Source organism: Pediculus humanus, genomic scaffold (genome assembly GCF_000006295.1).
Source record: "Pediculus humanus corporis 1103172107475 genomic scaffold, whole genome shotgun sequence".
NCBI lineage: Eukaryota > Metazoa > Arthropoda > Insecta > Psocodea > Pediculidae > Pediculus > Pediculus humanus.
In genome coordinates this window covers 1125029-1197117 of record NW_002987093.1, presented here as the reverse complement: position 1 = coordinate 1197117, position 72089 = coordinate 1125029, and the positions used below count along the sequence as shown (strand labels likewise).

General features: G+C 29.7%; 11 protein-coding genes across 11 annotated transcripts; 2 read left to right on the top strand and 9 right to left on the bottom strand.

The window, feature by feature from the left end:
* Window positions 1-1475: 1475 nt before the first annotated feature.
* Window positions 1476-2837, bottom strand: Phum_PHUM129210 (bhlh factor math6, putative; the record flags this gene model as incomplete). Its single annotated transcript, XM_002424391.1, has 2 exons — window positions 1476-2264; window positions 2325-2837. The coding sequence occupies 2 exons, from the start codon at window positions 2835-2837 to the stop codon at window positions 1476-1478; spliced, it is 1302 nt and encodes a 433-aa protein (XP_002424436.1).
* A 31626-nt stretch (window positions 2838-34463) lies between these two features.
* On the bottom strand, window positions 34464-36655 carry Phum_PHUM129200 (SPFH domain-containing protein 1 precursor, putative; the record flags this gene model as incomplete). Its single annotated transcript, XM_002424390.1, has 7 exons — window positions 34464-34735; window positions 34815-34908; window positions 35407-35418; window positions 35488-35723; window positions 35813-35994; window positions 36081-36529; window positions 36602-36655. The coding sequence occupies 7 exons, from the start codon at window positions 36653-36655 to the stop codon at window positions 34464-34466; spliced, it is 1299 nt and encodes a 432-aa protein (XP_002424435.1).
* An 809-nt stretch (window positions 36656-37464) lies between these two features.
* On the bottom strand, window positions 37465-41117 carry Phum_PHUM129190 (structural maintenance of chromosome, putative; the record flags this gene model as incomplete). The annotated part of the gene is made up of 2 exons (XM_002424389.1): window positions 37465-39111; window positions 39204-41117. The coding sequence occupies 2 exons, from the start codon at window positions 41115-41117 to the stop codon at window positions 37465-37467; spliced, it is 3561 nt and encodes a 1186-aa protein (XP_002424434.1).
* Window positions 41118-42388: 1271 nt separating this feature from the next.
* On the bottom strand, window positions 42389-43940 carry Phum_PHUM129180 (uncharacterized protein; the record flags this gene model as incomplete). The annotated part of the gene is made up of 7 exons (XM_002424388.1): window positions 42389-42423; window positions 42631-42762; window positions 42849-43018; window positions 43129-43282; window positions 43359-43491; window positions 43568-43701; window positions 43778-43940. The coding sequence occupies 7 exons, from the start codon at window positions 43938-43940 to the stop codon at window positions 42389-42391; spliced, it is 921 nt and encodes a 306-aa protein (XP_002424433.1).
* A 185-nt stretch (window positions 43941-44125) lies between these two features.
* On the top strand, window positions 44126-45196 carry Phum_PHUM129170 (Exosome complex exonuclease RRP43, putative; the record flags this gene model as incomplete). The annotated part of the gene is made up of 4 exons (XM_002424387.1): window positions 44126-44142; window positions 44228-44402; window positions 44480-44895; window positions 44974-45196. The coding sequence occupies 4 exons, from the start codon at window positions 44126-44128 to the stop codon at window positions 45194-45196; spliced, it is 831 nt and encodes a 276-aa protein (XP_002424432.1).
* Window positions 45197-46636: 1440 nt separating this feature from the next.
* On the bottom strand, window positions 46637-47764 carry Phum_PHUM129160 (gamma-aminobutyric acid receptor-associated protein, putative; the record flags this gene model as incomplete). Its single annotated transcript, XM_002424386.1, has 3 exons — window positions 46637-46702; window positions 47252-47449; window positions 47675-47764. 3 exons carry the CDS (start codon window positions 47762-47764, stop codon window positions 46637-46639), a joined length of 354 nt encoding a protein of 117 aa, XP_002424431.1.
* A 382-nt stretch (window positions 47765-48146) lies between these two features.
* Window positions 48147-50822, bottom strand: Phum_PHUM129150 (adenomatous polyposis coli protein, putative; the record flags this gene model as incomplete). The annotated part of the gene is made up of 7 exons (XM_002424385.1): window positions 48147-48682; window positions 48763-48888; window positions 48961-49302; window positions 49379-49473; window positions 49547-49764; window positions 49846-50705; window positions 50774-50822. 7 exons carry the CDS (start codon window positions 50820-50822, stop codon window positions 48147-48149), a joined length of 2226 nt encoding a protein of 741 aa, XP_002424430.1.
* Window positions 50823-51820: 998 nt separating this feature from the next.
* Window positions 51821-54255, bottom strand: Phum_PHUM129140 (uncharacterized protein; the record flags this gene model as incomplete). The annotated part of the gene is made up of 8 exons (XM_002424384.1): window positions 51821-52120; window positions 52196-52336; window positions 52411-52578; window positions 52662-52905; window positions 52990-53144; window positions 53227-53353; window positions 53472-53602; window positions 54103-54255. The coding sequence occupies 8 exons, from the start codon at window positions 54253-54255 to the stop codon at window positions 51821-51823; spliced, it is 1419 nt and encodes a 472-aa protein (XP_002424429.1).
* Window positions 54256-55054: 799 nt separating this feature from the next.
* Phum_PHUM129130 (uncharacterized protein) lies at window positions 55055-56860 on the top strand (the record flags this gene model as incomplete). Its single annotated transcript, XM_002424383.1, has 2 exons — window positions 55055-55787; window positions 55857-56860. 2 exons carry the CDS (start codon window positions 55055-55057, stop codon window positions 56858-56860), a joined length of 1737 nt encoding a protein of 578 aa, XP_002424428.1.
* Window positions 56861-59331: 2471 nt separating this feature from the next.
* On the bottom strand, window positions 59332-63285 carry Phum_PHUM129120 (restnoic acid-induced protein, putative; the record flags this gene model as incomplete). The annotated part of the gene is made up of 11 exons (XM_002424382.1): window positions 59332-59478; window positions 59586-59807; window positions 59906-60108; window positions 60193-60479; window positions 60577-60908; window positions 61033-61243; window positions 61538-61673; window positions 61908-62084; window positions 62201-62318; window positions 62416-62679; window positions 63043-63285. The coding sequence occupies 11 exons, from the start codon at window positions 63283-63285 to the stop codon at window positions 59332-59334; spliced, it is 2340 nt and encodes a 779-aa protein (XP_002424427.1).
* Window positions 63286-65671: 2386 nt separating this feature from the next.
* On the bottom strand, window positions 65672-67532 carry Phum_PHUM129110 (uncharacterized protein; the record flags this gene model as incomplete). The annotated part of the gene is made up of 4 exons (XM_002424381.1): window positions 65672-65753; window positions 66469-66657; window positions 67130-67318; window positions 67495-67532. 4 exons carry the CDS (start codon window positions 67530-67532, stop codon window positions 65672-65674), a joined length of 498 nt encoding a protein of 165 aa, XP_002424426.1.
* Between the last annotated feature and the right edge of the window lie 4557 nt (window positions 67533-72089).

The window sequence follows — 72089 nt, the reverse complement described above, 5'->3', positions numbered from 1 at the left end:
TCCTTTCTTTCCTTTTTTCCTTTTATCATTATTATCATTATTTTAAAACATTTTTCATTTTTAACAACTTGAAAGAATTAAAGCAAAAGGAAAAAAACCACTTAAGTATTATTATTATTAAGTTATTTTTCCCCCCCCTCGCCGTTATGACGTCACGTAATTGATTTTTCATTCAGAAATTTTTTTTTTTTCTTCGAATGAATGAATGACTATTCCATTATTATCATTATTAATAACAATTCGTTCGTTTGCAATTATTTAAACGTTTAATAAGAAAATAAAAAATTAAATAATTCCATTAATAAATAAGTATGGAGAAAAATATATAACCGTTTGTAAACGCGTATTTAAGTCATAGAGAATTTAAACGCGTTTGTAATGTTAAGCATATGTTAATGTTTTTTTTTTTTTTTTACCATCATTTGCGACATCTGCTTTCAATTTGTCAATAACAACAACCATTGTCTTTTTTATATATATATTGGCTTTAACTAAGCGTCGTTTCGTTTCATAAATCATTTTTTATTTTATTTTAAATAAAATAAAAGAAGGAAGAAAAAAAAAAAAGGAAGAGAAAGAAAAGAAAAGAGAAAAAAAAAAGAAATATGGTGTCGGAACGCACTAAATGCCACCATCGGAATTTTTTTTTTTTTATTTTCTTTCCTTTCCTTTTGTTTGTTTAATTAATCCGACGGCTTTTTAATTATTATTATTATTATTATTTAATAAATCACTCGTCTGGTTTTTTTTTATATATTTAGATTCTATTGGGTAATCGAATCACGTGACGTGTGAAAATTTTAATAAATAATAATAATAAATGTAACACGTTAAACATTTTAAAAAAAATTAATGTAAAATTACGTATGTGACGTCATTCAGTTAGTTAACACGTGATTCGCGGTATTGTTTATTCGCGATCGATTCGATTTGACAAGGCGGTGCAATTTTCTATTTACACTTTTATTTATTCGATTATAAATGTTATTGTTGTTGTTATTGATTGTTGTCGTTAATGGCGACGGCTGATGATGATGAAGAAACAAAACAAAAAAAAAAAAAATGGCGTAAAATTTAAAAAAAAAATTATATTTTCGATAATAAATAATATTTATTTAACGTAATAAAATTATTTTATCGCAGATAAAAAGCTATTATTTTTAATAATAATAATAATAAAACTATTACATTTTAATGCGGTAATTATTGTCATCGTTTTTAACGAACGGTTAACGATTTTTTTTTTTTTTCGGTGGGATTTCCGTCGTAAAAAAAAATGGCGGGGGGAGGGGGAGGGGGGAACTTCCGGAACTTCGAAACCGTTGAAACCGAAATTAAATATATTTTAAAAAAAAAAAAAAAATTTGAGACTCATGTTTAACATACCGAAATGATTTTTTGAGATCAGTTATTGCCGTTGCCGTTGTTAAAATTTTCTATTGACACGACGAATTGTATACGACTCTCCCTTTTTTTTAATCTTCTCTTTTTTTTCTTATTTTACCCTCCGTTTGTATCGTTTTCGACACGTTGTCCACGCAATCGGATAAATCGGGTTCGGATTGATTTTTACTGTAATCGTATCCCGCGAGCCTCGATAGGGTCATTATGTAAGAACACGCGATTCTCAATACGGATAATTTCGATAGTTTTTGATTGTGCGAATATGCGGGTATTGAATGTCGGAGCGTGTCGAACGCGGCGCTTATCGTGTGAACTCTCGTTCTTTCTCTCGCGTTCGCTTCGATTCTTCTTTCTCTCGTCATGTTTTTATAATTTCTTTGATGTCCACCACCTAAGGTTCCTCTTTCTTGACTAGATGATTTCGATGTGGATGCGATCGACGATGACGTTCCCTCTGGTCTCGACGAAGGCGACGACGACGACGACGACGACAACAAACTGTCTATTCTAAATTTGTTATCACTCTGATTGCAATTCCCGCTCACGTTCGCGACATCTTCCATTTTCGTTTTCACATCCGTTTTTGTCTTTTTATCTCCACCCCCCTTTTTCCCGTTTGTTAATTTGTTCACTCTGTTTATTAGGTAACTTTTACGTTCCGTCGATTCCCATTCCGTCGCGTTCGTTTCGTCGGCTTTTTGTGATCCGACGTTCCACGCGAGGTTCGAGGATTTCGACGAAGGCACCGACGACAATCGCACGTCCGGCGAATAATTTTTATTTTTAAAACTAAATTTTATTGGCACTTTAACATTATTGTTTTCTTCTTTTCTTTTCGACACCAACGATAAAGGTTCGTCCTGGTGAATCGTCGTCGTCGTCGTCGTCGACGCCGACAATTCCGATAAATTAATTGGCACTAATCTTTCATTAACAGGTTGGCAACAACCACCGACGGGTACCGAAGAGTCCGATTCGGTTAATCTCGACAATGGAATCACGTTTAGTACATTTTTGTCACCGTTTCCGGTATTTGAATTTTTAGTCCTAACCGACGCGTCACTTTTTAAATTTATGCGATTTACGGAAGTTTCCATTCTTTGCTGCGATTGTGACGGCGATGATTGAGGACTGGTACTCCAAGGACGAAAAGGACTCGAATTTGAGGGTTCGCGAACGTCATCATCATCATCATCATCTCTCGTCAATGTTAAATCTTTCATTTTTCTCTTTTTCGCCGGAAGTTCCGAATCCAATTTCCTCGGTTCGGCGCATTTTCTTTTATTACGATTTCTAAACGAAATGGCTTGAACTTTAACATCGACGCTGTCTTCGCTCGCATCCGTCGGCGAATGTATATCATCTTCTCCATCCACGTCATCCTCATCTCCTCCCGAACAAAATCCTGCATCTCTTTCCAGTACGTCCGCCATTTTTATACGATCGATCTGAAATTAATAATAACAAAATGTTAAAAAAAAAAAAAAAGAGAGAAAGAGAGAGAGAGAGAACCGCAAATCGTGACTCAAAGTTTTTTCGACAATGAGGACAATATAAACCGAATAAAATCAGTTTACGTTAAATTTAATTAGTTCGATCAATTTAATAGAGATTTGAGGCCGACATGACACGTTTACTTGTACAAAACCGTTCGAATTGTTCGAACGGATCCGAATATCACCGCAATCGTCTATGAAGTCACGTTTTGTCGCGTGTTGGTGATTGTTGTGATTCTTTCGAAATTTCATAGCCAACCTTTCGAGAGAGAGAGAGAGAGAGAGAAACAACATTCTTCTTTTTTTCCCTTATAGTATAATGTCACATCTACGAAAAGTTTCTAACGGTCATCGAACAAGAAAAAAAAAAGGGAAAAAAAATTTACAACAATCAAATTCCTTTCTCTTAAAACTCCCCCTTCCACCATTCGACATCAGTCGTTATCTCGTCGCGATCAAAAGTAAAAAATCGGTGTTGCCAAATTTAATATCAACAATTAAACTAAATGATTATGAACAAAAAAAAAAAAAATCGTAGGATGAATAATAATAATAATAATAAAAAGTAAGCAACAATCGTCGTTTAAAATGCAACGAGAGCGATAAAGAAAGACATAGATAGAGAGAGAGGGGAAGAGTGTGTGTGAGAGTGAGAGAGATATAAAGGGAAGGGGTACGTAAAGAAATTTGATTAAATCTAAATTTAGATTTTTCGTTCAAACTCTCCAACATGGCCGTGAACAAAAATTTACACGTAAACAATTGTTTTACGCTTGATAAATACTACATTTGTCTCGGAAGAAGAAAAAAAAAAAAAAAAAAAAAAAACTATTTTTATCGTTAATTACACACAAACAAGTCATAACGTGAATCGGATTATATTTTAATCATTTATTTATAGATTATTAATTTTAAAAATTTCCGACGACCGTCCATTTTTTTTTTTTTTTTTTTAAATCGAACGGATTCATTGTCATCGGGGGGGGGAGAGAGGAGAGGGAAACAAAAAAACGTTCGGGATTGCAAATTAACGACGGCGATTCAAGACGGCGGTGACCCCATTCCATCGCGCATCTGGCATCTTTTATTATTATTATTATTATTATTATTATTATTAAATTTGCTCCACTGCTACGTATACGACAAAAAAAACAACAAAAACGGCGACGATTTTTTTTTTTTTTTTAACAATGAATATTTAATTGGTGTGAAAAACAATAAAAAAAATAACAACAATAGACGAAAACACGTTTTCGCCAGTCGCCCACATTTCAATATCATTATTATTATTATTATTATCATTATTATTTACGACGGATTATGATTCTGATCACATTAAAAAAAAAAAAACAAATGATTTTCCAGTCGAATTTTCATCATCATTATCATCATCATTAGAAATTAATAAATTTTTTTTTCACTCGCGCCAAAACGACAGCAAAACATTTATTATTATTATTATTATTATTATTATTATTATTATTATTATTATTATTATTATTATTATTATTATTATTACTTTATTTGTTCACTTAATTTAACTTTTAATTTTAAAAAAAAAAAAAAATTAACGTCATTAACGAACGATGATAATGATAATTACACGAACAACAACAACAACAATTAAAATACATTTACAACTTACGAGAGATTAAAAAAAAAAAAGTGTTTATTTTCTCTATGACTTTTTTTTTTTTTCTTAAAACATTTTTCTAAGAAACCCCTCCCTCCCCCGGGCTTATTACACGGCAAATGAATTTTAAATACTTTTTGATTAAACGACAAAAAAATTTTAATTGGGTGAAAAAAAAAATTAGCAAGGTTATCGTTTTCGGCTTCAGCAACAGCAACAGCAGCAGCAGGGGCAACAGCAACAACAACAACAACAAACAACAATAAAAATTTTAAATTCACCATTAAAAAATTTCCCAACAGCCAAAAAAAAAAAAAAAAAAAAACCTTCAACACCTGACTTTTCTTGTTTTTCATCTTTCACCTCCGACAACTGGCAAATAATACTAAAAAAATTGATTTGGGGTCCTTCCAAAAATTACATTTGTCTCTTTTCATTACCGCCATTTTTTTTCTCTCCTTCTTCTTCTTCTTCTTCTCAATACGAAACCTTTCCCCCCTCTTCCCCCGAAAGTGAAAAAAGAAAAAAAATCGGGAATCTACCCCTTTCCTTTTTCTTTACTATCATCGCTTCTCGAGCCGTAAAATGTAACACACGATGATGATTAATATTATTATTATTATTATTAGTGACTCAGGTACGTAGTAAAGAACGACGACGATAATAAAAATAAAAAAAATCGGCGACCTTCCTTCCTTTTCTATCCGAGAGAAAAAATCGCGGGTGGGCAGTTGAATAAAGAAAAAGAAAAGAAAAAAAAGGTGTAGGGATAGAGAGAGAGAGAGAGAGAGACAGTAAGTAATAGAGAACAAATAGAAAAAAAAAACTATATAAGAAAGAAAGAGAGAGAGAGAGAGAGAGAGAGAGAGAGAGTAAAGGAGGAGGAGGAAGAAGGATAAGAAGAAAAAAAGGTGAGAAATCAAAGAATACCTGATATATACCTTGTGTCATAAAGCAAACCAGATTTGAATGAATTCTTCTTATTGTGGAATTTATTTGAGTGGCGCCACAACTAAAACCACGTAGAAAAAAAATTTTTTTTTTTTTCTTTTTCTCGATAGATCTTTTTACCAAATAGAAATCTCAGGTTCGTTTTTTTTTTTTTTTTTTTTTTTTTTTGTTTTTTTAAGGCGCGGTTGCAAAAGTTGAACGCGTATGTGACGCGGGCGCGTTTTGCGAGAAAAAGGCATTTTATCGCGAAAGTAAAATTAAAATAAACGAACGAACGCCTCCTTAAAGTGTTTTTTCCACGCACGCACGCACGCACGCAAAAAAATCCGACGGAATTTTTTTTTGCACCCAAAATATTTATTTATTTGCCAAATCGTAAATAAAACGAAACAAACAAACACGCACACGCACACGCACACGCGGAATTTTAAATTATTATTATTATTATTATTATTATTATTAATACTTTTAAGGTACATTGTTTGCACTTTGTTAATAATAATAATAATAAAAGTCATTATTTATTGGGCGTGTGTCTTGTGCGTGCGTGCGAGTGTGATTTTAACGTGCGAGCAGACGACGTCGTTCTTCGTCGTTATTCGCTTTTTATTATTATTATTATTATTATTAATCATTATCGTTAATTTTTTTTTTTTTTTATTTTGGCGCCGTCTGGTACCTTATTAAAATTTTTCGCCCTTTTAATATAAAGTTTAAGCCTTTTATTTGTAGGAGAGAAGGGGAAAAGGGAAAGGCGGGGGAAATTCAAATATGGCCGCCGCCATTTTCGCATGTTTTTCATTTCGCGAGTACTCTCCCCGTATGACGTCACATTTTTCTTTTCTTTTTCAGACATTATTTTCACCGACTGAAAGTTTTTTTTTTTTTTTTTTTTTTTTTTTTGAAAACGAATCTGTATCCATTTTTTTTCAATGTTAATATTAATAATAATAATAATAATAATAATAATAATAATAATAATAATAATAATAATAATAATAATAATAATAATAATAATAATAATAATAATAATAATAATAATAATAATAATAATAATAATAATAATAATAATAATAATAATAATAATAATAATAATAATAATAATAATAATAATAATAATAATAATAATAATAATAATAATAATAATAATAATAATAATAATAATAATAATAATAATAATAATAATAATAATAATAATAATAATAATAATAATAATAATAATAATAATAATAATAATAATAATAATAATAATAATAATAATAATAATAATAATAATAATAATAATAATAATAATAATAATAATAATAATAATAATAATAATAATAATAATAATAATAATAATAATAATAATAATAATAATAATAATAATAATAATAATAATAATAATAATAATAATAATAATAATAATAATAATAATAATAATAATAATAATAATAATAATAATAATAATAATAATAATAATAATAATAATAATAATAATAATAATAATAATAATAATAATAATAATAATAATAATAATAATAATAATAATAATAATAATAATAATAATAATAATAATAATAATAATAATAATAATAATAATAATAATAATAATAATAATAATAATAATAATAATAATAATAATAATAATAATAATAATAATAATAATAATAATAATAATAATAATAATAATAATAATAATAATAATAATAATAATAATAATAATAATAATAATAACAACAACAACAACAACAACAACAACAACAACAACAACAACAACAACAACAACAACAACAACAACAACAACAACAACAACAACAACAACAACAACAACAACAACAACAACAACAACAACAACAACAACAACAACAACAACAACAACAACAACAACAACAACAACAACAACAACAACAACAACAACAACAACAACAACAACAACAACAACAACAACAACAACAATAATAATAATAATAATAAATCCAATATTAATTCGATTCACGGTTCGACTTATAAAAAGAATTTTTCAATCCTGGATCGAATTCCAATCAAAAAAAAATTTTTTTTTTTTTTACTTTATTTTATATATTTATGTGAAAAATTTTTAGCCTCCCGTACACTCTCACGTCACACAAAACAACAACAAACCCCCCCCACCACCACCATTATTTTACGTAATAATAATAATGATAATAATTGAAAAGTTTTCTCTTTTTCACGCTTTCTTTACTTTTAATTTTTTCTTCGCAAAAGGTTTTTCAAAGTTTTCCTTTCTTAACTACGATTAACACAAAAAAAAAAAAAAAAAAATTATGCAATTAATCGAATAGAAAACCAAACAAACAAACAAACAAACAAACGGACAAAACAAACGGTAATGTTTCGAAAGGAAAAAATGATTAACGCCGTTTCAATGTTGTTGTTGTTGTCGTTGTTTGTTTTTATTGTTTTTCCATCGTTTTTTTTTTTTTTTCATTGCCACGAGATTTCAACATTGATCGATTCGGTTCCGTCGGGGTCCGATCATAAAATCATCATCATCATCATCATCATCATCATTATTATTAACAAACAAACAAACATAAATAATCCTTTTCCTTCGATTCGCGTTTGTCGTTCTCGAATTGCGAATTTTTTTTTTTTTTCGACACGTTTCCGAAAAGGATTTTAATAATGTCGTCTGCACGACGAATGATTCCATTGATCCATAAAAAAACGATGATGATAATGATGATGATGATAATGACGATGATAAAAAAGGTAAGAAAAAGAATCAAATTAAATGATGTGTTTTTTTTTTTTTTAATTCCAGAGGTAGATGATAATTATTTTTGAATTGTGAAAGGAGTGTTCGAATAATAATAATAATAATAATAATAATAATAATAATAATAATAATAATGACATACAATTAGCACTTTTGATTTTTCGTCATCATCATCATTATTATTATTATCATCATAGTTGCATGATTCTCGTTACAAATTTTGTAACGTGTGAAAATTTACACGCTCACGCACGCACGCACGTACAAACTATTTCTTACGAATTTTTTTCACGCCCCCCCCCCTCCCAAAGAAGAAGAAGAAGAAAAGAATAAGAGACAAACAACCCTTTGAAATTGGGGGAGAGGGGGAGTGGTGATTGAGAAACCAAACTCGTCTTTTTTTTTTAAATAATTTTTCGACGTCATTTCGAACGTTCGAGACGTTTCGTTCGCGAATATAATCATCGTTGCCAAATACACATCATCATCATCATCATCATCGACGGGATATATGAGAGTGAGAGAGAGAGAGAGAGAGAGAGAAAGTACTTTAATTCGATGTCGTATTTTTCTGCACCTGTTTGTATTTTTTAACCTCATTATTATCATTTTCGGCCCACATGTGACGTTTCCGTCAATTTTCTTTTTCTTTCTTTCTTTCTTTCTTTCTTTTCTTTCTTTTTCTTTTTACGTTTACGTCCTAATTACCACACATCTATTACGACGAAAACATCTTGTCAAAGAAGAAGTGAGAAAAAAAAAAAAAAATTTTTTTTTTTTTTTTTTCAAAAAAACTGGATCACCCACGTTTTCTACGTAAATATCTGTTGTTGTTGTTGTTGCCCATGTTTTCTTTTCTATTTTTCTTTCCTTCCCCCGATCATTCATTGTAGTAATGAGTGGTTGTATGTCGGCCATTTGCTATTTCTTGGCACATTCACATGCCATATGCCATCATCTATTTTTGATTTCTCTCGTTAACGCATTTCAAAAAAAAAAAAATCTATTTCGTATTATTTCAATTTTTTTTTTTTTTTTTTTTTTTTTTTCGTGTAGGCTCCAATCGTTTCTTCTATTTTTTTCTCGACGTTTTTTATTTATTAATAAAAATTACGAGAAAACAAAAAAAACTTCCCATCTTGTGTGTGTGTGCGTGTGCGCCCCGTCAACAGATTGTGGGGGAATCGAGTCAAATCATTACTCATGTTAAAATTAAAACATTTAATCTCTCATTATTATTATTATTATTGTTATTTTTTGTCAGTGGCTGACAAAAGGTTAAACGTCAAAACCTTTTGGGTTAAAAATGGATAACCTATCCGGGGTCAAGTAGATCGCCTTCAATAATGAAAAAATAAAAAGGGCAGATGTCACCGTCGGAAAAAAAAAAAATTAATAATAATAATAATAATAATAATAATGATAACAATGATTTTTTTTTCTTTTTACAAATAAATTAATAGCGGTGACAGAAGCAGCAGCAGCAACAGCAACAGCAACAGCAGATTTTTCCCATTCGTTTTATAAAAAAAAAAAAAAAAAAAAAAAACTTTTGGTAACCTTTTTTGAAGTGTCTTCTGCAGCACTTTCATCTTTCGATAAAAATTTTTCCTTTTATTTCATTTATATTTTTTTATTACAAAGGAAAATTTTCCGATAATAATAATAATAATAATAATAATAATCAAAAGTTTTTTTTTTTTTTTAAATAATTTTTTTGACCTAAAAAAAAAAAAAAAAATTTTCACGATTTTTTTTTTACTCGACAACGTACACAAGCATTGACACATATTTATATACAATCGAACAAACAGATAAACGTTCTTGTTTGTATGTGTGCTTTGTTTTGTAACCGCATACAAATTTAATATGAGAAAGAGAGAGAGAGAGAGAGAGAGAGAAATATCAATACTATCGACAAACGTGTCAAAACAAACAGTTGGTAGTATGACAAAAATTCATTCGTGTGCCAACAGAGAAGATGGGGGGAGTGGGGTTGAAAGTTGAAATGACGACCCTTAAACTAAATTTACCGGTAACCACCTGCGAGCTTTCGATAAAAAAAAAAAAAAAAAAACTCCCTGAAAATTTTCCCTGTTTTTTTTTTTTTTTTTTTTTTTTGGGTCGTACGGGATGTACGTAAGCACATGGCGTAAAAGGTGGCCTCGACAAGATGGTGAAAAAAGGATTGTTGTAAGGGGTTAGGGTGGTCACACGACAAGAAAACAACAGAACGTTAGGGAGACACATCTGCCCAATCAACCTGGATTGTTGTTAGTTAGTTGATTCAACCTGGAATTGGGGTGACACGCACGCGCTTGCCTCCATGTGGTTAAACGAGGTCGACTACGAGAGGGTTACCAATATGTGTAAATATATCTACGCGCACACGCACACACACACACACACACACGCATAAGGGTGCAGCCGTCTCTGCAGGTGTATTAAAATCAGTCAGGGCTCAATTGTCAGGGATCTTCCGACAATTTTACCCACCCTTATTTACTTTTTTCTGTTTCCCCGTCGACAGTTTTTCCAAGCATGGCGATGGCGGCGGCGGTTTGTATATCTTTAGATTTCCGACAAAAAAAGAAAAAGTCAATGACATTATAACATCTCCTCTTCTTTTTGGCATTCCGATAAAAAAAAAAAAAAAAAAAAAAAAAAAAAAATCAGACTTTGTCCCGCACGTAGAATTTTTTATATTTATAAACTCCATTACGACTCCATTATAAATAACGTCAAACCGAAAAAGATTTGTGTTAAAATGATAATGATAATAATAAAAACCGATGCATTTATCACGTGACTTATCGCCGATTTGTAATAATAATAATAATACATGCACATACAAGAAAAAAAAATTGACGAATTTCAAATTTGAAAAACGATCTTATGTTGCTACTTGTTTAACTAACGACTCCTCCCTCTCTCTCTCTCTCTCTCTCTCTCTCTCCCTCGCCGATTCCTGAACAAACAGGTTGTATGAATACCTTCCTTTGTCAAATTTTGCAGGAATATACGCAACCGCACGCACTTACGCACATACGCGTGCACGTGTATCATTTTTATAATTTTGCCCGCTCGCGCGCCCGCGCGTGTTTGTGTTGTTGCGGTTGTTTATATTCAAAACACGCGTTTGTACTTGTTGTCTGAATGTGTTTGTGTTTGTTTTCGTTTGTATTATATTTTACATATGCTTCCGAATCTAGTAAATAATTTACTGGGGTAAAACTAAAGACAGGATTTCCCCCGGATAATGTCAGCTGTTTTCGATGTAAAAAAAATAAAAAAATTTTTTTTTTTTTCTCCTTTTTATTCTTCGCTTAAATTCATCCTCTTTGTTCTTTCTTTCTCTTTTTTAACTGGAAATTTCCGTCTCTTACAAATAAATATAAATAAACTATGATAATGATAATAATAATAATAATAATGTTGTTGTTGTTGATGATGACGAACAACAGCCGGCATACCTTTCTCTCATACATATTAATAATTAAATTTTTTTTTTCCCTGGGGAACCCAACCCCTCATTCGGGTATCGGAAAACGTTTTAAAAAAAATTCACAGATTGAATTATTGAATGGAAAAAAATAATAATAAATTTTCAAATGTGAATGGAAGGGGAGGGGGAGGGGGGAGAAGCGTGTGTGACGAAAACGTAAAAAACACGTGCGTTTCGTGTATGCGATAAAGTGATAAGAAAACTGCAATCGATAATATGTGATATAAATAAACGACATTTTTATGAATGAGTTAACAACGCGGCTCGTGGTATCTTTTCGAGCGTAAAAATTTTTATGTAATGACACGCGCACTCACGCACTCACGCATATCAATGATATGCGTCGTAAAATCCTTTCATTTTTTTTCAATATTGAATGATTCTTCAGTCAATCAGTCAGTCAATCAATCGATGGTTTCTATAATTTTACGGTCCCCCCTCCCATAAAAAATTCAGTTTAAAGGTTTTAATAATGATCGAATTAGTCAAAATAATGTCTAACGGAAAACTAAATAAAAATTATTATTATTATTATTATTATTATTATTATTATTAATGCGAGAGCGATTCCATTGATTTTAATTGTCGTATATGTTTGATATCGATGGAAAAATTTTAGTAAAGAAAAACAATGGCGCCAAATATGCGATAACGACATTATTACTATTATTATTATTATTATTCTTGTCGAGTTAAGAAACAAAAAAATTTGAGGGAAACCGGAAATAGATTTTTTTTTCCTCCTCCCCTCCCCTCCCCCTTGCCAAAATCTAATATTTTTTTTATATAATCGAAGGGTTTTATTTATATTATTATTATTATTACTATTATCATTCAGCGCAGTGAAATGTTTTTAAATTAGAATTTAATGCGAAAAGAAAAGAGAGAGAAAAAAAAGCTTAATTTTAAAGCGGAGGAAAAAGAAAGAGAGAGAGAGAAAGAGATAGAAAGCAAAAGAAATTAATAAATCATAGAAAACTATAAATTATACGCGTATACGCACACGCATTTAGACTTTAAATTCTTTTTTTTTTTTTTTTTTTTTTCCGGAATTCGAATGAAATTGGCGCGATGAAAAATGAAACGAATGACAACCAAATGGTAAAAGCAGACGAAAAAAAAAATATATATATATATATATTTTCTCCCACAGCGTAATTAATATCGAGCGAGAAAAACAAAAAAAAAAAAAATTTTTTTCGACAAATTTCGATCGATTCGAAAAAGAAAAAAAAGCCAAAACCAAAAACAAATAAACCGATTATAACAAAACAATTAATTGCAATAATTGATTAAATCGACGTGTCAATAGAAAACTCTCGTTTTATTTTTTTTTCTTCATTGTCTGCGTTTGTCAGTTTTTTTTTGAATTGCATTCGTATTATTATTATTTTGCATTTTCCGTATAATTAAATTCTATTTTCTTTCTACTTAAATTTTTAAAATGAATATTAAGGAGAAATAAAAAAAAAAAATATGTCATAAAAAGCTTTTGTGTCACGCCTTTTTTTTTGTTCGTTGTTGTGGTTGTTGTTTTTGTCGTTGTTGTTTGTTGTAAATCTTCTTTGTTTGTGAAAATACCTTTATTACCACCTTTTAAAACTTATCGACTCGCGTAGGTTTTTCTTTCGTATAACTAAAAACCCAAAACTAATTTTCTCCCAAAATATATTTTTTTTTTGTTTTCGTCGGATAAGAAACAAAACAAACGAGCGGGAGGTAGGGAGGGTGGGAGGGGGAAATATATATATAAAATGTGAGGAAAATGGATATGAACAAAACAACACAAATCCATAGCCAATGTAAACACAGTTCCCGAGTACAGAAAAAAAAAAAACAAAAAAAGGTAATATGAGGAGTGACGAGAAACTAAGTAAAGAATTCCAAGGTTGAAAGATTAAAAAAAAATTTTTTTTTTTTTTTTTTTTTTATAAAATGGCGGGAAAATTAAGACGGAAACAAACGTAATAATTAACTCGAGGGAGAAAAAAAAAACGAAAAAAAACGCGCCAAAATCAAATTTTTGTACCACCCGATTCGCACAATGACAACTTGAACGAGAGGAAACAAAGAAAAAAAAAAAATTCGGCTGCTGCTTCTACCACTGCTACCACTACCCTGCTACCACTACTACTACTACTACTACCACTAACACTACCACTGCTACCACTACTACTACTACTACCACTACAACTACTTTTTTTTTAACTCCTCATTTATAAAATTTTCTTTAAACGAGTTTAAAAATTTTGTATACAATTACACGCCATGATTTATATTACTTTACGGATTGTACATTAAAAAAAAAAAAGATTAAATAAAAATTATATTAATAAACAGGTACGAAAGTAACTTTAATAGTAATAATACCTGATTTTTTTAACAATTCGGATCCCTATAACTAATTTACCGAAAAAACATGCATTTAAAACAACTCGATCCGCATAACACCACAAATCATCGACCATTTTAATAATAATAATAATAATAATAACAAGGAAAAAAAAAATGAAACGAAAATTTTTTTTTTTTTTTTTTCAATTTTCCCGTGATAATTTTGATAATTAATGGAGTATGGATGAACATACGCATGATACAAAAAAAAAATTTTTCCCTCTCCTCCTCCTTGTTCTACTAATAATCTACCTGTATTAATTTTTTCACCTTTGCTACTACTACTACCACCACCACCACCCCTACCTACTACTCCCTTTCATCTAAGGTATGTAAAAAAAAAAAAAAAGTAACAGGTGTTGTTGTTGTTGTTGAATCCCAATAATTATTTATGGGATTAAAAATTTTTTTAAAAATTCCTTTCTCTTATCCCATTCTCTCCCTCTCCCTCTCTCTCTCTCTCCCTCTCTCTCTCTCTCTCTCTGAATCATCGTGTCTTGTTTATTTCTGCTACCATTTTTAAACTCACTGAAATATATCTTACTCTCATTATTACAATTGACATTACCCTCTTCCCTTCCTCCCCCACGAAAAAAAAAACCAATTATAACACATCACCTTTCATTTCATTTTCTTCTTCATTTTTTTTTCTAATGTTTTCAGGCCTGCTTTATACCACCACCACAATAAAAACCACAACAAATTCATTTTTTTATTATTATTATTATTAATAAAAACTATTTCGATTTAATATAATAGTAATAATAATAATCGTAACCGCATTAACAGAAAAACCTAAACTTTTTTTTTTTTTTTTTTCACTTTCACAGGTACAACGAAACCTTAAAAAAATTTTTTTTTTTTTTTTTTTTTCGGGGAACTTTTGACATGGGGGGCAAAATAAAAAATAAAATCAATCGAATCAATTTTTTTGCCAAAATCGATTAACACGTTTAAAATTTTTATTTTATTTGTTTTAAAATACAGACAGAAAAATATTTGTTTACAAATCTATTTTTATTTTTTTACCCGTCGTTTCGAAAGCATCGTCGGGGGTTCTTTTTAAAATTAATTTCCCTACTTTCTTAATCCACGTCATTTCTTTTGAAAAAAAAAAAAAAAAAAAAAATTTCTTTTTCTTTTTCTGTTCAAGTGATTTTAATAATAATAATAATAATAAATTATTATGCATTTATTTACGAAGATGTATATTTAAATTACGAAAATAAGGGGCGTGCGTGCGTAAGTGCGTGTACGCAGATTCACCAGATATTTTTTTTTTTTTTTTTTTTTTTAATCCCACGTTTCCTGACTCCCATAATCGTTTTAGTTAATTAAAAAATTTCGATCTTTCTCGATACAATCACTCAAACGAGTATTCTCTTATTATTATTATTATTGTTAAGTATTAGCAACATTATTATTATTATTTTCCTAATTGCAATTTTGTATATTTAAAAATCTTGTCGCAATTTCGCAACGACACCGAGAGTGTTAAGTAAATCACGCCGAGATTATTCTTCGAAAAACCTGTTTTTGCATTTTCTTCTTCTTCTTCTTCTTTCTTTTCTTTTCTTTTCTTTATTTGCTTTTCATTTTCAATGTTTTAAATTGTACAGTTTTCCTCCCTCCCCCCCCCCCGCCTGCACGCCTCCCCTGTAGGGAGAGGGAATCCTTCACCGACATTACAATCGTTAATTTTGGACATTGAAAAAATGTCGTGGAATCAGAAACTTCTACGTCACGATATCAACCCTTAGAGACGCAAATCTAAAAATCAAATAGTCCGAACACAAACGTCGTGCGAATCGAAACAAACAACAAACAAACAACCTAAAATATTCCCACATAATCAATTCGTGAAGTGCAAAATTAACACACTTTATATGCGTATACATATTAAAATCAAAACAACAACAATAATAATAATAATAATGACTATGACGATGATGATAATGATAACCCTTAATGTTAAAACATTACTAACGGAAAAAAAAATTCGATTGACTGATTGATTGATTGATTGATTGATTGACCGGACCTTTCGACGACGGATGTCCTAATTTTTTCTTTTATTTTCGAAAAGAATATAAAAATTTCAGGACGTGACATTATCCCGAAAAAAAATTACAAAAACGACGACTCGTTCGTCTGCCATTTTTTCCTTTCGCGTCCACACCGCACACCCGCACGCGCGCACTCACACGTCGCCATCGTTAATTAATGAAACTCGTTATAAAATAATAATAATAATAATAATTAATTGGTTGGTTTTATTTTTAATTAATTAATCTAATCTTAATTATATGAAAAATTAATAGAGGAGAGAGAGATTTTTTGTAAATATTAAAACATTCACTAATTTTTCCCACAGTTTTTAATCAAATAAATAAATATCAATTGAAATATAGGTCAAGTAGAAAATGACAGAGTTTGAGAGAGAGAGAAAAAACTAACGAACCCAATATGTCCTTAACGAAAATACAAAAATTAATAATAATGATAATAATAAACGAGTTCTAATCGTTTTTTTAAGATAAAAAAAAAAAAAAAACGACATCATCTACTGTTTATCAAAATATATAAATTTACTTTCAAAATTATAAAGAAAATAACGGACAACTTTCTAAAATATATATATATGTTATAATCCTGCGGAAAAAAAACTCGTTGACAAAAAAACTTCTTTTTTTCTTTTTCTTTTTAACGATTTGGCGACAAAAAATAGTTGCAAGTTTGAATTTATGCGACAAATATTTAAAATTTGTCGATTTTATTCCAATAGAATAAATATTTAACGGTAAAAAATACATTTTTATAAAAAGAATAAAAGCCGATCGTTATTATTAAACGTGACGCCATTGAATGGAACGTTTGTCGGTTAAATTCAAAAAATTGAAGACGTTTTTTTGCCAACGGAAAAAATTTGAAAAAAAAAATGTAACTTACATTTAATTAAACAATCCTTTCGTTCTTTTTTTTCGTCATAATTAAAAAAAATTCAAATTATTAAATTTTATCCAATTGTGTAACGTATTTTTTTCTTTTGTAACGGAAATAAAATTTTTTTTTTTAAAATTAACGGAATTTCTTTATCGAATTAAAAAAACCGGTAAAAAAATTAAATTAATTAAATTAATTTAACACTTTTTTTTTTAACTTTTGTACTTTTACATTAAATATTAACAACAATTTAAAAAAAAAAAAAAAAAAAAAAAAAAACTTTTTATTTAAAAAGAAAATTTATATAAAAAAAAATTATTCGCGTAAAAAAATAAAATGGAAGAAAAGAAAAAAAATAAAAAAATTTAATCGACCGTTAAACGAGACAACCTTTCGTGAAGCTTGTCAAATCAAAACTACTGAAAAAAACTGACTCTTGAATCCGATGAAACTAACATTTTTTTTTTGTAATAAATTTTAAATTGATTTCATTTTACAATAGATTTACGTATAAAAGGGTTTCATTTTAAAATAAAAATTTTTTTACACACGATTAAATTAAACGTAAGAAAATGTGGAACGCATATGAAATACAATTGTTTAACTCAACCTTTTAAAATTTTCTTTTTATTATAAAAAAAAAAAAAAACGAAATTCGGTAAAAAAAAAAAATTTCACTTCGTGTTTTTGACGTTTTTTGTCAAAAGGTAAATGTTGCTTTCACGAGGGAGGGAGGGGGGGAGGAGGAAACAGATCAAAATTTTGATTTTTTTTTTTTCTTATAAATTTAAATTGTTCGACTTGTACATTTGTTAAACATTTGCAAAAGAATCATTTTCCCGGTATTGTCATTTGTTGAGCCGACATAACTCCGTGGCGGCTGGCGGCGACCAGGCGGCGTGCCAACAAAAACCGCCCTGATATTTAAGCGCCCCTTTAAATGGTTTTACATGAATTTAAACCACCCTCCTCGTTTTTGTTCACCTTCTAAATATTTTCCCTCCCCTTCCCCTTCCCCTTCCCCTCTCCCGTTTCCTCCTCCCTTTCCCCCCCGAAAATTCAAAAAAAAAAAAAAAAAATTCGCCGATAAAATTTTTATACATTTATCTATTATCATCATTATTATTCAACGATTATAAGAGAAGAAAAAGAAAAAACGTGGCAGAAGAACGAATAATAATATTTAAATCGTCGTAACGTAAACAAAGTGAAACGAATTCGTAAAAAAAAAAAAATTTCGATTTAAATTTACGTTAAGTCGGGGAGGGGGGGCGGCGGGGGCGGAAATTAAATTTTAATAAATAAGATTAGTCAATAATTAATTAATTAATATTAATAATAATAATAATGATAAAAGTAAAAGGTACTTTTTTTTAAAAAGATTATTTTTAACTTTCTCCCGAGTCTATCTTAAAACATCCGACAACATTATCAGATTTAATAAAAAAAAATACATACACCATGATAAAATGAACCTGTTAGATACCAAAATATTTGACAAGAGGGTTTTCAGGTTCACACGGATAAAAAAAAATATTTAGGGAGACCTAAAAAAAAAAAAAAAAAAGGAAGAAGACAAAATTTTTTTTTTTTTTTTTTCCAACTGTAATTATTCGACATAATGGCTTCATTTGTCTCTCAAAGGACAAGAATTTTTTTTTTTTTTTTTTTTATCACATATAGCGCGCCTCACCCGAGAATCGAATTTTTTTTAAAAAACTATTACGACTATTTAAAAAACGTATTTTCAATACGTCATTTAATATTGATTACGACACGAATGTAAAACGAAATTTAAGTTGAAAGACTCAGGATACGTGCGATAAATGTAAAATGAATTTTTCTTACGTTTAATGTAAATTTAAGTTGACGAATGAAGAGAGAAACAGATGTGCACTTGAACCTATTAGCAGAAGCTGCAATGACCTATTATTATTATTATTATTATTATTATTTTACCATGTGAAAAATTATACCCTTTTACGCATGTGAAATTGTTTTTTTTTTCTTCTGCTAAATAAATAAAATTACTAATAAATATATATAAATTACGTAATAATAATTTACCTTAATGTGAGAGAGAGAGAGAGAGAGAGAGAGAGAGATGTTACAGCAACGGTTAACAAATCGGATGTGAAAATTGTGTAAAAAAAATTTTAATTTTAATCATTTCCCGTTTTTAAATTTCGCGCCATCGAAACACACGCACTTTAATTATTAAAATAAAAAAAATTATTAAATTTTTTTTTTTTGAAATTCGTTAAACCCGCATAAACGCGATGTGGTAATTCGTTAACGGTCACACAACGATCATTTTTTTCTTTTTTTATAAATAATTAATTAATTTCGAATTACTCTAATAAATGTTTGTTTTAAAAAAAGAAAATGTCTACCGGTTTTTAAATAAATAAATAAATAAAATGACGATTATTATAAAATATAATTTAAAAAACGTTGATGAAATAAATTACGTTACGGAATTTGCAAATGGCCGCGCCGAACTGATTTCAACAAACAAATCGTATCGTATTGTGACGTCACAAATAAAAAGGGTAACGTAAACTTTTGAAAAAAAAAAAAAAAACGAAACGAAAAGTTTTGCCAACTTAATTTGACGTCAAATCGAATAAAATAATAACAAGATAATCTTTAACTGTTTTTTTCTCTCTCTCTCTCTTTCTCTCTCCCTCTATAAGTAACGGAAAGAAAGAAATGGATGATGTGATTTCGGTTACTAACAAGAAAATATTTTTTTTTTTTAAATGGAAAAAAAGCTTTAGGGTAAAGTAAAAGGGATGAAAAATAAAATGGAGGGAGGAGGGGGAGGGGGAGGGTAAATTCATCGTTCATCAGCAAGCACAAGTGTTTCTTCCGACCACTGCTTATTATAAAACAACATAAACAAACAGATTTTCTCTCAGTGTGATTCATTCAGCTTCTTTTTCTTTGGTATATGTGATGACCCCAACGGTGAGGAACAAGAGGGAATTTTTTTTAAAAAAATCAGTAGCGTATCTTAATAAAATCTGATAAATAATATCATACGCAGACGTTTTTTTCTCTCCCCTCCCCCTCCCCTGCCTCCCTATGGAAGAGAAAACCTTTGTTCGAAAATCCCACGAAATGCGACATCTCCCCTCCCCCACCTTATTCATTTCTATCTGTTGTTGACACTTTCACAAATAGTTGAACGAATCCACTTTAAACAAACGGGTGGAAAGAGAAGGGAAGAATGTTTCAGGACCGTAATAATGATTAAAAAAAAAAATCAAGTTCAATTTTTTTTTAAAAAGTATTTAGCTTACTTATGATAAATTCCACGGTCGTGTGTCATTTTCAATTACGCCCAGGTTGAAAATTATGACAAACCTAACAAAAAAAAAAAAAAAAACGAGCACACACACACACGTAAAATCGTGCGTGCGTGCGTGCGTTTGTGCGTGAGTGAATGGGGTCTAATTGGCAAAAATGACAAAAGAAACTGTTGTTTGTCTTTAAAAACAATCCTGTCGTTTTTAATAATTTGTTTAACAAACGACAAAGTTAAGTTTGTGTCAATTCGAATTGGATTAACACGAACAGGTATCGCACACGCACACACACGCACACACACGTACACACGCATTCACAAAATTTTTTCCCTGATAAATTTTGCAAATAATTTTTTTTTTTATCAATTGTCAAACATCATCATTATCTCGTGTCGTCGTTTCTTATCATTTTTTTTTTTGGGGGATTTAATACTTATTAACTTTGATGGGGGGATGGAGGGAGGGGAGAAGGAAAATGTAACTTTTGTCAATTTTTTTCGTACGGATGTGTACGTATGACCCTTTGTTTCTTATGGTAAGATTAAAAAGAAAAAAATATGGATTGGAAAAGAGAGAGAGAGAGTGAGAGAGAGGGAAAATGTTTATTGTAAAAATTCACTTCACTTGCTACTGCTGCTGTTGAAATTATTAAAAAAATATAAACGTACGAATCTGTTATTGCGTGGGGCATATAATTTCCAATATATACAAATTAAACAAAAAAAAAAAACATCCCTTGATAATTTTTTCAACAACCTCCCCCTAAACACATTGTCAATTTTCTAAAAAAAAAAAAAAAAACCAGATGGTTGTCTCATACCCACGTCCTCTACTACGTGACATCATTCAAATGATATATTTTAAGAGAGAGAGAGAAAGAGAGAAAGAGAGAGAAAGAGAGAGAGAAAAGGGCCATCGTTTTTTTAATGGTTCTCTCACACACACACATACATATACGTACTTCCCAGTTTTTTGATTCTTTACAAACTAATTATAAAGTCTTTTGTGAAATTTTCATTCCCTTTTATTATGTAACAACCAACACCACCACCCCCACCATCACCATCACCACACCCACCCCCACCACCATCATCACCACCACCACCAACACCAAGACCATCATCATCACCATTTTCTCATACTTTGTCAAATTGTCATTTTAAATTGTCTCATCCGGCATTAAAATATATAAATGAAAAGAATTTTTTTTTTTTTTTTTTAAAAGAGCGTGGAAATATCGGAAAAAAATTTTAAATTTTTAAAAAATCCCGCGCAAAAAAAAAGGGGAGGGAATATTAATGTTTAAAGTTTGTTTTTCTTTTTTCTATTGACACTTTTTTTTTGCGTTTAAACGGTTTTTCCAAAACTGACGCGTAAAAGAAGAAAATTCCTAATTTTTTTATGGAAAAAAAAATGACGTCATTTTTATTCTAACGTCACGTTACTTTCTGAGTCATGGCGCCCAGCTGTTGTAACTCGCAAACTGCCACTTTCACGTATTTTTTTTTTTTTTTTTAACTATTACAATTTCACCCCCAATGACTTATTTTTTTTTTTTTTTTATATAATTCAACGATTTATTTAATATTTTTTTTATTCATTTGTCGCTAAACGATCGATGACTCTTCCAGATGATGTAGAAAAGAGAGAGAGAGAGAGAGAGTGTGTGTGTGTGCGTAAAAGAAGGAAATTATGACAAAAACAAAATGGCGGGAAAATAATAATAAAAATAGTAACACATGATTCTAATGGATTTGTAATTGATGACGTCACTTTTTAACGGAAAAATATTTTAAATATGGCGGACGCGTTTTTAATAATAAATTATATTTTGTTTGTTTGTTTGTTAGGAAAAACGATTTGATTTGTAATTAAACAAACGACGAATAAATTTTTTTTTTAAAAATTAAATCGTTTGAAAAATTTAAAAATTAAATATGGCGTCGATCGATCGATGGCAAAAAAAAAAAAAATGATTAAGCGCCACACACAAGCAGACGACGTGGGCCGCCGCCCTTGACGATATCAATCAATCGTTTTTTTTTTTAAAACTATCGATATTCGCGTGTTGTTGTTTGTTGTGGTTGTTGTTGCGGTTGTTATTATCATAGTCATGATCGTAGTTAATAATAATTGTTTTATTAATTATGGCTTCTCGTTTTTACAGTCATGTCCCACCTTTTCCGGGGAGGGCATTTTCAAGAAATAAAATCAACCAATGAAATTAAAGGAATAAGATGTGTGTGTGTGTGAGAGAGAGAGAGAGAGAAAATGAAATGATATTCGAAATTCCAACCGAAAAAGGTAAAAATAATTTTAAACGATCATCATCATCATCATCATCATCATCGACATTCACATTGACATAATTTGCTCGAGGGCGACACGCGGAAGTATTATTATTATTATTATTAAATGAAATCGGTAGTAAAAAAAAAAAAAAAAGAAAACCGGTAGCTGAATACTGTGGGAAATAAATAAAAAAAAATACCTTTCAGCCATTTTTATTTTGATTGGTCCATCATCCACCATGTTCGTGTTTTTCACCATGTATGAGAAAAACACACGAAAATGAATTTTCTTACCCGGAAGGAGATCTCACGTCCGAAAATATTTAAAATTATTGTTGTGGTGGATAAGACAAAGGGAATTTTTCATCCCTTAAAAGGGGGATTCACCTGTAAAAAAAAAAAAAAAAAAAAATGTAATAATTTGTCAAAACTCTGCGTTTATCATCATCATCATCATCATCGATATGATTCATTAATTTTTTTCTATTTTGTCACCGTGTGTGGTCGGTGACGGGGGCCGAAATAATTTTTTTCTACGCCATTTTCTTTTATTACGCCATTGGGAAGATAATTTACGATTTGTGATATTTAAAAAAAAAATCTCGCGGTCGTGATTGTTCTCTATATTATTATTATTATTATTATTATTATTATTATCGTGTGATTTCGAACGTTTGTTGTTTGTGGGATTCATGGTTTGCATCGGAATTTTTTAGTTATGAAAAAAAAATTGAATTGTTATTGGTTTTCATACTCTATGGAAAACTTGCGTTGACGGAAGAAAGAAAATGGTAGAGAATTAACATCCGTTTCCGGTTTTTTTTCCTATAAAGTAAATATTATAAGAAATTTTTTTTTAAATGTCTTTGACGACGACGATGATAATAATAATGACGATAATAATGATGATAATGATAATGATGATGAAAAATTTGTAGGGTAAACGTCGTCGTGAGTTTTCAATCATTCGATGGAATTTAACAAACGTAAAAAAAAAAAAGAAAAAAAATGTTTAAATCATTCGTGAGAAAATATTATGCGTATCGTTTCTCTTCATCTGACGTGGAATCAGACTAAAATATTTTTACCTTTTACAAAGGGTAAAAGTTTTTTAATTGACGGTAACGACTTTTTTTGGGAAGAATGCGGCGATAACTGTCTACTACCATTTAACCCATTTGAACTTTAAAAAAAAGACACGAGCCCTTTGGGGTAAAAAAAAAAAAAGAGATGGTGGGTAGTTTTCGTGTAAATTCTTTTTAATGTAAATAAAAAAAAAAAGAAACTTTAACTCCCACCCCTTTTCCCCTTCCCTTATCCTGCATTTATCCTGTCCCCTCCTCTCCATCATTCCTGTAGTATCCAGTCAACCCTTTCTCAAGTTCTCCTCTTTTACCTATTAAATCCTTACGTAATATCCAAATAATAAAGGAAACGACGAAGTGTTACGAGACCTCGCGTCATCGTGGCACAAGAAAATGAATTTTTATTACCAGATTTTACTGTTAACACTTGATCATTAATAAAAAGTATATTTAACGAACGGGGCTTCCGAAACCCGATTTTTACGATCCATTAACACTCGGGTTTTTTTATCCTCCCTCGCGTTGTCTTGATTAACGCCCCCCTTTTTATAACATAAATTAAATTATTTGTTTTTAATCGGAAAACGTCATCTTTAATTTACGTCATAATTATTTTATTTTTTTCAAAAAAAAAAAAAAGCTTTTGATGAATAAGATTCTTCTGCGATATTAATCGCAAAACTGGTTAACCTTCAAATATTAAAAGCCCTCCCTCCCCCTCTTTCCCCCCTCAAAAAATTCTATCCATCTATGCTTTGGATAGTATGTGCATTTTCTGCTCCCACGGCATTTCCCCCCTCCCTTCCTCTTCCCTCTTCGAAAGGGTAATATTTGTAAAACGTTATAATTATTTTTCAATTGATTAATTTCAGGTATAATATTCGAATCGTACCTGAAAATTTCGTTCTGTATATTGTAGGTAAAAAAAAAAAAATTCGCACCTGATTTATTATTATTATTATTACGTAATTAATTAATTTTTATTTATAAAATAAACGATCGTACCTTTTTAAAAATTATTAAAAAAATTTGATATGGGGTAAAGGTAACCTTTCGTGCCTTCCCTCCTCTCCCCACACTTTTTTTTGTTTTTAAAACCTGGTGAGCAATTTTCAAGGCGCAGGTTTGTCTAAAAAACAAAGAAAAACCTGAAAAGGCACCTGTTATCATATAATTTTCCTTTTTTTTTTTTTTGTATCAATTAATTTGATAATGTATTGTTATAATTTAAAAAAACAAAGTTTTTGTTTGTCGTGTTGTCGAATGCAGATGTTTTTTAAAAAAAATTTTTGCTTTGAACGAAAACGAACCTGGAATTGCCAGGTTTCGAAAAAAAAAAAAAAAAAACGTTTTCCCGTACAGGTGGCGGTGCTAAATAAAAAATATCGATAGAATAAATAAAAAATCATTTTGTACGACGCCATCTTTTTTTTTCCCCTCCCCTTTTTCGTTAATTACGAAGCGTTCTATAAAAAAAAAAAAAACCTCATTTAAAAAAAAATTTTTCTACTGCTGCCACGACGACAACGGTCATTCGAAATCAAATTTTTTTTAAAAATTTCCCGCGCTTTTGTTGATATTTTTCTTTGTTTCCCTCACTCCCACCCGCTTTCCCCGTTCCCCACGACGATTCGTGATGACGATTCAAAATAATAATAATAATAATAATAATAATAATAATAATAAAATTTATTTCCCGTAAAAAAAATCGATCGTAAAATTAACGGTTTTTTTTTTTTAAAAACATTTTCAAATTTAATAACCGATAAAGTTTAAAAAAAATTTTTTTTTTTTTTACCGGCGTGCGACCGACCATTTTTAACGCTACAAAATGTCTATGACGATGATATGATGACGTCATATATTCACAAGTCGTAACGTTTTATTTTTTAAACGCGTTTTATCACGGGGAATTTTTTTTTTTTTTTTTTTTTTTTTTTATCACGTTGCATAATGCTGAGATAAGAATTTCTAGAATGTTCTGGTAAAAAAAAAAAAAAAAAAAAAGAAATTTAACATTCGAGTGGAACGTTATAAAAAAAAAAAAAAAAAAAGGTTTTAAATGACGATAAATATTTTAACGAACGGTAAAATCCGTTTCAAAGGTTTGTAAACATACGAATAAATTGTATTAAGGATTTAAATTGTTGGATCGTCCAGACAACCTTGACCAACATAACAAAAAAATAAAAAAAAACTAAAATTTATCCTTCATTTATTTTTACACGGAAACGAATTAAAAAAATATTCCAAAGATTAATAATTAATTAATTTGTCGCACGTGGAAGAAGAATGAAACAGAAAAAAAAAGTGTAAATAAAAGACGGTTTGTTAAAATACGCGATAAAAGCCGCGAAATTATTATTTTGATTTCGTTCGTTAAAAATTAATTCGCGCCAAATTTTTTTTCCCATTGTTTTTCAAATCGGATGCCAAATTTTTTTTTTTTAGGGCTCTCGAAAAGAGAGAGAGAGAGAGAGAGAGAGAGAAAATGTCGTCTTCCCAATTTTTATAAAAATAATTTTTTATACGATTAACAAACAACGATACAGGTGGCGAGTTTCTTTTCCTTTTTTTCTACCCTTCCCCTCCCCCCCCCAAAAAAAAAATGAAAAAAATCGATTATGAAAACCAGGTGAAGTGAGATTCGATACACTTGTAAACAAAACAAAAAAAATTCTTCTGCTTTTTTTTTACCCTTCCCCGCAGCCATTACTACCACCACCACCACCCACCCACCCACCACTGCCTTCTAAAAACTTTAAGCTTTTAATTGGATCTAAATATGATTTAAAAAATAAATTTTTATTAGTATTAGTCCACCTGTCTCTCCCTTTCTCTCCCTCTTCTTCTCTCTCTCTTTCTCTCTTCTCTTTTATTAGCACCTGTACCTTTTTTTCGTTTCCCCCCTTTTTTTTTTTTTCATCCCCCAAAGCACCTGTTTTTCATCTTCTCCTTTTATTTTTTCTTTCCCCAAAAATTCTTTTACATCTCATGTGTAAATAATTATTAACAAGTTTTAAAACGCTTTCCTTGATTATTATCATTATTATTACTATTATCATCATCGTTATTATTATCATTATCATTATTATTATTATTATTTAATCAAATCGGAAATAAAAATCAGATGAATTAATAAAAAATTTAACGATTATGATGCATAAACATTAATCGAATCTTGTAATAATAATAATAATAATAATAATAATGATGATGATGATGATGATGGTGGTGGTGATAAAAGCAAAAACACCTCGTTACGTCACGTTTCTTAATAATAATAATAATAATAATAATAATGCAACGTTTTAAACGTTTTACTTTAAAATGTGTAATTACACCTTCATCTTCTTCTTTTTATTATTATTATTAATTTTTTTTCGGATTTAAGTAGTAATAATAATAATAATAATGATTAAGTATTTAGTCGAATTAAAAAAAAAAAACCGGAAGTGATTTGATGATTTGACTCGCGTAAACTTCCGGTTTTAACCGGATTGATTACGAAAACAAAAGGAAAAAAAAATGTTAACAAATGAATGGGTAGGTTTCGTCGACAGAAAGAGAAAGAGAGAGAGAGAGACGGTAATAAAGATAAAGAGAGAGAAAGAGAGAGAGAGAGAGAGAGAGAGAGGGGGGGGGGAGGAAAAAACATTTCGCCGTATTGTTTATTAAAATAAAGAAATAAAAAAAAAAAAAAAAGTTTGGCGCTTAAGTTTATTCCCGAAAAGAAAAAAAAAAAAATATTCAGGGAGGGTTTGAAAGATTCGTTTTCCGTTTCCGGTTAATATAAAAATAAATATGACGCCCGAAATAAACTTCCAACGTTCGAAAACATCTTCTTTATTTTAATGTGAAAATTTTTTTATTTTTTAGGGGAAGTTGTAAAAAAAAAAAATTTTTTTTTTTTGTTACTTTGTTGCCGTAAAAATAACCGAAAAAAACGATACAAATAAAAAAATTATTATTATTATTATTAATTCATTGACGTGGCATTAATAAATATGGCGGTTTTAAATTGCAAACGAAGAGGGGGAAAAAAATGCACCTGATTCGTAAGATTTTTGCGTTTTGTTAAATCGTTAAGAAGACAAACGGATGATGAGGCGGATTTAACAAGAAAATATTTTTAACGTTTCTGTTCCCTCTGACCGTTTCCGGTTTTAATAATTCACACGCGTTACGCATTTCCCTCGCCCCCCGCCGCCGGAAACAAAAATGGGATACGATTTGGGTGGGATTTTTTTTTTTTTAAATTTCACGATGATAAATACCAAAGAAATCTGCCGATCGTTCTACAACTACTAATGACTAAAACCACGTTTTTTTTTTTTTTTTTTAAATGTTCTGATTATGGAGAAGTGGATGTAAACCGGATGGCGAATCATTGAACGAAAAAAAAAAAAAAAAAAAAAAAATTTTTGTTTAAACATTTGTGTAACATCGACCACACAACCAAAACCACCGCCACCACCACCACCACCACCGCCGACTTTAAAAACATATTTTTTTTTTTCGACACACCTATTTTTTATACCATTCGTAAAAGAAAGAAAGAAAGAAAGAAAATAATCCATTTTAGAAATTTGATTCGGTAAATACAAAAAAAAAAAAAAAAAAAAAAAAAAAAAAATGGATGCTGCGTTCGGGCGCCTCGTGGTTTTATGTTCTTAGATAACGACCCAGCTTCCATATCAATTTCCCTAACTCATTAAATCTACTTCCTCTCTTTTTTTTTTTTTTTCATCTCAAACTAACTTCTAGAAACTCTTACACACACACAACAAAACCGGACATTTTGGAAAAACCATTTTGCGTATTTAATTCCGGTTATTATTAACTTGAATCGATAAAATACCGGTTCGTGATTAATAATAATAATAATAATGGAGGAGTTTTTTAATTTCGAAACGATAATAAAAATTTTTTAAATAATAATAATAATAATAATAATAATGAGAAATAATGTCGTTTTACACAAACCGGAGATGATAATGAATAAGTGATAAAAGAGGTGACAAAATGGCCGCCATTTTGTTTTTGAAAAAAAATAAAAGAATCTTCGTCGATTCTTGTTAATTAAAAAGGAAAATCCCTAAATGAGTATTTTTCTTTTGCAAAAAAATCTTGACTCATATCTGATGGTGGTAATACCACCTGGTACCACCACCACCACCATCGATACCAATAAATTCTCGATCGGGAATAAAAAAAAGTCGTTATGTTTTTACCAAAAAAAAAAAAAAAAAGCAACAGTTAATATGGTGAGAAATCGTGGCGTCAGAATCGTTTAGGGTTCTCTCCAGGGAGTCCAAATTGTACACGTCGTCATCGGTGTCGGTGTCGACCACCACCGAACAAACAATTTAAAATCATTTTTTTTTTTTTTTTTTTTGTAAAACGAATCGTAATGGCGTCATAAGTTTCATTTAGTCACGGATTTAAGTTTAACATAATTAGTTAAATCTCGACATTTTTTTAATTTTTTTCGGGTGATTGCCCTCTCCCTACCCTACCCTACCCTATCACCCCCCGCCCATAATCCCGACAGAATCCGACACCTACCTGTGGTGAGAAAGAAAGAGGGGAGGGGGAAAGTGAAAAACCGAATAAATTCAAACCATTTTTTTTTTTTTTAAATTTTAAAATGCAGAACAAGGTTTTCGAGTTTTTTAGGTATTCTAATAACCTACCCACCGCCACTACCACCGCCACCACCCACCGACTCACTGCCGCCCTCCATTTTCACGCATATTTAAAATTTTTTTTTATTAAATAAAAAAAAAACGGAATCGAATTATTTTCAAGATTTAAAAAATTATTATTATTATTATTATTATTATTATTATCATCGTACTCGTCGTTTCCTTTTAGTTTTATAGACTAGACTAGACTTACTAAGACCAGACGACAAAAAAAAAAAAAAAAACAATTTGTATAATTTTTGTATTTGCACCTGATTACAAAAAAAAAATTGTGTCGCGATGACTGTTAGAATTCAATATGGCCGACAAAAGTCACAAAAAAAAAATAATAATAATAATAATATTAGAAAAAAGAAAAGAAAAGATTAGAAAGTTGAGATGCTGAAATCTTTTGACGATCATTCATGTGTAACTGAAAGATGCGACGACTTGGCGCCAAACAACAACAACAACAACAACAAGAAACAGCCAACAAACGATTTCGTCTGAAAATTTATTTTATACATCTCCCACAAAAAATTTTCCTTCTGCTTAAAATTTAACACAAAATTTTTTTTTTATTTTCCACCTACGCACATTCGTTTCTTTGTTAGTGCCACGTTCATTTACCATCGAATTAACGGTACTCGACAATAATGTTTAACAGTTTTTCTTTTACCGGTTTGTAAAATAAGCAGACGATAATTATTAAAATAACAATTTAACGGTTATTATTATTATTATTATTAATATTAATCGATCGAATTTTTCGTCATCTACGTCATAGAAAAACCTTTTTTTTTTTTAAAAAAAATGTCATCGACCTTAAATTCAACGACAGGGAAAATTTTAAGTTTGAGGGGGAGAGGGAGGGGGGAAGTGGGAAGGGGAGGAGACGTCGAAAAGATTTCCAGCTGGAATGACAATTTGACGCGCGCCTAAAATTTCGTTCGAAAAAAAACGAAAATGTAGGACATTGAAAAAACAAAATTTATTTCCATAAGTGATGATTATTCATTTTGCGCGCCGTGGCGCCAGACGACCGGTTTTTGCCTTTATTTTCCTCTCCTCTGTAATAAATGCAAACTTTAACTTTTTTTTTTTTTTTTTCTACCCTTTCAATTTACCCTCGTTCCCACCCTCTCTCTTAAACATTTTATTTTACCCTTCTCCCCTTTCCCCCTAACCATTCTTGGATTTTTTCCACGATTATAATTTTTTGTTTGGAAAAAGTAAAAAAAAAAAAAAATGTGAAAGGTGTTAAAAGAAAAAAGGGTAGTGGGAGAAAGGACGGCAAGTGTCATTTGAATAAGTCAAGGTAACCTCCCCGAAAAATTTCTTTTTTTTTTTTTTAAGAAAAATTAACTTAACTCATCGTTACATTCGTCGTCGTGATTTTAAAATTTCGAAATAATAATAATAATAATAATAATAATAATAATAATAATAATAATAATAATAATAATAATAATAATAATTCTCGTCGTGATGATGCAATAAAAAGTTCATGAACTAAAAAAAAAAAAAAAAAAACAAATCATGGAAAATTGCGACAGGTGGAGCGAGTATTATATGCGTAGATTCTCATACAAACAACAAACACGCACAACAAACAAACAAACAAACGAACAAACAAGGACAGATGCATAAAAAAAATTCGATCGCGTAAAAATGTTTTTTTGTAAAAAAACGATTTCTTATGTTTAACCACGTGCCACGACGATCGAAAAGAAAAAAAAATTTCATTTAAAAAACAATTTTTTGTAATGAAATTTGCAATCGATACAAACAAACAAAGAAACAAACGGAACAACAAACGTTTGAAATTTTGTAAGTGAGAGAGAGAGAGAGAGAGAATACACATGGAAAATAATAATATTTAATGTTTACGTTTTTTTTAAAACAACACGTGGCATTTAAGTTTATTATTATTATTATTATTATTTTTTATGTTATTACACAAAGCAGGAGTGACAGACATACAAACACACACACACACATCTCTCTCTCTTAACTGTGAACTGTTTCCGGTTTTGATAAAAAAAAAGGAAATGTATTATATCATACGGAAAACAACAGTCGCGTGGCATTTGTAAACCGTTAACCGTAGATTATTATCGAATTTTAAACAAATTAATTTATCCGAACCGGTGCTAACTTGATCCCCCGCCGCCATTTTAAAATTATCTTTTTGCTACCGTTTCCGGTTTATACCATCCCTCCATCCCTCCCTATCTCCCCCCCCCTGATAAAAAACAAATCGATTTCCAAATGTTTTTTTTTTATTACCGCCACGTCAAAAAAAAAAAAATAGAAATGATGATGATGTGATTCGAATCGTCGTGTACGTAGACAATTCCCCCCCTCCCCATCCTCTCCTTCTTTCTCCTTTATCGAAAAGAATCTGAGAAAAGAATTTTTGTTGTTGTTGTTGTGATCGTGAAAACCGCAATGAAGAAAAAAAAAAAAAGATGAATTCGTGAGGAACCGCAACAAAAACCTCCCTAAAGGGATTTCAAACGCGTGGGAATAAAAACCGCCGAAGAAAAAAAGGACAAAAATTGCTGGAAGCAAATCGGAAGGTGGTTGGAAAAAAAAAAAAAAAAAAATTGTAAAATGAAGACAAGTCGAAGATGAAAATTTGGTATTTATACAACAATTAAAAAGAAAGAAAAAGGTTGGGTTAAATCCCTTAAGGCGAGGGGAGGGGGGAGGCGCAGGGGGTTTATTATCAAAGGTTTCGAATTGCATCATCAACATTTTGTTTTCTCCAGTTTCCAAAAAAAAAAAAAAATTTTTTAAACGGTACCTGAGTAACAAAAAAATTCCATTCCTTTTGTGTTATACGTTTCCGGTGAAGTCTTTTGTAATTTTTGAAGAAAAAACTGGAAAAGTTTTTCCATCGAATCATCATCGTTACAAATCCAGTTTTCCATTCCAGAACTTTCCATAATTTTTTTAATTTCTATAAAGAATTCGAATTATTAGAAAAAAGGATTAACGGGTGACAATAATAATAATAATATGTTAAACGTTGGAGCATGGAGGGAAGAGAGGGAGGGTGGTGGAGGGAATGGAGGACGAAAATGTGATGATGCTGGTTGGATGGAGAAAGGATAAAACAAACCATTTTGTAACTTTTTAAAAATATTTTTCTCCCCTTCCCCCTCAAATAAAAAAAAAAAAAAAAAACATTTGTTACTAATTTTTTTTTTTTTTTTCAAATCTACTCTTCCTATATATATATATATATATAATTGAGCATGTGTGCTATTTCCGGTTTGTGTGTTTTTTTGTATATACACTTGTCTCTCCTGCAAATAAAGCAGGTGAATGATTGAAATCATACGTTTTTTTTTTTTTTTGTCTGTTGCCACTTGAATATTTACCATTTTTCCGGTTTTAAATTTTTTACGTTTTTTTTTTTTTGATGACTTTTATAATTAGCCCGGTCGATGCTTCTTTTTTTTTTTAATAAGTAAGCAGACGATGACAAACTATCGTTTACCACCCGTTTAATTTAATTTATTTTGAATTTTTATTAACGTTTTTGAATCTTTTTTTTCCTTTTTCTTTTCTCATATAAGTTAAACAAAGGGTTTTTTTCATTTTCGCCATATTTTCAAATTTAAAAAAAATTATTACGAATGACACAAAATGTCGTCCGTTAGTGTACTTAACCCATGCAAAACGTTATTATAATCATTTAATTATTATTATTGTTATTATTAATTAGGAATAATAATGTATTTTATACTCACGTTTGTACGATGAATACTCTTTACTACGGTCCTGATTAATCCGATAATATGTAATGGAATTCGTTTAATATAAAGAAAAAGGAAAAAAAATTTTTACACTGTGACAACAATAATGGATTCACTTGTTACTTGTGCCCCGACATGTTCTAGAATCGTGTTCTAGAACATTTTTAAAATTTAAAAATTCAGACACAAAAATTCAGGTAAAAACAAAAACTTATCACTCATCATCAAGTATAATTACTAATTGAAACTTTTAAAAGATAATATAATAATAATATTTTTTATTTTATGCCTTTTAAAACAATTTTCTTTCACAATTAAACTAATCACTTTATTCTTATTACTTTTAAAAAATTGACGTGGCAGATGCGAATTCGTAATTTGCGTTCACGACAAATTCGGGTACGTTTTGGAATTGCGCGTCATCGCGCGTTTCATTATTATTATTATTATTATTTTTCTCATTCGAAACGTTATCGCGACGGTTTTATTTATTTATTTATTAAAAGTGTTTCAAATCAATCCCTTTCATTCCTCTTAATTTAATTCAAAACCGAAAAGGTTATTACATAGAGAAGAGGAAAAAAACCGTTAATAAGGACGAAATCGCACTACAAATAGAAATTTATTATTGATCACGTGATATAAAATGGCGGAGATCGAATAAACATTAGTATATTGAAAGAAAGAATAAAACAATAATTAATTCAATTAAATATATATATATATATATATGTATGTATTAAATAATTATAATTGATGATTTATAAAATTATAATATTATTTACATTTAATATAAAATAATTTCTTTTTTTTAAAACTAGTTTTCATCGATAATTAATACAATTTATTTAAAATTGCAAAATATGAATATTAAAAATAACATTTAAAAAAATTTATTTTTCAGTCTAAGCAGTCCATTACAGAGAAAAAAAATTATTATTATATTATTAAAATAAAATTATTAATATTATGTTTCGAATGGTAATAAGAAAGAGATGAATGCATTATAAAAATAATTCATTTCGAATAATTGATTTTTCGAGTATGAGATGCATATTTTGGCATGATAACAATCGATAATGATGATTAAAAACATTAAGATCAAGTTTAATTGTGAAACCCATATTGTTGCTACCCCTGTGTAAGATATATTGTCTTTCGTATAACAAAATGATTTGTGATCGAGAAAAAAATATGGGTGTAGAATATTACATTTAGAAAATTATTAATAATAATAATTAATAAATGATTTGCTATGGTGCTATTATGGCACATTTTAAATCATTTAATAATGGGTCTATGAGTTCCTCGAGTGATAATATGTGTCCTGTATTACTATCTTTAGATGCTATAAATGTAATAACCATTGGTAGTTTGTTTATTTGAACAACTTGATGATTCGAATAAATCGATATAACAAATTTATTTTTTCCTAAACCTAATTTACTTCCCTGATCTGTTGTTTTACCAAATGTCGATATAAAACTTGGTTTCATTGCATAATCAGGAGCTTTATTGGTAGCAACTGAAACAAGTTTAAATTATGAATGGGTTTTAAAGAAGAAAAAATTGAATTTAAAAAAAAAAAAAAAAAACAAACGTACCGTCCAATATAGGAACTCCATCTCTATCTGTAATAAGTATACAAAACAATCCATCGACTTTACCGAGTAAGAAAAACAAATATTTTTTCATTTCCTATAAATTATAAATACGTGTAAAATTATATATTTAAGTGAAATAAATAAGAGAAAAGTGATAAACTTTATGTTTAAAATTGTCATCTGATAATAAATCGATAATTGAAAATGATGAAAATGTTTTAATTTTTAATATTTAAAAAAAATAACTTTACCTCAACCATAGCGAATAATAAAAATTACGTTTTTAAACTAAACATATATAAAACAAAGAATAGAAGAAGACATTTTGTAGTGACTGCTCAAAATTTTCTTAATAATTTTTCTAGTTCCACGACACATAGATCAGATACCGACTAATGAAACGCACGGTTTTTTTCCTCTTTATTTAATCCGATATCAATTTAAATTGCACTAAAAAAAAGTTTTTTTTCAAACCGAATAAAAAAATATTATTTACAAATCTTTAAATAATTAATTATACTCGTTATAAAAATGATTTGACACAGAAATAACTTATGAATGATAAGAAATTAAATACAATACACTTACACACATGATAACTAAACTAAAATAAATATTATAATTTAAAAAAATTGACTTTGGCTTTTAATCAATTCTTCGTTGAAGGTTTTACAATGGCGTCGTCATTCGATGAATCGCAAGGCATTGAATTTTTTAGAATATCGTTGGTGACAAACATTTTCGGAATGCTTTCACCAAAATATATTTTATTATTATTAGCTAAAGTTTCATATTTTTTCAATTCTAAATATTCTTTTGTCAGTAATAAACTGTTTGCAGCTGCCTCTTGTTTAGCTTTGTAATAATCAGCATCTGCTTTACTTTTTTGTTTAGCCGAATGAATTTCATCTGAAATTATAAAAAAAAAAAATAATAATAATAATTATCGATCTTATCGTAAACACAATAATATAACTTCCACAAGGTTGACGACTAACCTTCTATGGATGCAATTTTTTGATAAGATTCTTTTTCCATTATTTTTTGACTGAATTGAATTTTAGATACTTGAGCTTCTTTTTCTGCTTGAATTATAGCTTTTTTCCTATCTGTTTCAGCATCCTTTTCGACAACTTTCTGACGTTGAATGGCAATGAGCAGTTGAGTTTTTTCTGATTCCCTACGGAAAAAAAAACAAAAGAAATTATTTTCAATTTAAACAAGAAAAAAAAAATTCTTATTAAATTTGATATAAATAATAATTACATCAATTCATATCCTTTTCTTATTGTTTCAGGTATTTTAGGTTTGGTTATCCTCACCGCTTGAACAAACAAACCGGGAGCCATTTCGTTTAAATCTGTCTGTAAGGCATTTTTTAACTGTTCATCTATCTGATCGAACAAATCAATGTAAACTTCGTGTAATGTATGCCTGCTGCAAAACTGATTTAATTCATGATGAACTTTATTAAAAATTAATGTTTTGTCATAATCAGCTGTGTAATTCTTGACAATGTCATAAACAGCTGTCGGACTAAGAATATTGACCACTTCTATTCTATCGAAATAAATAATGACACCACCACTTGTACCACATGGTACATTTTTAACTTCGTCAGTCTGTAAAGTCACTTGTACCGATCTAAATGTTGTAATGAATGGTATCATCATGTGATAACCTGGTTGTCCAGTACTGGATAATAATGCACCACCCTGAAGTGTAAATAAACAAAGTTAATTTAAAAAAAATAAATCAAGTAAAAATTTTTTCAAAGAGTTATTTACCCTGTAATAAACGCCAACGTGTCCTTCTTCTAATTTATGAAGTGAAAAATTCATTATGATGGTACAAACACCCAAAAATCCAAAAAAAAAAACTAAAAAATTATTACCCATTTTGTTGTATTTTGTGATTAATCACACGCGTCAAACTCTAATCAAGTTTTGATTTTTTTTTTTTTTTTTTTTTTTTTTTAACGATAATTATACATTAGTTTTACGTTAAAAATACGACGACCATTTTTTTTAAAAAATTGTATTTTCTACATTAACATAAATAATTCAATATAATACGTAATTAATCAATATGAACAACAATTCTTTTTTAAATATGCCGCCGGTATAATTTTAAATGCCAATTACTCATCAGAATAAATTTCTATGAAAACATTAACGATGAATATTTTTTAAACAAAACATTTTGAAAACATTAATATTAATAACATTTTTTATTTATTTAAATTATTTAGCGATTGTTAATTGATTTGTAATGCGGAAAAGAAATACACTTATTAGTAATAACGGCCATTAAATTTAACGTGTCAACATAAAATTGTTATGTAACGTAAAGTTTTCTAATTACACTTTCTTTTTGTTGTTTGTTTTGATTTAATAATTTCATTCTCTATGACATACAATCGAAGGGTAAAATGTATAATTTTTTATTTAATCGACTATATTTCATTGTATCAAACGATTTTTTTTCGAGATAAAACGATAATTATCGATTAATCGATTATTATATATACTTAAAAATAAATATTTATTATACAACGTACAGTTTTTTGTTTGTTTTTCACTTAAAAAAATCGTCCTTTTTACAAAATTACAATATTTAAAACTACTACTACTACTACAACTACTATTAACTAATTTTTTTTATTATTATTATCTTTTTTATTCGTTTGACTTTGTACGATTCTCGATACTGTCGACATTCCGTCTACGAATTTCGTTCTGAATAAAACGTTGGCATTATTAAACATTCCATCTTTTAACGAAACTATTATAAATTGTGACGTTTTAAAATGAGATTTCAACATGATTCCAATGTTTTGAGTGTGCGACAAATCCAACGCGGCATCGACTTCGTCCAATATGTATATGGGAGCGGGTTTGAATAAAAGCATTGATAATATGAGGGATAGAGCAACTAGAGACCTTTGACCTCCGCTCAATTCTCCCAGGCTTTCTTTCCACTTTCCGCCGAATCCGACGCGGAATTCCAAACCGTCAAGCACCGTCATACCCTCCAGGGGTTCCAATTTGGCCACGGCTCCCGGTAGCAGAGTGCTAAAGATAGAAGAGAAATCTTTGTTAACTTGTATCCATGCTTGCTTGAGAGCTTCTTTTTTTTTCTCTCCCAATTCCCTGATGACTTCTAATATTTTCTTCTTGTCGTCTTCGACCTGATGTCTTTTCTTCATCAAATCGTTGTATTGCTCTTCCGTTTTCGTCAGCAGATTCATCGCTTTCGTGTTTATGTTTTTCCCCAATTTATCCTTCATTTCCTGTAGTTTTCCGATTCTTTTTCCCGCTTCTTTCGGATCCGTTTCGTTGAAATCGTAAATTCCATTTTTTTGCCCGAAAAATTGTTCTTCCTGGAGAATCCAATCGTGAGCTTTTTGCAATTCCTGAACTCTCCTATTGCATTCTTTGGCTTCTTCCTTCAACTTATCTTTGTCTTGTTCGCATTGTTTGATTTCCAATTCCATTTCTCTCGACTGTTTTAATATCAAATCCTTTTTTCTATTTCCCTCTATTATTTCCTTATTTTTTTTCGCTATCTTATCCTTTATCGATTTCAATTCTTTTTGTGCTTCTTCGACGCTTTTTTTTATTTCTTCCACTTCGGCTTCTAAATTTTTCTTGTTTTCCTCCAGGGTCCTCATCGATTCCTGATGTTTTTGTATTTGTTCCAAATTGGTTTTGATTGAATTTTTCAATTCGTCCACTTCCAATTTTAAACCGTCGTATTCTTCGGCCCGCTTTTCTCTCTCCTTTCGACTTTCCTCGGATTTTTTCCTTAAATTTTTAAGCTCGTTTTCCGCTTCTTTCAATTCTTTCTCCCTGTTTTGTTTGGCATTTTTTATGTTGTTCTTAATGTCGACGAGATTCTTTTTTTCTCTCACCACCGTTTCTTGACATTCTTGTTGCCTTTCCGTCAATTCGTTTATCTTATTCTTTATCGCATTGACTTCTTCCTGGCATTGGTAGTGCGTCGTTTTTTGAAGTCGTTCCCGAATGACGTTCAATTCGTGACTCCTGAGATCTAATTTTTGTTTTAACGAATTGTACTGCGTAGATTTCGACAAAAGCTTTTCCAGTTGTTTTTCTATGACGTTTATTCGAGATTCTTTCGAATCAAAATCACTCGACCACTTTTTTATATCTAAAAGTTTTAAAAGAACCGGTTGAGTTTGTTGTCTAGCACCTCCAGACAATGTTCCAGAAGGATCACACGTGTCACCGTCGAGAGTCACACATTTTTTCATTATGTCCGGATGATAACAAATCTGAAAGTGAAATAAATTAAAAATTAGTTGAATGTGGATATAAAATGTTTAATGGATTTAAAATTAAACGTGGATTTTTTTTTTTTCATTACTTTTTTCGCAACGTTCAAATCTCTGCAGACAAATGTAGTACCGAAAACAAATTGCATGGCCGGTTCAAAAATCGGATCGTAATTGATAAGAGATAATGCAGGCCAAACATTTCCTTTACCAACAAGTTTTTCAGCAGTTTGAACAGTTCTCGAATCTAATTTTCTACCAGTTATCTTATTCAGTGGTATGATTGTAGTCCTCCTTTCTAATTTTCCTTTATCTAATAGTTTTTTACTCGTGAGATCCGTGTCCACTACAACGTTAAAAAGTCTACCGCCTGCTGTTTTTTCAATGGCTACAGCAAATTGTGAATCGCACAAATCAAACAATTTACAAATTAAACCGTGAACTGATTTCCTGTTGAAATTAGGCTCTGGATCTTTATATCTAAAACTTAATCTTGGATCCTTTGATTCTACAGCTTCTATTTTGTCTCTTAATCCTCTTAATTCATATTTTAATTGCTTATTTTCCGCATGTAAATTTTCTGTTTCCTGAGCATCGTATCCTAATTGAGAAATTTGTTTTTCCAACGAACCAACTTCTGTTTCCAAATTGTTCAAAACATCTCCATCTTTTTTAAAATCATTTTTTGTCGTTTGTAGTTCGGCAGTTTTTTTCTTCAGATCTGCATTGCAATGTTGTAATTGAAGTTTACACTGTTCGATTTCAGTTTGAGCTTGAGCGATTTGTCTCTCTGAATCCATAAGTTTGTCCTGTAGAGTCGCTTCTTTTCCTCCATTATCTGCCACTAAACCTGAACTAAGTGCTTGAAATTTATTTTGAGCTTTTTCTAATTCCATTTTATCCTTTTCTTCTTCCTCTGCAAGCCCTTGAAAAACTCCATCAATTTTAGACAATTTTGTCGATTTATTTTTTAATACATTTTCATCATCTTTGATATTTTTTTCCAATTCTTTTATTTTCTTTTTTTCATCTTCCATGTTGTCAATGCATTGATTTTGAGCACCCACAGATTTTGTCAACTGTCTTTCTTTTTCTCTCAAATGTGTTTCAGTTTCAGCTAACTTTCCACCGCTTTCTGCATCTTTCGATTTGTGTAATTCTTCCATTTGTCTATTGATTTCTTCCATTTCTTTTTGACCATTTTCAATAAATTCTTTTTTAGTTCTTATAGTCTCTTTGATTTTTTCCATGCTGATATCTGCTTTTTCTGCTGTTTGTTTGTTTGACACATATTTCCATGCGATGTAAATCTTTTGTAAATATTCTAATTCCCTTTCGATTTTTTTAAATTCTAAATACTGTCCCCTTTCCTCTTTCAATTTTGTCAATTTAGGACTTATGTTTTCATTGACAATTTCATCAATTTGTAACAATTTGGCATCCTTTTTTTCTAAAGTTTTTTCTGCCTGTTGTTTTTTAGATTCAAACATTCTAGTCCCTGCTGCTTCTTCAATCATCGATAGTATTTCTAAGGGTTTCATATTTAAAACTTTTGTTATTCTACCTTGCATAACTAAAAAATGAGGATTATTTACATTTAATTGTACTGAACAAAAAAGATCCTTGACTCTATTATTAGGAGCGTTTAAACCATTAATAAAATATTTATTTTTTCCACCCATAACCACTTGTCTTGTAACCATAATTTCATCATAGCTTTCATAACCAACCGGGCTTTGTTCTTTGTCAGAGTTATCAAACGTAATTGAAACACTTGCTTTTGTCACTCCTGTCTGTCCTTGTTTGTAAACTAAATCCTGTAAAAGAGTAGCACGAACTTGTCCCAAATTTTGTAACCCTAAAACAAAGCAAATAGCGTCAAGAATATTTGATTTTCCACTTCCATTTAATCCAGTTATTGCATTAAATTCACGATCGAAACCGCTAATCTCCGTTCTTCTCCCGTAGGATTTAAATCCATCGATAACAATTGATTTAACAAACATAATTTAAAATTAATTAATAATACTCGAACATGAAACAAACACAATTTTTGGCGGCATTTATCCAGCATCCCTTACTTCTTAACCGTCGTAGATTATCGTCGTGGTTTTATCTGTAATTTGAAATACATGTACACTAATAATTGCGCGCATACATTTTCTATTCCCACGATCATAAATCCAAATAAATTTCAAAATAAAATAAATCCAATATTAAAATGTTTTAAAAAACCAAATTTCTCTTAAATCTATATTTAATATTTTTAACTAAAATAAATAAAAATAAATAATATTTAAATATTTCATATATATTAAAATCAATATTAAAAAAAATAATAATAATAAAAAAGAAAACTTAAAATTGATTTTTCCAATTATAAAAATAATATAAAAAAATAATAAATAAATATTAAAAAAAAACAATGATTATTCGATTATTATAAAAAAAATTTAAAATAAATACTTTTTTCGATTTCATATTTTAAATAAATAAATAAATAAATAAAAAATTGATTTAAATAATTTTTTTTTTTTTAACATTTAATTTTTGTTTAACTTTTGCATTAACGGTATTAAATATATTTAATATTGAATCTAATTTCGAGTTGATTAAATTAAATTGTTTCGGCGTTAAAAATTCCGATTGTGGTAAATAATTTATTATTTGATTTATTTTACCCTCGATTTTATATTTTAAATTTGTTTTATTCAATTTATTTTTTTCTTCCAATGTTAATTCCGACGACGATGGCGGCGGCGGCGGCAACGACGATGACAAATCATTATTATTATTATTATTATTATTTTGTTTTTCAACCGTTCCTTGTTCGGATTCGTTCAAATTTATTATTTTAGACTGTGATTGAATGATTTTTGATTGTGATAAATTTTCATCGGCTGAAAGTAATATTATTTCCGCAACAGATGAATAATTTAAATCACGAGATAAAATAACGATTTGCGATGATGACGACGAGGACGTCGACGAAATCTCTTCTCCCGCCATTTGCAAAACATTGTTTGATGAATTTTTATAATTTTTCTTAAATGAAAAAATAATAATGTTAGAATTAAAGCGAAAACGAACCGACATATTTCTTTTTTAATTAATAATAAATTAACCTGTAAATTATTATCATTCGTTTCTGTATATTCTGTTGGTAGGATGACGCTTTGACCTGGATAAAGTGTAAAATTCTGTTGGATTCCATCATTTAATTTTTCTATTTGAATTTTTTCCAAACCTTCATTTTCTTTTATCCTTTCTTCATTTTTCAACTTTTCATTTTGTGTTTCGTTCGTGCTAATACTTCACAAAAGAAAAAAGAAAATTTACAATATGATAGCTAGAACAAACTAGTTCGAGAAATTTTATGCGAATTTTCTCTCTATTCGTAACTAAATTACAATTTTTCCTTCGACATCTTTTCCCAAACCCATTGTTTCGAATAAATTTTATTATTATTATTATATTAATACCTTTCTTTCATTTTTTTCCCTTGATTATAGGTGTTACTCCTCATTATGTTGTATAAATCCTTTTTAGAAAGTAAATGTATTCTCTTAGCATTTACATTTTCATCATTATTAATACCTTCTTTAATGTCTTCTAATATCGAATCAAATGTAAAACCCTGTTCGATTTTTTCTATTACAAAAAGAAAACAAACCTTATTTAAAATATTATTATTATTATTATTATTATTGATAAAAAAAAAGATTGCTAATGATCACCTGCCAAACTTGCTCTTTCTTCCTTCGATAATTTCAAATGAACAACATCTTTTAAATGACCCAAATGTGTTTTATAATAGATAACTTTGAGTACTCCATTTAAATACTCTGTGACTTCCATAGCAGCTGGACATGTAACTCCAATTTTACACGATCCTACAGATCTCATTCTTAAATAATAAAATAAAATTCTTGAAATCGAGTCAAAATGGTGATGTAGGCTCATGTAGGTGAAGTTGATGATGAGAACGATTTGATTTGTGATTTGACATGAACATACCTGTACTTACCGAATCCTTTGGGACTGTAATGACCAGTTCTATGACAGTTAAAAATTTGTTTTTTAGTGCCATTTATCAATGTTGTTTTTTTCCTACCCATGACAAACAACGATACCGTATTGCTTTCTTCTTCTTTTTTCCATTTTAAAAATTCTTTGTTTAAAACCACAAAAAATTACTTCATTATAATATTTTAGAATTGTTTGGTAAATTATTATTCAAATATTACCTGCTTCGTTGGAAAATTCTAATGAATCTTTTAATATTTTAATCTTGTGACATGTTTCAATATGATTTCTTAATTTTTTCATCATTCTACACATAAAATTACAATTGTTTTCTGGACATTTTATTTTTTTAACCTGTAAAAACCCATTTTGGAATATAATTTATGATAATTTAATCGTTAAATTTGAATTTTTTATTATTTACGCTTACAGACATCCTTTCAGCCTCTTGAAAATTTTTATGTACATCTCTTAAATGCTTCATCAAATTTTTCTTAGCTGTGAATTTTTTAAAACAAACAGAGCAAACATTTTCCAAATCTTTTTCCTGATTAGGAATAACATCTACAATGATTTTTACGATGAATAACATTTAAAAAAAATATTTAAAACAGTAAAAACATTTACTTAAAGCAAATACCTGACATGTTATTTGATGCATTATTAATATTATGAGAATTTAAATGAACTGTTAAAGCGGTTTTTTTAACAAAATTTTTATCACATACGTTACAAGTAAATTTTTTTTTCTTGATTTCATCATTTTTAACTGCATTAATATTTTTATGTGAATGATTTTCCATGATGACAGTATTTAAATATAATTATAAAAACCATTTTAACGGTTTTATTGTAAAATTAAATTGAAACATTACTACTACCTGTTATCTGATATTTATTTTATTGTCTAATGACACGATCCAAACCCCATGAGAGTGTATTACACAATGAAATTTTTACAATGAGATAAAAATAAATTTTTTAATCAATGGCATTAATTAATAGGTTTGAAATTTATTATTAATAATTACGTTGCTGCATTTAATTAAATTATTAAAAATTTCATAAATTTTTTGTTTTATTCGAACAGTAAAATTGATCCCGCTGGATTTCTTAATAAAGTTTTGGCGCAAGGTGTCAGACCCGATGGTCGAGCTTTAGATGAATGTAGACCAATTAGCATAAATGTAAATTCATTTCATAATGCCGATGGATCTGCTATCGTTAAAATAGGAAATACTGCAGTCGTGTGCGGTGTTAAATTAGTCGGTTGAATTCTACTTTTTGTTTTCCATACAAACCCTTATAGTTTTCACCTTTTCACCTATTTTTTGTATTGTAGGAATTAGCTAAACCCAAAGCCGAGACTCCAGATCAAGGTTATTTAATACCCAATGTCGATTTACCTCCCTTATGCTCTGGACAGTATCAACCAGGACCTCCATGTGATTATGCACAAGAAGCTACAAAATTTGTCAATGAAATTTTACTCGAATCCCAATGCATCGATTTGAAAGCTCTCTGTATTGTTCCTGATCGTTTAGCTTGGGTTATTTATTTAGATATTATTTGTTTAAATCAAGATGGAAATTTATTAGATGCAGCATTAGCTGCTGGTATTGCTGCACTTAAAGTAACTACTTTACCAGAAGTCATTTACAATGTAGAAAGTGGTGAAAAAGTTGTTAATCCATTAAAAAGACAACAATTAAATGTAAAAAAATTACCATTATCAACAACTATAGCAGTTTTTAAAAGGTTATTAAAACTTGATGTAAAATTATTCCTTTTCCTCAAGACAAAAGATATAAACAATTTTTCTTTTTTTTCTTTTAGCGATTGTTTATTAATCGATCCAACAGTCGAAGAAGAATCATTTTCATCGGGAACAATATCGATTGTAATAGAAGCAGATTCCGGTGATATTTGTGGCATTCATCAACCAGGAACAGAACCGTTGAAACCTTCGGAAATAGATTTTTGCATAACTCAAGCTCAAGTTAAAACCAAAGCTGTTGCAGAACTTATAAAAACAGCAATTAAAAACTCTATGAAATAAATAATAATAATAATAATAATAATTTTTTTTTAATAAAACAAAAGTGAAAAAAGTGGTATTATTAATAACGATAAGAAATAAGTTTTTGTACTTAAAACAAAAGAATAAATAAATAAATAAATAAATTGACTTTTTCACTGATTATGTTTTCTAATATCAAAAGACCTTGATTACAATAATCAACACAAAGAATTCTCGAAATTTTGATTATTTTAAATAATGCCTTATTATCAATAAATTATTATTATTATTATTAATTCCTTTGTTTTTCCCTATCCAAAATTATTATTATTAATAAAAAAGTGATAGTGTTAATAATAATAATAATAATAATAATCACTTGGTCATAATTTATTGAATAAATTTAACTTATAATGAATTTTTTTTTATAAATTTTTATAATTTACACGAGAGACTCTAACAAATTAAAAAATACTTATAATAAAAATAAAAATTATTTATCACCAAAACTAAATACTTTTATTAATTTTATTATAATGTCTAGAAAAATAATAATAAAATCACAATTCAGTTAAATTTATATTTTAAAAAAAAAAGATGCAAATATATATATATTTATATATATATATTATCGACAAGAGACATTTTTTAATTTTCGAAAAAGGTGCATCGACAAATAAAAAAAAAATTAAAGTTAGTATTGAATTAAACCTTTTTTTTTAAAACTTTTTTATTCTATTCTATTGCTTGACCAGACCAAACAAAACTTTCATCATTTTAACTTTTATTGCCTTGTAAATATATTAAATAATATTTAATAATAATAATTTTTAATTTCGAGAAGAAGAAAATGAGAAAAATTTCAGGCAGTTAAATGCTGGTCCAGTAAATCACAATCCTTTCAATTTGTTTTTTAAATCGTTATTAATATAAAAATAATAATAATGAGTTTAGTTACACTCGATAAAGATATATAAGGGTAAAATACAGACAAAAACAAAAAAAAAATTAAAATTTTTCTTACATGTTATTCAATACTCGATATTTTTGTAAATTGATTTTTAACGATAGCTTTCGATATTACCTTTCGATTTCTAATTATTGAAAATTATAAATTTTTTTTTTTTCCTTTTTTATTATTTTTATTATTTTTATTATTATTTTTTTTTTAAGAATAATAATTCAATTTGACATATTTATAAACACAAAAAAAAAGAAAGAAAAATTATTAATAATAATAATAATAATAAACTATAAAATTTAAAAACATAATGAAATTATTGAAAAAATTATTTCTCGTTTTTTTTTTTTTAAGCTATTTTCTTTGTTCTTTTTTTTTCTGTTTTTTTTTTTACCAACACACTTGATTACAAACATTTCTTAATTCATTCACTTGAGAAAATATTACATAAAAAAAAGAGGGAGAAAAAAAAAAAAAGATTTTTTTCTTTTATTTGCTGTTGTTGTTATTGTCGATAATTAAGCTCCATAAACATTTTCATCGGAATAAGCAATGTAAAGAAAAAAATCTTCTTCGTGATGTTCCTGAAAATAATTTATAATAAAAATTTTTTATTAATATTATAATAAACAAAAGAAAGAGAGAGAATAATAAACAGGTTGTGAGAGAAAGAAAGAGAAAGAGAAAGACATTAATTGATGTTGTCCTATCAAGGGCATATTGAACAGCGACAACAACAACAACAACATTCTAAATTATTTGTTACACTTTTTTTCCTTTTCCACCATAAAAATCATCATTAAATTTAAATAATGATGATAATAATAATCATTTTGTTTTTGTCAATCATTTACTAAAATAAGTTTAAAATGAATTTATTAAAAAGGAAAAAAAATTAAAATTGTGGAAATATCATCTTTTGTTTACAATTGAATACAACATTTTAATGGCGTAGTAGTCATAAAAAAAAAAAAAAATTTTTTTTTGCAAAATCGATCGAATTCATTGATTATTGTTATTTTTAATTATAGTAGATGATTATTACGTTATTATTATTATTATTTATGATAATGATTAAGGTTTTTTAGTAAAAAAAAAAAAAATAAAAATAAAGAAAAATTTTTTTGTGTTACCTGATAAAGACTTCCCATTGTGGCTGATGTTGGTGGAATAACGTTGTTAACAAAAAAAAATAATGCATCTTCGGGTCTTAAATGAATTCTTTTTCTAATTAAAAAATAAAATTGTCCAACGGTTAAATCCGATGGTACTAAATATTTTTTTTTATCCAAATCTCCAATCCTTGCTTTTGGAGCTTTTTCGACGATGACCTTTTACAAAAAAAGAAAACATTTTTTGATAATGTAAAAAGGGATTCATTTTCATATCGAAAAGTAAAATGAACAAAGAGAAAAAGAGAAAAATAGAAAAAGAAAAATAGAAAAACTGCGTCGTAAATTGGTCAGTAATAAAAAATTATTATTATTATTATTATTACGCATTTCGCAATTATCGTCGTTCTCAGCTGATTTTTTTTTTTTTTTTTTTTTACTTACTGGAACTCTTTCCGGATATTTTCTCCTTATTTTTTCACCTTCTGCTTTTCTTTTTTCAAATGGATATTCTTCCTTATATTGAAATTTCATTTTTATTCAATAAAAAAATTTACAAAATTAAAACGAAAATGACAAAAAAAAAAAAAAAATAATAATAATAATAAAAACACGGACGATTCTGATACTTTTAACGTAATGACAATCACTGATATCGACGCGATTCTTTGTCTTCGTTTAATATGGCAACGAAATAAAGAAAATTCATGTGCGTTCAGAAATCTTTTCTTTTTTTATTTTGCCCGCCATTTTTATTTTTCAATATTAGCTATATTACCAATAATAATAACGAAATCGATAAAAATTAATTGAAAAACAATTTAATTTTATTATATAAAATATATATTTATTTATTTATTTATTTGTCATTTACAATGATTTTTCCGATTGAAATAAATAATTTACACGACAATATTCAAAACATTTGCTTTGATTTTTCTCTACATTTTCTACATCTTTTACAACTTTCTTTATATTTTTTACGCCTGTTTGTAAATCTCCTACCCGGATTACAAATAAAACGTTCGCTTTTTTTAAATGTTTCCCTTTCTTTATCCGACGCGTTTTTCGGCTTGTCCATCATGGCCGTCGTCGTCGTCGCGTTTTTGACATGATCATCACAATTATTAACGATGTAATGATTATTTGTCACGTCGGAATTTTTCACATTGCTTTTTCTAGGCATTCCCAATCGTATACATTGTTGTACGAGTGCTTCTTCTAATGGCGTACAACCTCCGTTGTAAACGGACTCTCTCGGTACGGTATTGGATGATTGTGGTGACCAGGCACAAGGCTCCCCAGAATATGATAAATAAGATGTTTGTGACGACAGATTATAATCGTATTGAGGTGTTCCGACAGCGACGGGAAATTTGCTATCACAATTAACTGGTTTGACTTGATTCAATTTCGACGAATTACAAACTTGTTTGTCTTTATTTAATTTTCCTGAAAGTAATTTTAAGCAAAACTTTACGATACGACAAACAAACAAACAAACACAAACACAGTAAAACAACAAAATTTACTTTCGTTTGTTCCGAGTATATTTTCAGGTTTTTTATTCTTTTGTGGCATTCCCAGTCTTATGCATTGTTCAACGAGTGCCTCTTCGAAAGGTGTACAAGATTTCGAGTACCAAGCTTCGGATGAATCTAAAAGAAAAGAAAAACCAATTTTCCAGTTTCTCATTTTAACCCCGGAAAAACAAAAGTAATTTTCCTTACTTCCATCTAACAATTTAAAATTTTCCGGTTCTTTACATGATTTACTATCGATTTTCTTTGGCATACCCAATCGTATGCATTGTTCGACGAGTACTTCTTCTAATGGTGTAAACGATTCCGAAGACCAATCATCGATCGTTAAATTAGACGAATGAATTTTCAAACTATCATCATCATCATCATCATCATCATCTTTTAATAAATTATCCGAATTTCCTTTTTTCTTGTTATTATCATCATTTTCTATAGGAATCCTTTGTGAAATTCTACATTCTTTCGTTATCCCCTCTTCTTCCCTTTTCATCACTTCCTGTTTCTCCGTGAAACAACTCGAACTCTTTCCTGTCAATAATAATAATAATAATAATAAAAAAAATGTTTTTTATGTTAATTTGAAAACGTGTAAAATATTTCATACTTTCTTCGACTGGAGTTTTATTTACAAATGAATTCAATGGCTCTGATCCATCCTTTGATGGTAAAGATGACTCGACACATTTTATAACAAATTTACTATAAAAAAAGAAAACAAAATGGCGTCATTCATTTTGATTGTAATGTTAAATCATTCGTTTTGATTTCATACCTGTTGGATTCGATTCTTATGTTATTTATTCCACTAATTAAAGCTTCATCGTTAATGTCTGAACCTGATTTAGTTTGTGTTTTACTAATTTTATCATCATCAGTTTTTCCCTCAGTATTTTTAACATCTTTTTGAGAATTTTGTGGCAGAGTTGGTAGACTAGTTTCTCTAATTTTCATTTCATCCCCACCAGCGACAGAAGAAGCAGATGAATTAGTCTTAAAAAATAAGTTTTCACAATTATTTTCTTTTCTCTCTCTGTGAAAGAAAGGAATTGTATGTGTATGAATTGATGTTACCTTTAAATTAAAATCAGTTTTAACTGGATTATCAATGTTTAAAGAACTTAAACTAGTCGCTCTTGAAAATTCAATAGGTGTATCTTCTTGTTTATATGTTGTTACATCATCTTCGAAAACACTTTTTTTCTCACCCAAATCTTCATTTATAGAAAAACAAACAAGTTTGTTCCTTTTCGGACTAGAGGGTGCTGTTTGAGTCGGAGAATCTGGTAATTCGCTTGGAGAAATGACACCGCTTGTAGTGCGACTAAAATCACTCACAACAGAACTTCTATCATCTGGTATTGATTGAGTTATTTGTTCGAAACTACTGAAGGAATTCAACGAACTGCATCTTGAAAACATCAATGGTGTTTCATCCTCACATGCATAATGCTCTGTGATTTGTTCATTTGTAACTTCAACTCTTTCGGATTGTTCGACAAAATTTTCCGATGATTTACTATCGTTATTTTCATAATAATTAAAATTATCATTTTTTTCTTCTTCGTCACTCGGTTCTCCATATTTAAGAGTGAAATCGGTTGGTTGATCTAAATCTGTTTCAGCATAATCACTATATTCTTTATATTTAACTTTATCACTTTGATAATAATTAAAATTTGAATTTTTAATCACTTCTTCATCTACTTCTTCTTCTTCGACTGGTTTCTCGCCATATTTTAAACTGTAATTTGTCGGTTGTTCTTTACATAAATCTTCGTAATTGGAAAAATTTTTAAATTTATTTTTATCATTATCATCATTTGTTTTAATTATTATTTTACATGATTCTGTTTCTGAATATTTTAAACTGTAATTAACTGGACATTCTTCTTCGTTTTCTGAAAAGCACTGATCATACAAAGCATCACGATCTGAAATATTTAAAAAATTGTTGGTAAATTTAACATTTGATGTAAAAATTTCTAAAATCTATCATTACCTATTGATAAACTTGAATTTTCTGTATTTTTCATTTCTCTATGTGTCATTGTTATTAACAATCATAAAAAAAACTTTATGTTAGCCATATACATAATTTTATTAACATTATACATATTATGATTCCTTACTGATTGACTGACAACCCGTAAAAATGATATTTTACATAAAATTGAATCATTTTAAAACGTTTTTCTAATAATTACTAACTCGATTATATAAATAAACCTGAAAAAAAGAATTTTACATTGAAAAAAATAAAATTTAAATTTAAATAAAAAAAAATTAAAAAAAAAAAGGACGCGGAGATTAAATTATTTTGACCGACGCAAACGATAACTTATCAAAATTAAATTATTATTATTATTATTTTTTTAAATAAAAATCGTTTATATCTTATAAAAAATAATATTTATTAATTACTTCACCTAATCTAAAAAATATCTTTCGGTTACTTAAAATAAATAAATAAATAAAATTTGTTTTTTTTTTTTTTTTCTTGTTCAAAATGTAATGATAATTTACATACTACTACTACTACTACCAATTTACACTTTAAATAAATAATGTTTTTTTGTGACGTGGTTTTAGAATTGAATTCGCGGTTTTTTTAAAATTTCGTCTGCATCATAATATTTGTAAATAGGGTAAAATTATTATTTTCTTTAAGTAGAATGTAATGAAATAAAAAACCATAAAACAAAATTTTTTTTAAAAAATCAAATTTATTAAAAACAAAATAAAACTTATTTATTTACAAATAATAATAATAATAATATCAGAATGTATTTTTATATAATTCAAACATAATTATCTTAAACAATACCTTAATTATTTATTTTGTTTAAAAAAATTAATGGAATAAATAATAATAAAATTGAGTATCACAATATAAATCAACCTCTTTTTGGCATATACAATACAAAAAAAAAAAAAAATTAACGACTTTTTTGTGCTAAATTTTTTTTTTATTATAATATTAATAATAATAATAATGATAAATCTCGATCCAGTCGTCGTTTCGCGCGTGTATTCAAAAAATCTTTTTTCATTTTCTATGTGATAAAAGAAAACTTTGAACAATTTTAAAATTTAATTTTAATTTTGTCATGACGTCTCTGTGATGTTTAGACGTGTCTAAACCGAACGGATCGAGGCATTCTCTATTCATGACGGCTATTCTACCACCCGAGAGCGAATGTAAAAATTTATAATAGGACGGCCTTAAATTTTGCGGTTCCAATATGGCCGTGTGAAAAAGAACGGCCGTTGAAAAACAATAGAGTAATATTGTTCCGTAGGGTATTTTTGGTAAATAACCCGATTCGACCATTTTAACGTAAAGAATCTAAAAAAACGATAAGAAAACAAATTTAAAAAATTCCTCCTCCCCCCCCCCCCGTTTCATTTTACACGAACGTACCTGAAAAGCTTTCCACATGACGTATAAAGCAGCCGTGCTATCCGGATAAAATTGAAAAGCTAAACCTGCTAATAAACCTGATGGTATGGCATGAAATTCAGAATCCGAACCGCGTAACCATCTTAAACCGCACGAAGAACTCTAAAAAGAAAACATTTTTCAAAGTCATAGAGTAATAAAAAAATGTCTACCGTTAAACATATAATGAAACTCACTCTAAACAATAAACAAAACAATCCTAAAAATTTTCCTAAATTTAAAACTTTATCCGAAAAAAATATTCTGAATAAAATGGAAGGTTTTCGTAGAATTTTTTTCGCAGAAAGTACCAATCGTAGTGCCAATTGAACACCGTAACCCACGGCCAACATTTTTCCCAAACCCTACAAAAAACAAAATGGCGGCGATCATATTTATTATTACAAAACTTTTTCCCGCATAAGAGGAGATGGATACAAAATAAAACCTGCAAAGAGTAAAAAATGCAACTGTGAGGATGCGGACAATATGGCGACCGAGGTTGAAATCTCACGCCGTCAATTAAAACCATGTAAGCGTGACAAATATTCGATATAATTATATACATTGAATAATTATCATCAGTCGATGAATTCGTTTGAAATTTACACCTTTTAGGCGGCGGTGAATCCACCGATTCCATCATCGGTCTTTCCGGTGATTTTCCTTCTTCGTAACGACCCACAACGTACCTGTAAACAAACGCCATACTCATTTCCGCTTTTTCTTTCATTATTATTATTATTATTATTATTATTATTATTATTATTATTTACCTCAGTGCTGAAAACATGGAATCTTTATTTTCTACGTCACTTCGAAACCAATAGAGTAACAATGTCGTCGACAGAGTAAATATAATCGTTTCGCCAAATTTTATCGGTTTGACCCAACCTCTCCAAACGGCCATTCTGAACAGTGTTTCGGTCGCCTGAAAATTTCGAAAACGTTAGAGGGCACAGGGGGGCAGTGTGGGGGGGGCAGTGAGGGGGAGGGGAATCGTAACAACTCACGACGTTTGTGACGTAAAGGCAAAGTATGGGACGTCTAGATGATCTTTCCAAATGTATCGCAACGACGCTGCTTAAAAACGAAGGCCAAAATGACACGGAATATTTGTCGAAACGACCCGTTAATTTCCTGTTCAACAGAGACAAAAAAAAATGAAAGGAAACGGAAGTAGTAGTAATAATAATAATAATAATAATAATAATAATAATAATAATAATAATACAAATGTTAATAAATTCATCATCACCTTAGTCCGCATATTAGAAATGGAAATCCAAAGGAATGAGTCGTTAAAAAAATTGTCGATTGCAATATTCCCAATAATGTTTCTTTCATGACTTTTTTTGTTAATTTTTTACGTCTCATTATTAACGTAAACTGAAACAGAAACAAATAATAATAATAATGCTAATAATAATAATAAAATGAATGAAATCAATCGTTTAATAAATTTCAGGTTAAATTCGAAGTTAAATTCAATATTTTAATTTTGTTTGTTTTTTGAAAAAAATTGTAAATTGATATTTCCTCCCCCCCCATGCCAAGGCATCCAACATTTGAAATACAAAAAAAAAAAAAAAAAAAAAAAGTAAACAAAAATGTTGACATAATCATATTCCAACATTAAAAAAATTACAAAACTTTCATTTGTTTATCGTTTAATTCGTTTAACTATTCCATGTATTATAAATAAAAAAAAAAGCAAATCGATTAGTTTTTTTCTTTTTTATCTTATCTGTTACGACTATTCTCTCTCTCTCTCACTCTCTCTCACTTGAAACTTTACATTATTATCTAGTTTAAAAGAAAAATCAATCAATAATAATAATAATTTTTATCACACCTGTTTTAAATTGTGAAAAAATTACCATACATACCAAATAAACAGTTGTGTATGTTTTTAACGACTGGAAAAAAGCGAATACCAACAATTCGAATGTCGCAGTCGTACATGAATTGTTCCACGGATGAACATATTCAATGCAACTTGTTTCGATTGTTTTATATTCTGGGAGACTTAAAACTGCCATTTTTATTTTATTTAATTAATAAATATTATACTATAATTTCTCGAGCATTTTACTTCTTTTTATTCCTCCTGTTAGAATTGATTATCTTCTATCTCTTTTTAAAACTGAAACAAAATTAAAAATTATTAAATATAAAAAAAAAAAAAAAAAAAAAAAAAAGTAATAATTTGGACTTTGCCTTATCTACGTTCCAAATGGGAAAAAATAAAAAGTCATGTTCAAAGTATTATTATTTAATTAATAAATTAGGTTAAATAAAAAATTACGTTATTAAATACAAACAATTATTATTATTATTATTTTAATAAATTAACGTGGCAAAAATATTTTTATTAATTATTTAAAAAAAAACAAAAACTTACAACAATCCACTACTGTAAATATCATTTATTTTTCCTTTCAAACTTTTTTTTTTTTTTAATAAAAATTTTTTATATAATCGGTTGATGATGATAATAATAATAATAATAAAATTAACAAGTGACCGAACGACACTTGACTAACTGGCAAATGAAAAAAAAATTAAAATTAAAATTAAAATTAATTTTTTTTTTTTTTTTTTTTTGTTAAGAAATTTCACTTGTTTAAAAAAAGTTTTTTCTAGTGTCACGTCTTTTTCAAAGTTCAATGCCATGTGTTCTTTTATTTGTTGCTGCCACTTTCAATTTACCTCACTACCTGCGATTGAAGTGTTTTTGTTTTAAATATATATGTATATTTTGTCAGGTTGATATTATTAAACGTTTTGTTTGAGTATAAATAAAAGTTTTACGCATGTCCGCCATTTTGTTTTTTTAAAATGGGTAAAAAAACAAAGAACAACAATGGTAATTTGGGTAGAGCTCTTATCAGTGACAGGTTTTCTGGTACGAAAAGGAATAAAAATAGGGATAAGGATTCAATGATGCATGCATGCGAATTAAACGACGGTTACGATTGGGGACGTTTAAATTTAAAATCCGTTACGGAAGAATCATCATTCCAAGAATTTTTATCAACGGCTCAATTGGCTGGAACGGAATTCGAAGCGGAAAAATTAAATATAAAATTTGTTAAACCCACGGTGAGTTGTGACGTCACGGGAAGGAGTTTAAGTCAAGTCGAGAGGAGACATTATGATATGATAAAAATACCGAGGAGACCACCGTGGAACGAACACACGACCCCCTCCGAATTAGAATCCATGGAAAAACAATCTTTTTTAGAATGGAGAAAAAAATTAGCTGAATTACAAGAAATCGAAGGATTCATGTTGACACCATTTGAAAAAAATTTAGAATTTTGGAGACAGTTATGGAGAGTCATAGAAAGGAGCGACATTGTCGTACAAATTTTAGATGCAAGGAATCCATTATTGTTTCGATGTGAAGATTTAGAAAAATATGTGAAAGAGGTTAGCGAAAATAAGGAAAATGTTTTACTCTTGAACAAAGCTGATTTTTTAAACGAAATGCAAAGAACAGCTTGGGCTGATTATTTCACTAGAGAAAAAATTAAAATTATTTTTTATTCTGCAACGGATGCCATGACAGGTAAGTAATTTAATTATTTTTTTCGCTTGTTGTTATCATTATTAATATTTTTGTTTTTCATTTTACAAGCAGACAATTTAAAAGAAGGCAACGATGATGAAACGAATAAACTATTAAAAGAATTATCATTGAAAGAAGATAAAGAAATAGTCAATACGAATAAAATTTATTCGAGCGAAGAATTAATAAATTTTTTTAGAATATTTCATGAAGCTCCGAGAGTGAGTCAGGGCAAGACAACGGTTGGACTAGTGGGTTATCCAAACGTTGGTAAAAGCTCAACGGTCAATTCGCTTTTGTCTTGTAAAAAAGTAGCCGTGTCAGCAACGCCGGGCAAAACGAAACACTTTCAAACGTTTAACTTATCAGACGACATTATATTATGCGATTGTCCGGGTCTCGTCATGCCCAGTTTCGTATCGACCAAATCCGACATGATAATCAACGGTATACTACCCATAGATCAAATGAGAGATCACGTACCGCCCGTCACGGCCGTCGCTTCTCTCATACCCCGTCACGTTTTAGAAGATACCTACGGTTTGATACTACCCAAACCGAAAGAGGGAGAAGATCCGGACAGGGGTCCGACGTCGGAAGAATTATTAAACGCGTACGGTTACAATCGGGGATTCATGACTCAAAACGGTTTACCGGACAATCCGAGATCTTCCAGGTACATATTAAAAGATTTCGTTTCCGGTAAATTGTTGTACTGTCACGCTCCGCCCGATTTCGAACAGAAATTATATCAAACGTATCCGGATGCGAAAAAAATAAGAAATATGGATAATGCGAATACGAGATATGCGAGAGTCGTCAACGGTGCAAACGGTTCTAAATCCACGACGGAAACGATAGACAGACATTTTTTTAAAAAAAACAACAGTCAAGTTCACGTTAAGGGAATACAAAAAATATTACAATATTCGACCGTCATGTCGGATTCTGATGCGAAAGCTTTGGTGGAAAATAATTCAGGTTCGAAACCTTGGAAACAATATAACAAACACGCGAATAAAAAGAAAAAAGAAAAATTGAGAAGAGTTTATTGTAATTACGAGTATCAATAGTACAAGCAGACGACATCCCGTACGAGAAAACCTAACTCCAATACAATTTTTTTCAATATGGCGGAAGAATGTGAATCGAAATCATTGTAGATTTCAATCCAATCAAATATATATATATATATATATTTTTTATACGCATGCGTGTGTAATTTTTTTATCATTTTCCATATTTATTTATTTATTTATATATATATATATTTATAATTATGTATAGTATTTACATATACATCATCAAATTTAAAAAATATTAGAGAAAACCAATAAAAAAAAAATGTGAAGAACGTTAACGGTTATACAAATAAATAAAAATGTAACCTTATACAACGTTTCGTTCAATATCCGGTAGCCATTTTTGTAAATAATAATAATAATAATAAATAAAAATATTAAAAATTTCATTCGATTATGAAAAATGATTATGATATAAAATTAATAATTATATATTATAAATTCATACGTTACACTCACACTCACGCGCACGCGCACTCACACTCGCACAAAAACGGTTGATTAAGTACAAATAATAATAATAATAATAATAACAATTGTAATTGTAATATTTGATTTAACGGTTTTTTCGTTTTTCTTTTCTTTTCTTCTTCTTTTCATTATTATTATTATTATTATTAGTTTGTACTTTTCTATATAAATATAATTTCTATTATTATTATTATTATTATTATTATTGAAATTCGTTAAAACGATTAACCGGAAAAACCGAATAAATAAAATAAATAAATCAAAATAAAATAAATTAATACGAAATAGAATAAAAATGATTTAAGAAGTAAAAAAACAAAATGGCGACCGGATGTGACGAAACGGGAGAAAAAATTTTTTTTTTTTTTTTTTTTTAATACAAATTCATTGATACCATAAAAAAAAAAAAAAGGAACTCGCACGTGCGTATTATTATCATCATTATTATTAATGTAATTACGATTAATTTATCATCATTATCGTCTTGTGTTAGTGATAATAATAATACGCGTAATAAATCGATTATATATATATATGTGTGTTCAATTAAAAAAAAAAAAAATTCCCGATCGATTATCGATTATCGATTAATAATACGAAATAAAATAAAATAAAAAAAAAAAAGTATGAGACGAATAATTTTCTTTTTTTTTATAATTATTTAAGCGTCACTAACAAGCTACCATTTAGCACTTTTTTTTTTTTTTTTTTTTTAAATTTTTTTATTTTCTTTTTATTTCATTTTATTATTATTATTATTATTAATTAATTAATTAATTTATTCATTTATTTACTTACTTACATCGATCTCAGTGTGTGTGTGTGTGTATAAATAAACGTAAGAAAGAAAGAAAGAAAGAAAATAGTTTAATAGTTAAACCATTTTTCTTTTGTGTTCTTTTTGTAACGAACTTTTTTCGAACGCGACGGTTACGCGATGACGTCAAACAACAAATTTTTAAAAAAAAATTTTTTCATTTAACAAAACACAAAAAACAGCAAAAAAATTAATATTTAAATATGGCGGATTCGTTATAATTAAAAACTTGTAAACATTTTTTTTAAAAACTATTTCAAATTAAAAAAAAAAAAAAATCCGTTAAAACTTTTAAATTTAAAATAAAAAATAAAACAAACGAACCAAAGTCGAGAAAATTTTCGTTACTACTACTACTGCTCCGTTCCGTTCACGAAGGGGGGATGATGTGAAATAAGAAAAACGTGTCAGGAGTAAATACCGGAAAAACACGATCGTTACCGAAGTTTAACGAAAAAAAAAGGTTTTCCTACCGATAGAATTTTAACGTGCAATTTATACATATAAATATCATTTTAATTTGTTTTGTTTTTTTTTTTTTTTTGTTTCTTCTGCTTTTCTTTTTTCTTGTTTCTTCTGCTTTTCTTTTTTTTTTTTGTTTCTTCTGCTTTTTTTCTTTTTATACAGTCTTTTCATATTTACATGATTTATATTGAAATAAAAGAAACAAAAAAAAAATGACGACAACGACAACGAGTCGGTGTGTCACGCACGACATTTTCTTTCTTTCTTTTTTTAACGGCCATTTTGTTTTTCGTAATAATCGATTTTACACAAAATGAGACAAAAAAAAAAAAAAAAAAATTATTGTGCCCGGTTTTTTTTTTTTTTTTCCGTATAAATTCACTGTTAATAATAATAATAATAATAATAATTATAACTACATTTTACACAAAGTTTTGGCAATCAAATTGAGAAAATCCCCCCTTTTTTTTTTTTTTTTTTTTTTACTTTACTTATTTACATATTATTAATTGTTTTGTTTTGGAATTCAGACGACGAAAGTTTTTTTTGCCGGAGGAAAATTTAAATAATAATAATGATGAAAAGGAATGTCCGCCGCCGCCGCCGCCGCCGACGCCGACGCGATCGCGAATTTCCAAATAATAATAATAATAATAATAATAATAATTCTTTTTAAAAAAAAAAAATGGGTAACTTCGTTCATTCACATTCATTCAAAGAGAGCGAGTATATCATCGTTTGTGGCCACGCCTGCGTGTCCCGTACTACTTGCACCGCTACTTGGAGGCGTTGCAAGGTCCGGTGGATCCAAATAAGATAATAATTCCATTGGATCGACGACGTTATCTGGGAGCAGCTGTTGGGAAAAAGACAAACACATATATATATATGTAAACAATGTGGTTAAGAAGGGGCGACAACATTGGAAAAAAAAAAAAAAAAAAAAAAATTTTTTTTTTTTACATTTAGAGCTTCTTGGCCTGTGCCTTCGCCATCGATAACAGCTGCCGGATCGAAATTGAGATCAGATGGCAAATCCGTCGAATGATCGCTGGTGGTTGTAACATCACCGCAGTTGTTGTGATTTGATATGTCATTCGAGGGTACGCTTGGAGGTCCGCTTGGCGTGTGTGGCGTTCCGACGGGCGTGTGAGGAGTGTGTGGAGTATGTGGCGTGTTAGGCATCTGGAAAAAAAAAAAAATTTTTTTTTTTTTTTATTCTCTCTCTCTCTCTCTCAAGTTTATCCAACTTTTGAAAAAAAAAAAATAAACGATGACGTTACCTGTTCGTTTAATGATTTTTCAATGGCGTTCAACGGATCTAACGTATTGATGGAATCGTTCATGTGTGTCAACGGTCCTCCTCCGTTTGAATATTTATTTCCCAAAGGACTCGATACGACGTCGTAACAATTTCCTCTGTTCAATGGACTGTTACCGTATGATGGAGGATTGTTATTGGACATCATCGAACCACTTGCTATGCCTGAAAAAACAAAATGTAAATTTAAATACCTTAGCGACGGTGTGGAAAACAAAAAGGAAAAAAGAAAAAAAAAAAAAAACCGACTGTTCATATCTGGCGGAATGTATGGTGACATAGCTTGATTCATGTTGTCCCACGAATTGAGTGTGGGTAAGGTCATGCTTCCGGGTGACATTGCCTTGTTCAACTTTTTACTTCCTCCGCAAGATTCGTTTTCATCCTCCGTTTTGATCCCTTGACTTAAACTTTTTGCCGGTTTCCAATTTGCCGCCGAATCTATGGTCACTTCTTCAACTTCCGAACTGTTTAACGTATTCAATATGCCCCACATGTACTGATCAACTTCCAATCCTTCGAGTTGAGCTGGTTTACTACGGAGAAAAAAAAAAAAAAAAAAGTTTTGAAACATTTGTCGTAGGCGTTTTTTTTCAAATCGTTCGCGAATTTGTATTGTTTGTAAATATTTACTTGCAAACGGGACACCTCCAAGAACCGCGTTCGCAATTCAACTGTAAGTACGATTCCAAGTCGAAGCACTGAATGTGCTTACAGTCGTGTCCTCTCGCCGGCAATGTTATTCTTTTGAACGTGATCGGACATTTCATCGAGACTTTTAATGCCGTTTGTTCGACGGAATCTCTGTCCGACGACATGCTACCCCCGCTCGTCGGATTATTACTGAAATTTCTTTTTATTTTAGCGATGCAATGATCCGCCGTGAGAAGTCTTTTCCTTAGGAGCCCTTGTAAAACGCTTCTCACGCTCGGCCTGTGGACTAGTTGAAGAACGAACAAGTGGGACTGGAAACGGACACAAAAACAAACGGTTTCATTGATACGCGTAATACGACCCGACGCGAAATAATCGCGCGGGGGGTGGGGGGTGGGGGAGAATTGCGGTAGAATTTTCCAAACGTTTACTCACACAACAACAAGTTGAAACCGTTATTTGAATCGTGTTCCTTCCCGGTTGACAAACATCTTTTAAATAAAGTGGCTTGTGAGAGGTTTTGTTTTCCCCTCTGTCGATGCTCAATGGCGTCGCATTCACAGACACTTGAACGGATGCCGGCCAATTCGTGTTCATTTGTCTATCTTCGTGATGGAAACATTTTAATTGAAGTTCCAAATCCGATCTAAACCGTATAAAACAATATATTAATAAAACATCGGATAAGACAAGGAGAAGGAGGGGGAGGAGAAGGTGGAGGAGAAAAAGACAGGTTCAAAAAACTAATGAAGAGGAACCGCCTCTTAAAAGCGTAAGAAATGTGGGAAACGAACGAAATAATCTTCGTACGCCTCCAGGGGGGATAGAAAAAAAAGTAATGATGATGATGATGATGATAATAATGATAATAATTTTTCACTGGATACAAAAAAAAAAAAAAATGATGAATGTAATCTTGAATTGTCTAAATAATAATTACCGCCACATGAGAGTTTGATGAACGGTGGGCTTTAATTGAAACACGTGATTGCTAACTGCTAAATTATGTTCTAATCTGAATGGCGGAAGAATAATTCCGTCTCGAACTGGAAATGTTAGTCTTAATTCATCATCTTCTGAAATGATTTTAAAAAAAAAAACAAAAATTATCGTCTGCTTGAATGAATTCAATTTATTCCCCCCTCCCCCTTCCCTCCCCCCACGTCAATTTGCGGGGGGAAAAAAACGTTTTCGACTTCTTTCTTTTAAAAATTTGTCGTGGAATAAGATTCTTGAGAAAGTAAAAAAAAAAAAAAAAAAAAAAAACAAATGATAATAAAATCCATAGAGTAAATAACTATGACACTTACTTTGCATCATGAGGGAAGGTTTTATGTCTACGAAATTTGGTTTGACATCTGCATTTGGGCTCACGTAAGGCGGCATTAATCCGGCCGGAGTCAAAGGTGGAGTGGGATTTCCAGGTAATGGGTTATGCTGATAGCTCATATTTCCTCTCATTGAACCGTCCTGCCCAGACGGACTTCCTGCGAATGCACAATAAAAATAATAATAATAATAATAATAATAATAATTCAAAGAAATCGTGACGCATGATCGAAAACAATGCGTCGTGTATATAACAAATAAAACGTCACATTACCCGAAGCAACTCTGACGACAGAGCCGTGAACAAATGATCCAACACCGGGTCCCATGTTCTGCATACCTGACTGATTTTGATACTGAGAAGAAACATTCGATCTCGTATTTCCGTAGCCCTGGGAATACTAATATTAATAATAATAATGATAATATCGTTGACAAATACGGTCATGATTATTTCATCGAGTTATAAAAAAAAAGTTATTTGCATACCTGATTGGGATTATTGGGTCCGAAACCCGATTGCATGGGACCCGATCCAGGTCCTCCAGGTCCGGGACCGGAATAAACTCCTCCACCATTACCACTACCGCCACCGCCACCACTGTTGGCACTGCCGCCGCCGCCGCTGCCGCTGCCACTCCCGCTACTACCACCTCCTCCGCTTCCTCCACCCCCACCTCTTTTCTGATTCATGTGCATTGCGGGGGAAGGATAAGGAGAAATCCGTCTGGGATACATTTGATTTCCCGGACCCTGAAGTAATACAAAAAAAAAAAAAAAATGTCAACAAACGACAAAAACAAACAAAAAAGGGAAAAAAAATTTTTTGAAATGAGAACCTGTCGACAAACTAGGAAGAGGAAAACTATTATTATTATTATTGAATTGCATCCTATTTACTATTGAAAAATACCGACACAAAAATTAGATAGAAATGAAATGTAACGAAAAAACAACAACAAATATTTAACTTTTCAATGCGGAAGAAAGAGAGAGAGAGAGAGAGAGAGAGAGAAAAGGCGGCAAAAGAATACGAAAAAAAAGAAAAAACTTTCACTTTATGCACAATTTCCTTCTCTCTCTCTCTCTCTCTACATAAATCCAAAACATGCATACCTGTATTCCCATTTTATTCATTCCGGGTCCTGGTCCCATCATATTGCAATGCATATTCCCATTCATTGGCATGTTACCCATGGGCGCCATAGAATTCATGGCGTTAAAATTATTCATACCCATGTTCATGTTTCCCATAACATTTGAAGGATCATTCATTCCAATCGGAGCATGATTTCTTTGGTTGGGAAAATTCCCGCCATAATTTTGATTTCCCATAACATTATGGGGCATTCCATGCATCTGAAAAAAAAAAACAAAAAAAACGTGGGATCAGACAAAATCGCGTAAATCATTTTACCTTTTTTTTTTACTTTACTTTTTCTACAAGAAGGGGGAAAAAAACGTAAGTAACAAAAACGACAACAACAACAAAAACAATAAATGTGAAAGGACTGGAAAATACAAAAAAAAAAAATGGGTGGGAGTGAAAAAGGGGGAGGGTTTCCACCGCCCACCCGCCCCCAACAGGAAAATAACCAGTTCTTTCAATCACTTTAATGGAAACCCTTGTAAAAATCGATTTCATTTCATTTTGTATCCTACAAAATTTTTTTTCTTAAAAAAAAAAAAAAGAAATAAATAACTTTAAAAGAAAATGGGGGAGGGAAGAGGAAAAGGGGAGGGAAGAGGAAAAGGGAGGGAAGAGGAAAAGGGGAGGGAGGGGAGGAGAAAGGGAGCAACGAGAAAAAAGCAGAAGAATTTCTTTTGTTATGATTTTTTAAAATCTCTCAACGTGGCATTCAATTGTTATATATAAATGTGTAAAATTACAAATGGCGGAAAAATTACAATTAAATAATTCATCATCATAATTATTATTACTTATTTTTTCGGGGGGGGGGGGGGGGAGGAACGATCGTTTCGAGAAAACGGTGACGCGTTTCACGTCAATATGGCGTCAACAAAAAATATGTTTATATATATAACAAACATATAAATAATTTTTTTTTTATAATTGAAATTGAATGCATAATAATTTACGACATCGTTTGGATTCACGCCTAATTTTTCTCTCCCATTAAATAGGATGATGGTGATAAAGGACAGTGGCGTATTAAGAATTTTCAAACGCATAACATTTTAAAAATAATAATAATAATAATCGTTTAAATAAACGGTGTCGTCGTCGTCGTTCCGCCATTTTTTTTAAAATGCTTTTTAACGTAAAACGCAATTCCACACAGTTCGGAAACCTTTTAATTTATGTTGGCAACATTGTTTTTAATTTATTCTTTACGTAATTCAATAATAATTTTTAAAAAAATTTTTTTCTCCCCTCCTCCTTTCCCCTCATTATTTGCGGTAAAAACAAACAAACAAACAAACAAACATCTCGACATGTTGTTTCATTTTCGATTAATTATCGATTTCGTCTTTTTTTTTTTTTAAAAAAAACAATTCCAACGGTTTTTTTTTTTGGACCCCCGAGAGAGAGAGAGAGAAAGAGAGAGAGAGAGAGAGTTTCCACCGTCTTATTATTATTATTATTATTTTTTAAATACACGACGGAAATACGTAATACGCGAAGGCGTCACAAATGAAAACGAACCCAATAAACGAACACGAATGATTCAATTAATAACAACAGTAATAATAATAATAATAATAATAATAATACGGAGGAGGTTGAGGTGGAAGGGGAGGAGGAGGGAGGGAGGAGGTTAAGTTTTAAATTAATCGATTTAAACCGGAAGTTGACACTTTGAATAACAGGAAATCAATAATAAACCGATTGAGTTTTTATTGTCAATTTAGTGCTATAAAAATAAAAAATAAAATAAAATAAAATAAATAATAAAATAAATAAATAAATAACGAAAATATAAATAATAATAATGATGATAATAATAATAATAATGATGATGATGATAATAATAATAACAACAACAACAAAAAACTAGAAAACAAGTTATGGCGGCGATTACGGATTTAAAATAATATTAAATAATAATAATAATAAAAATAATAATAATAATGATAATATTTTGATTTTAAAAAATTTCTTAATAAATAATTTAAATCGCATCGTTTTACTATAGAAATAATAATAATAATAATAATAATAATAATAATGATAATAATTGTAATAATAATAATAAAATTCATTATTTTTATTTTATTTTCGAGATTCAGGGGGATTTTGAAAAAAAAAATGATTTAAATTGATGATGATGATGATGATGATGATGATGATGATGACGACAACGACAACGTTGATAATAATAATAATGATGATGATGATGATGATGATGATAATAAATGGATCAAGTTTATCCTCCTTATGTTGATAATCTCGAAAAGTTTTTTTTCTTTTTTTTTTTCGTGGGTGTTTTTATTTAAACACCCCCCCCCCTTTTTCTAAATCCACGACACTACACGACACGACGAAAATAAAAGAATACAAAAAAAAAAACTTTATGGAATTTTTCATTATTTGTTAAAAATTTAAAAGAAAAAAAAAAAAAAAGAAAAAAAAAAGGTTTTCGATGTGAAAACTAATCCCCAAAAAAAAGGTAGGTAGGTTTTGAATTGGAGCAAAGAGGGAAGATTCGAAGAACCTGGGAAGAAAAAAAAAAGAGGGAGAGAGAGAGAGAGAGAGAGATTCTTCTCTCATTGTTATGAGAAACTATTTTGTAATTCTGTTCCTTGCTGAAAATTTGTCGGTCGGTCGGTCATTTAAAAAAAATTTTTTTTTAACTAACGTGCACCTGGTCAAATTATAAATATCAAGCGCTACTATTTATTGTAAAAAATAGTCAATCAATCAATCACTGAATGATTTTTTTTTTTTTCAAATTCTATTCCGTGTGAAAATAAAAATGAAAAAAAAACGGTAATTAGAATGATTTTTAAAATTTTTCAAAAAAATTGTTTTCTATCATTATTATTATTATTATTATGTGAAATTGGCCAACTTTCTCGAAAGTATAGAAAGAATTTACCAACTAAAAAAAAACTTTCTTTGTTCCTTTTTTGTTGTTGTTGTTGTCGTTGTCGTTGTCGTCTTGTAAATTTCGCCATTTTTTTTTCTCATAATAATAATAATTATTTCGTTATCGATAACATGGATTGAAATCATCTTTTTGTTTTTTCCTTGTTTGTTTTTTTTTTTATTGTTTTTAACTTATAATGTTAGTCGTGTTAAAAAACTTTCATTTTTTTCCCCATTAAACGGAAGGAGAGAGGGAGAGAGAGGGGAGGGGATGGAAGGAGAGGGGGAAAAGGAATTCAAATGTGTTCGATTTTGATTTGAATTTATTTTTGTTGGATGAACATCAAGGAAAATCCAAAAATAGAAAAAAATTTCAATTCCAAGAGAGAGAGACAGAGAGAATTCTTCTTACCCCCCCCCCCACAAAATGTCGAGATGTTCGTATTCCATTTATATAATAATAATGATAATATTAACTTACCTGATTAAACTGTGAATTCATGTCTTGCCTTTCTTGAAGAGCAACAACGCTTGCTGTGGCTGTAGCCGTGGCCGTTGCTGCAGCCACCATTGCTGCTGCACTCAATGCACCACCGTATTGAGATTCTCCTCCTGTAACACTGTTTCCACCACCACCACCACCGGGACCACCGTTCATCCCTCCTTGCCCATCTCCATAGCTGTAAAAAAATAAAAAAAATTTTAATTCTCCGTGAGTTTTTCTTTTTTTCTTTTCTTTTGTCTATCAATTAAAAAATGCCAAAACAAAGACTCCCCCCCCAAAAAAAAAAACTATTTCAAACCCGACCAAATATATAAATATATTCTGAGTAGACGACGATGTTTTATTTTTGTGTCAGAAAATATCACCCCATAAAACTAAAAACATACACAAACACACACACAACAAACAAACAAACAAACAAGCACACACGACGCACACATTCTCTCTCTCTCTCTCTCTCACTCTTTCTCATTTTAAAAAAAACAGAGAGTTTATTTTAATTTTTGCCAAAAATAAAATTTAATGGTACGCGACGCCATCGGGGAGGTAACATTTTTTAAAAATATATAAACGTCGAGGAGACGAAGTAAAAAAAAAAAAAAAAAATTTAAAGGGATTCGGTGCTAACACCACCACCATCAACCAACCTAGATGTTCCAAGGCGATAACTCGTTGAAAATTGAGTATTCACTCCTACATCCTTTTCAGGTATTATTCCTTGTGACGTATAACCCTGATTACTGCTGCCCTGAGGACCTGATTGAGTAGCGGTTGTCACTCCCCAAACGGTTGTTACTACCGATAGTTGTTGAGGGCCTCCTCCTGGGGACCAATCCCTGTAACGACAACAACAACAACAATGATAACAAACAAAAAAAATTTTTTTACATTAATAATAATAATAATAATATATTTAAACGATTATTATTATTATTATTATAGAATCTGACACGATTTAGTAACATTATAATCCGTTTAAATTTAAATAATTTTTTTTTTTTTTATCCTTGACGACGCCAAAAAAGGTTTCCATTGAATGTCTGCATACATTTCCTCATTGTGTATATATATTATGTTAACAATGTGATGAAAATTTTTTTTCTAGAAAGAATCGATCGATACGGGTATTTTTTTATTAATGACCTCAATATCCCTTTTTCCAAGGGGGAAGAGGGAAGGGGAGCGGAGGGAAACGGTTCAAATCGTCGGGGTAATTTTGTCGACGGTGTTTGTTTTTGTTTTGTTTAAATTCTCTCACGATCTGAACAAACAAACATATATATACATATATACAAAATGACCACGCCTCTTTCCTTTGACTTTAAATAAAAAAAAAACTTATTTTCAAAGGGATTTTGTCAACAAAATCTTTGATGAAGGGAAGAAATCATCTCTCTCTCTCTCTCTCTTTCTCTCTCTCACTCTCGGATTGTTTTGAAAATCATGAGAACGTTTGAAATGTTTCTTTTTTTTTTTTTTTTAGGCGCGTCTATCATTCATCCATCCATTCAATTTTCACGTTACTTTTATCCATGCAATCCAATATATCATTTCGAATTTGTAATGATGATAATAATAATAATAATAATAATAATGATAAAGTCAGTGAGAAAACGATATATCGATTTAAATTATTTTTGGATGATTTAAAAGGGAAAAAAAGCCAACGCGAAGCCGCCATAGTCTCAAAAAAAAATTATTTTTAAAATATCCTTTTTTTTTCCTCCCCCCCTTTTCCCCCTCGCTCCCCCTCCTCCGTCTCCCACAAAAGCGACTATTTCGAATAACGATTTTTTTTTTTTTTTTTAAATGGCAATAAAATAAATCCGGATTTTAAATACTAGTCTATTGTTTGTATAGTTTTTAACACATTTGCACGATTCGGAAAAAATTATTTTAAAACTATTAATAATAATAATAATAACAATTACAAAAACAACAACAACAACAATAATAATAATAATAATAATAATAATAATAATAATAATAATAAATTAAAAATATATTAAAATACCACAAACATAACTTTCAGCTGTTTCGTTTAAAAAAAAAAAAAACGTTTAAGAATCTTACGCACTCTTTTTTTTTCTGTTTGTTTGTCTGGCAATTAAAGAGAGAGAGAGAGAGGGGGGGAGGGAAAAAAATCATTTTAAAAATAAAAAAAAAAAAAAAATTCGATGACACAATCATCATCAACCCCGCATTTATTCGAGAGAGAGAGAGAGAGAATAAAGACCATTATGACCTAAATGAAAAGATGAAAACGCATGGGAACTTATGTGTGCCACTATCGGAAATATAAAAAGGGTCTCTCTCTGTCTCTCACTCTCTTTCTCTCTCTATTTCCCTTCTCCTACACTCCTCCCTCTCTCTCTCTCTCTCTCTTTCATTCTTACCCTCTCCGTCTCCGTTTCACATAGGGTGGTAGAAAGTATTTAAGGTTGGGGATGTTGCTTTTATTATCGTACACGCACTCACACACACACACACACACACACACAAGTAAAAAGTCTGAGTGTTGATTCTATGGGAAAATCAACCCCTACCAAAGGGGATGTTAACTCAATATCAAGGGGCTCATTTCCTATTGAACTCTAACAAGTTAACATCATTCGAAACCGTTTTTATTATTATTATTATTATTACAATCATCATTAATAATTTTTTTTTCATAATCGTTTTGTTGATGGCAAAATAAATTTTTCTGAAAATATATATATATATATATATATATATATATATATATATAAATAAATAAAGACGAGAGAGGATTTGCGTTTGTTTCGACAAACAACAACAACAACAAACAACAACAAACAACATCAATAATATATTTTTATTATATCCGAAGATTTTATCGTAACCAATAAAAAAAAAAAAAAAAACTTGCAACCGTGACAAATGAACATTGATATCTCTCGTGTAGAGACACTAATTAATAACCGAGAGAGAACAAAACACGTCCATCGTGACAAGTTTTTTTTAAAACCACGAAAAAAAAATGGGGGGGGGGCCGAGGAAAATATGACTGACGATGATGATGATGATGACGACTCAAGATCGTGCGTGTGTGTATGCGTGCGCGGTTATAACAACGAAAAATAAACAAATAAAATACGTTTCTTCCCTTCCACCTCCTCCTGTTCCTCCTCCTCCCCCTCTCGCATTGAAAAAAAGTAAGAAATCAAACTAAAAATAGATGTAAAAATCAAATCGTCTTTTATCATTATCATCATTATCATTACTACTACGTTTTTCTCTCTTCTCCAGGAGCTATATATACGACGAAATCAAACAACTAACTAAAGTGTCCCTCGAGGACAGACACACACGCACACGCACACACGCACAAACGTTTATCATTAATGAATAATTTTATATACGGTTACATATATATTATTAATGGGAAATGTTTGTGATAAATAATAATAATAATAATAACGGCGGTGGTAATTGTTTTGTTTTGTTTTTAAAAAAAAAAAAAAAATCAATCGATCGTAAGTAATTATTATATCGATTTCCCCCCCCCCTTCCCCCTCCCTTCTTCCCCCCGCCTAAAATAACTGTCATTAAATTTTTTATGAAATGAAGACAATAATGTGGTAGTAGTTGTAATAATAATGATAATAATGGAATCGTTTTATTATTAATGGCGTTTCCGCCGTTCGTAATCATTCCTCGTCAATGTGAGTGAGTGAGTGCGTGAGTGCGTGCGCGTGCGTGCGAGTACGTGCGGTATTTAACGGAAGGCAAAATTTTACCACACAATCCGCGACGATAACACACAAACGCGACACACGAACCCGATTGATAATTTCTGTCGGAATAATAATATTAAAATAAATGTAATTTTCGAAAACGAACGACGACACGTGTATCGTCAAGACGTTCCGGAGACCTTGAATTCACTGATAACGTCGGTGGTATGGAAAAGAGAGGAGGAGGTCGGCCATATTGAGGAAAATGATATGGCGATGATGATGATGATGATGAAAATGATTTTACAGCATTATCCGAACGCTTTCCCAAACGTACACGCACCCGCACACCCACACACACGCACACAGATTAACGTTCGTGAACGAAACGAGGAAGAAGTTTTTTTTTTTTTTTTTTTTTTTTTTTTTCTATAACTTGACGATTAAGCCATTATGGGGACATCATGTGTGTGCACACACCAACGCACGCCGCCTACAATATAAAACGGATGTGTTCTCTCTCTCTCTCTCTCTCTCTCTCTCTCTTTGTTAAGAGAAAGATTTTAAACGTTCATCCTTTTTTATTTTTTTTTAGGGTCAAGCAAACCATTGCCGATGCCGCCGCCACCACCGCCGCCACGATAACTCATTCTTTATGAAAAGTATATATGAAATCTCCTTGACCGGATTTCACGTGTTCTCTTTCCTTCTCTCTCTCTCTCTCATACCTTTCTCCCATCGTTTTTATACCCGTGTACCGTATATATATACCTTTCCCTTTATCGAAGGATGCCGCAACTTTGTTTTTTTTTTTTTTTCTCACCTTGGCCAATAATCATTACATTATTATTATTATTATTTCATTAAAGGTTTTATTAGTTTGCAAACCGTGTTGACATTTCGTAATTATAATCGTATCGAAATAAACGAATCACGTTTTCGCGAGATGGAGATAGATAGAGAGAGAGAGAGAGAGAGAGAGAGAGAAAAGTTTTTTTTTTTTTTAAATAGAAATTTAAAAATTTTTCCAAGATGATTTTTATAAAAAAAAAAAAAAAAAATCGGTTATAAATGTATATACAATAATTAGCATTAATTAATAGGACAAGTAAAGGCCTTGCGAATTGCTTTGCTACCAGTTTTTTTTTTTTTTCTTTAATTTAACAAACGGCCTTTAACGAAAAAAAAAAAAAAAATTGGCATTGAAGCATTGCAACAACAACAACAACAAAAATTTTTTCATACCGTACGCGAAAATAAATAAATAAAAACCCCCCCTTCCTCCCACCACCTCACCCTACCCCTAATTAATGAATCCGATATGATAAGTTAATAATAGATGAAGAGGGAGGGGAGGGGAGGGGAAAAGGGGGGGAGGCGTTTAAAAGTTTTTTTTTTTTTTTTTACACGTTTGGGATTTTCCCTATCGTTAGTTTTATTTTCAAACGTTTATTATTATTATTATTATTATTATTATTATTATCATTTCTCCTCACGTTAAACTTTCACATCCTCGTTTTATACGTCGTATACCTTTTTATTATTATTATCATTATCAATATGTGACACGATAAATTATTAACGATTTTGTTTCATTTCCATCGTCAAATCATTTGTCAAATTATTATTATTATTATTGACTTTACATTCATCAGCATCATCATCATCATTATTATTAAAACTTTTCCCTTTTTTGTAAATAACGTGACCTCGTGTCCGGAAAATGTTCGTATACGCATTATTATTATTATTATTATTATTTCAACACGTCGTACCTATCATACAACAACGAGAAATTAACGGCCAAAAAAAAAAAAGTTTGGGATCATTGCAATAATAATAATAATAATAATAATAATAATAATAATAATAATAGCAACTCAATATCGAACTACATTACTCGTGCGCG